Source organism: Orussus abietinus, unplaced genomic scaffold, assembly GCF_000612105.2.
Source record: "Orussus abietinus isolate OABI.00-Male unplaced genomic scaffold, Oabi_2.0 scaffold101, whole genome shotgun sequence".
Taxonomy (NCBI): Eukaryota; Metazoa; Arthropoda; class Insecta; order Hymenoptera; family Orussidae; genus Orussus; species Orussus abietinus.
Window position 1 is genome coordinate 1,981 of NW_019394361.1, and position 57,240 is coordinate 59,220.

Here is a 57,240-nt window from a genome sequence, read left to right on the forward strand (position 1 = left end):
ATAATTAAGACAAAAAAATTATCTCAATAACATAATATTAGGGGACAACGAAATGGATTATGCCTAATTAACAGCAATTCTAGGATACATGTCGACAAAATAATTCGTTTATCTCGATTATACTAACTTACGTGTTCCACCTGATCGAATTTATATCGGTTGCGGAAATTTCATTTCGTGTACTTTTCCCATTATTGTGAATGCGTTTATGAATCCCAAAACAGCAGTATCCTTCATATTTCAGCATATGAAGCCATAAAAATATTAAGAATTGAGAAAAATAATAAGTTCAAAGCTTAAGAATGGAGTATTAGATTATACATGCGCCTTTAACCGACAAATTATTATACCTTTTGTTCGAGCAATATTTTAATATCTAAAACTCTCGAAAGTCATACGGATAGACAACTTCCGTCGCACTTTGCATGGGCGAGAGTTTGAATGTTACCCCTCTCGCGAAAAAAATCGGTTTCCCGCGGTTTCGTAAACGAAGGTTTCCACGATTCCCGACTAGACGATCGATCCAATCGGAACGAGCCCCAATGACGTTGCGGAATCCAAAAGTCAATATAGAAGCCACCCTCCTCGAATGTACGTTTATACGGAACTTAGTGAACGAAATACCCTAAGAACGATTATGCGTTCCGAAAAGTCGATGTACCATCTTCGAATCACGAATCCGTAAAGGTCATGCTTTACCCCTCAATTTTAGATCGATACAAATGCACTTTTGGAATTTCTAAAGGGACAAAGAAGTCTTCAAGGTAAGGAAAAATTTGAAAAAATGTTTAAAAGAGTATCTTGTACGTGCATTGACATGAACGACATTTACCTAGCGGGATGTTTCCACGACGAAAACGTGTGAAGCAAGATCGATCTACCGTCGTCTCCAGGACGTGAATTCACGAGTGTAGCGATCCCGAACATCACGATATTTCCATGACTCTAATGAAATACGCCTTTTCTCGGGAACGATGAAGAAACCGACGTGTCCCTCAAATTTATTCTTCAAATTCGCAATCTCAAATTGCCCAGCAATCTCTTCTAGATTCCCATCCAGGAAAAAGGGGGACATTCGACGACCAACGGAGACATGTCGAAAGGTCGATGCACTGCTTCCAAAACATAGGTCGATGCTGCATCATCGGCCTCGAGAGTCCCTCGTAAACGCTATTTTTGACCATTTTATAAACACTGAAAGTATGTCGTGTTATTTTGCAAGTATCCAAAATAATTCGTCATCTCAGATTTTCTTTTAAACGAAACTTTTTTTGACAGAGAATAAGCCTAATTTTAATTATATTTATTACACTTATATTTATAAATGTTTCTCATCTAACCTGGAGAACGATACCTAAAACCTTACAGCTGTCCAATCCACAAGGATATCCAAAGATTACAAATTACTGGCAAACGAATGTGGCCACGCGTTTATCCGACCAGGCACCAAAGTCCTGTTTCCTGCACGGTGAAGACCAGAAGGCGGGTCTCACCTGTAGCGAAGGCGCAACGAGTAAAGAGCTTTGGCTCGGTTAGCGGACATTCGACGACTTCGTTTGGAAATTTCGAAAACGTGCCCCCGATTTCTTTAAACCCTACCCTGCGCGTAAGCGGAGCGTCGCTCGCAATGTCGACGCTGCGCAAGACTCGCGACTTCGCGAGAGCGGTGTGCGGCCCAAGCCCGGTAAAAACAGAGGAGGAACGAGCCACTTGAAACCTAACCACTATCGTAAACGGTTAAAGAGCGTTGACAGAGTTATGACCACGTGACCCCCTACACCCGTCCAACTAATCCCCGGGTCACTCCACTCTGACTCTCGATCCGAGCCATTCGGTCGAGATCCGCTCTGGTTCTTTCGCGCTCGGTCGAATGTTTCTCTCGTTTTCTCTTTCTCTTGACCGGACGTGCTAGCGCTAGTCGCATCCGCGCTAGCGCGATCGACCATTCGGTACTTCTCGTCAATGACCGGATTCGCGCCTCTCCTATCCAGAATCGATTGGTCGGGGCATGTCAGGATCCCGGATCGGCATCGAAGCATGCGTTGTGAGAACACCGATTCAAAACTTACTCGTAAATATGTAAAAATGCACTTATGGTTACAAGTTTCCTTTCCGTTTCGATCTTCCTTTGAAACTTAGTCTTTCGCGTACGATCGGTGAGCACTTTTCTATCGATCCATTGAACGGTTGTAATTCTCCGTCGGAGGGGCAATTTTTGGATGTACGGGCGCCCGAAGCGGAACGACATTACCTACGGCACTAATCGACGAAGGGGCTGTGAATCGTTAATCCGCTAATCTATCAACTGGTTTTGAAGTTCTTTCACGACTCCGTTTTGGACCAGCAGGTGTCGTGCGACGATCGACCGAAGCTCGGTTGCTGCTCGATCAGCGGCGGTTCGCGTTTTCCAAGAAACTCACTCGACGATCGAACGACCCGGGGCGATTCGTCCGATGGACACGACACTGCAGCACACGACGAGCACCCACGTGTCGTCACTCTTCGTGCCGCTATCAGAGCTTAGGAGCGCGACCTTGTCGACGATTTCGCGGTCCTGCGACTTCTATCTCGTGGCAGTGACCCCGTGATCTCGGCGTTGCGGTCGTTACCATTGCGTCGGTACTTCGAATCCGCCGGTCGAGTTTTGCCTGGCTCCTCCAAGAATTCAAATGCAATCGGAAGAGAGCCTCTTCAAACTCTCGTCGAACTTCGACTCCACGCATCTCGAGTAGCTTGGCGATGTTCCTACCGGGAGTAAAGGCCTTCGCCGCGTGTGCCTCGCGATAACGATGTCGCAACGATAATCGTAATAATCGGTCAATGCAATTACAGAAAATTTAATATTATTTGGTGTCAAACAGCCCGATTGGCCAGCTCTCATCACTATGCTTACGGTTATCGTTATGCGAGGTATCCGAGCAGAGTCTAACGACACGCCGCGTGTCTTTTGTAAGCGACCGAATTAAGCAGAATTAAACAAGCGGAGGACGTCGTTTCGTCACCCGGTCAACATTCCGTGCCCCCTCTCGAATGCCGCATGCCCTAAACGCCGGCATACCCTTGACCTTCTGTTCGGTTCAGTTAGCGCGACGTCGACGGTCTCTCTTCGTAACCCGAAGGACCGCGGAGTCGTCCACGCGCATCCGGAAGTGGAGACCCTCGTTTCTCCCTTGCCCCGACACTTCGTGCGATGGTTACGCAAGGCAACCGGACGGGGAATGTTTCTTCTCCATCTCGTATGCTTTTCAGAACCTCCGGCTTCTCCGTATCTTCGGACCCCGTGCCGCCCTGAAAAAAGGAGGAACGGAAAAGGGTCATTCGACTGCGTTCAAGTTCGCTCGTCTCGTGCTCTAAGTCAAGAGTTTACGTCGTCGCTAAATCGTTACCAGTCCGATGTTCGGATCCAGTGACGTCGGCGGCGGCGGCGGCGGCGGCGGCGGCGGCGGCGGCGGCGGCGGCGACAGCGGCGACGGCAGCGGATAAAACGCGGTCGTCGAAGAGCGATAATAAAGAAGTGTACGCATCCCTATCTCGCTTGCAAACGAGCCTCTGAGCCGCTTTGACTTCCGGACTGAATCCGCACTCGTATCGGGAACGGCAAAGAGCAAGAACGAGAGGACGTGGCTCCGTCGACTCGCCGAGGTGCAAAGTGGCTCGTTGGAGCAAAGGAAGAATTTCACCGAACGAGGAACGCGAGCGACTTAACGCTCCGATAAGGTACTCTACGACCAACTGCCATGATAAGCCGAAATAAGATAGCGGGGCATTCGTCGACGGCACTCGGCGATATCTCAAAGTCAATGTCCTATGAAGGACTATGTGCACTCGACACACCGACACCCGCTACGTGAACGTTCGCTTGGCTTGCGCACGGCACAGTTGCGCACCGAAATACGGCACCACCGACTCGACGCCACAGTAGCAATGGTGGTAGAGTGGTGGCGACGGTGACGATGGTACACTCGTGGTGGTAGACGGGACGACTCTAAGCGAGGATAGTTCTGCCGTATCGAGAGCACGCGCTCGCTCCGTCACTCGTTCGGACGCACGCAGCGAAATGTCCGTAAGCGGAGCCGAATTCGTACCACTGCCACTCCGGGACCCGGACGCCATATGGAACCTTCGGGACGTTCCGACTCTTAACCATAAAATATATTTCCAACTTACCGAAGAAATGGTATTTGCTACGGAAAGCGACGAATTGGAAGTACCCGATTTTCCGCTGGTGCAAGGAAAAGTTCAATCTTTTACTGTATCGATTACAAATTCTATGCAAACGTTATTTAAGTCCCCTCGTTACGGATGCCGTGAAAAAGTAGCGTTTAGATATTTTTCATTTCCAATTTACTACCAAACGAATAAAGTTAAGATTATTTTGTAAATTTGCTTGTATAGCCGAAAGTGAAGGCGAGTCGTTATAAGAGCGGCATGAATGGAAAATCGTGTTGGACTTGGCAGGGATATACGAGATTACGGCATCGGACATCCTCGGTAAGAGTATACCGACAAAACGTGGGTGGGTGCCCGAGCAGAGGCGAGGGCCAGGGCGGAGCGAAGTGGAGTAATCGAGACGATAAGACCGATTGAAATAAGCAGCCGAAATGATTCAGGGGCTTAACCTTAAACTTCACGGAGTGGAAGGTTACGGCGAAGACGCAGATGCGGAGGTCTCGTTCAGCGAACTCGCGATCGCGAAAGTCTCCGATATCCTAACGATACGGCTCGACTGGATAGCAAATCACGGGAAACTTTCTCCGCCACGTTACGCAGGAGTTCCGAGCTATTTCATGACCGGTTGATCATTGTTCCCGATCTCGGTCGCTTTTTTACCTCCTTCGAGTTCCCATCGGCGGATCCGTCCCGAGCGTTGCCGCGGCGTAAATATTAATGACTCGCTCTTTCCATCTCTCCAGACTGGAGATCTAAACGAATTTCTGATTCCGGGGTCACGTGGTCAGTGAACCGTTCGGTCGTTTCCAGGATTCCGGCGAAGAAGTCAGATTCCAGTTCATAAGTCTCAGCCGAAATTATTTTGTACACTTGGTCGTTTCTAGTCAATGGCGATATTCGTCATTCGATCGCGGCGAGAGACATCCACTTGAGACGGATAGAACATGTTATTTCAACGTCCTAAGTGGAAGTTTGTTATTTGACGAATCTACATTGAAAGGTTATACGTTGTACGAATGAAACGTTGAATAACGATAAGAAAATAATCTGTAATGAAGGTAGGCAAATAACGTCCCAATTTCGAGAGAAAAACCTATCTCCAAGCGGACGCATAACGAAGAACGTGTAATTGGCCCCGAGCCGTTCGGGTCCCTCCTTTTCCATTCGACCGGACTACGTCCGCGACCTCGCGGCCGTCTCCGAAGCCTACCGCGAATACCTCGCCCTCGAGATTACCGGTGCTTCCGTACGCCTCTACCTTCCGTGGACGGGTCGCGCCATCGCGGGCCCTCGCCAGTGGCGGTCCGTGGCGACCGGGGTGGCGGAATCAGGAAGAGAGCGTTGCACCGTGCGAGGGTACTGTACCAGTGAACCCGAGGCCTCCCCTCGCCGCGCGCGCGTTGGGGCCGCGGCCTTCCAGAATCGCGGAAGGGGTGGGTGCGCGGTCGGCGGAGGGGCCGTAGGGGTCGGCGGGGAAGGTTGCGCGCGCTCTCTCCGGCGGTGGCGGCGGCGCCGACAGCGGCAGTGGAGGGGACGACGTCGACGCCGCTCGCGGTAGGCGGAGGAGTGGGGGCGTGGCGGGCGAGAGCGGAGGAGAGCTCGCGGCGGCGAGGAGAGGTCATCGACCCCAGCGGCTCGCTGCCGGCTGCTAGAGCGCTAGTACGTACCGTGCTCCTCGTTCCGCGTTCGTACCTCGTGCGCGCTTTACTCCACCGCGGCGCGGTACGGCCGTCTCTCGCTCCCTCTTACCATCTTTCCATCTCGGTCTTTTTTCTCCGCCGAGGGAAAACTTGCTTTCGTCCGGGAGAGGGCCAGACCACCGTCGCGGCGGCTTCGCGCGCGCGCGCGCGCGCGCACCCAACGTTAGGTGACGGCGTAGTGCCGGTGACGCTCCGAGAGTCGCGCGCCGATATCTCACTCTCCGCCGGGACGCGAACGTACGACGCGCGGCACGACCTAACCTCCTACGCGCCGACCTCGGAGAGAGAAAGATCCCCACCGCCGCACGGCGCCCTCGCATAGGTGACACCTAGGGGACTCGGGAGCCGCGGGCTCGACGACGACGAGGAAGACCAGGAAGAAGGCCAGGGGCGAGCCCTGAAGCGGATCGCGCACAGCTGCTCGGGCGGGAGCGCCGACCGGGCCCTTCGGAGTGTCGGGCGGGCCGCCGCACGGCCCGCCGCTGCCGCGTGTGTGTGCGCGCACTCGGCCCGAGAACGGCCTGCCGCCTCCGCCGCCTCCGCAGCCGCCGCAGCCGCCGCGTGCCACGAATCGACGGGCTCGTGCGTTCCTCGGGAGCCCGCGCTTCACCCCCGTATCCCGGGCTTCCCTGTGCGTCTCTCCGAAGCGGCGCCTTCTCTCTGCTCGAGTTCCTCTCCCGGAACGCTCCGTCCTGCGTCTTCTCGTATTTCAACATGATTCTTTGATACGTAGGACGACTCGCTCGTCCACCCCAGTGGACAATCGCGAAGTGGCGCGAGACCGTACTTAAATCTGGGAAATTTAAGTATACCGTTTTCCTGCTGCCTGCACGTACCGACTCACCGATCTTTTTGTCCCTCACCCTGTCTCTTTCTCACTCTCACTCTCACTGTCTCTCTCTCTCTCTCTCTCGCTCTCTCTCTCTGTCTCTCTCTCTCTCTCTCTCTCTCTTTCTCCCTCTCCCTCTCCCTCTCCCTCTCCGTCTCACTCTCCCTCACCCTCCCTGTCTCGTTCTCTCTCTTGCTCCCGTCGTGGCTCGACGTTTGGAGGCGGAGAGAGAAGACCGCGTTTTGATAGCCAGAATGCCTTTTGCTTTCGACCCGTTTCACGAGGCAGGTCTAAATTTATAGAAGAACCTTTAAGTCGCGTCCCCAGGATCGCGCCGATCCGTGTTAACCCTGGAGTACTGCTGTGTCGGGTGTCGAAAGAATTGTCCAGTTGTGTTCGTAGTGTGATACAAATTTCATTGTTTCTACCAGAATTTTGAAAAGTGGAAGTAATCTTAGCTGCATCGGAAGACGTACAATCCCGGCGGAATAGATCTACTTGTCCAGGACAACTATCATCCACCGTTGATTGTGACGCAACGAGTCATCTCGTTTGCAATTTATTAATTACAAAGTTTATGTTGCTGGTTGTACTGCATCGGATGGCATTGTCAACTGGACTGGATTTTATCGAGAAAGTGTAAGTTCCGCCGTTCTCGGATACTGGGCGTACCTTGCAAAATTCATCATTTTACCGAGAAACTGAAATATGTAAAAATCGCCTTTTTGTCCCACTCACCTGACTTTAAAGGCTCTCCCAAACTATTGGTACTTCAGGGTTAAAGAAGTTTCGTCAATCGGAATAATTCGGATTTAAGAACTCGGTTTCTGATGCCTTTTCCGACCGAGGTCGATCCTCGTTCCCATCGGGATTCTCGCGTGCGACGCATGCGTGCTCGGCAAACGACCAACACGTTATCACGTTCTTTCCATTAATGTTGTCTCGATGGTAGGGACATTTGCCGATCGTGCGACGAGAAACTACCCTCTACGGGAACGCTTGACGAAACGTCCGGCGAATTAAAGTCGCGCCGTTCGGTAAGATAATAGCACGAGGTCGTCCGTCGAACCGTAAAAGTGGCTCGACCTACGTCAACGTGCGACGTTTTGCACGAAACGAGTCCATATCGCGCGACCCGGCGGATTCTCTACAATTGGATAGCGCTGCTGGAAGTGCTGGGTTTGATCCTTGACCGATCGTGGGATACGAGTGGGTCGACTCAGTCCTCGACGATGAGAAGCGCGTCGACGGGCGCGATTCCAAGTTTCGTAGGTGGTCGCGAACACCGCTCTCCTCGGCCGCACGGTGAAACCTCGCTCGTAGCCACCTCGAGGCTCGCGAGGAAAGTGACATCGAAATCGCGCGGCCGACCACGGTATCGCGTTCGCGAGGCCACTCGCTTTCGCGAAGAGAGTGAACTTTCTTCGCTGCACTAATCGGTCAACTTCGCCGCTTCGCCGGACGAATTCAATCGCGACCGCGATTGCCGGCAGGGTCCGATATCGGACGGCCAGGTCGGGAAGACCGTGTCGACCCGTGCAACTCGAAATTCGGGGACAAATTGAACGATCGAAGGATAAATTTTATATGAGCGTAATTCGCGAGCTCGCGTTTAACCGTCGACGTTCTTTCTTTTTTCGAAAGTGCGTTTCAAATTGAAAACCTACTACCCGATAAGTTGGCGAGGTATTAATTTTCATTTCTTTATCTTGAATTTTCGACGCTTGTAATTATTTTGATCGTCACGTTTTCTCCCTCGAAACTGCGAGCACGCACGCGCGTAGGCAATCCCTTGATTCCTCTTAGCTGTAATTGGCAATTGATTACGTCCGCGATCGCAACGACTTTGCCGTGAATGTCCTCCCGCGGTTTTGGAGAACCCGCGTAGTCTAGAGTCTACAGTGGTCGGATCGTAATATCGGGAAATGCGATTAAGTGAAAAAAAAGTTACGACGTCGCGTAGTTAATCGGTACCAAAACGGACTACCCATGCGCATCCTCCAAGACCCGTGGGACCGGCCGGGTCGAAGGGTGCCACGAAGCTCTTAATCTCATGCGGCGATCGGCAGCTACTCGAAGCAGTTGCGGAACGATCGTCGACCGATCTCAAATCGTGCGAGTCAATCGTCCGGAAGATATCCCGTCTCTGCGTTCATCTACATTCACCCGTATCCACTTGCAGAAGATCCGTCAGCGGAAGATCCTAGAATACAGGAAAAGGCGACGGTACGATCGAAAGGCGTCGCGTCCGGAGAGGCCGATCCGCGCGATCGGAACGCTCCCCCGTGGGAGGCCCTTAGCGTTCTTGGTTCTTGGGTAGATTACGGCACGGCCGAGTTTCGGAGTCTTCCCCGCCGTCGTCGACCTCACGGCGTTGGGTCGTTGCGAGTACGTTTCTCGCGTATCCGAGAAACGTACTCCCGTTTGAGATACGTAAACCAAAAGATAAATCACATGGTCACCAGAATATACAAGGAGGGGTGCGTTATCTTTCAGCGAGGAGAAGCTACAGACCCCTCGGAGCCTAGCGGCCTTCGGTGCGTGGCGGGTACGCCGGAGAACGCGTCCTTAGAAAAACTATGTTACCGTGGTGGGAACGGGAACGGGAATGGCAACGACAACGGCCGCGGTAACGGGAACGGGAACGGGAACGGGAACGGGAACGATCCACCGGGCCCCGACCTAGTCGCGGCGCGGCAAGCGGAGAGTGAGCGCTCGAGAGGAATTTAAAAGTGAAACCGTGACGATCCTCCGACGTTTAGCGCTACGTCTCGCGCCGTCCTGACATAATCGCTACCGAGATCGACTTGGCACCGGCGCGCCACTGGTGCGGGCCAATCGTGACGACTCTCGCCCGTTACCCACGTACCCATTGGCCGGCCGGCGCGGCCCTCCGTCACCCGCGGGTCGGGAAGCTGGCGCGCGCACGCGCGCCCTTCGAACATCCGGTTGAGTGTGCGAGCTTAGCGGACACCACGTGACCGCGTACGATTTCCGACCGACCATGAGGCTCGCGCGCCGACGCGAGCCCCTGTGACTCCGCTCCCCCATTGGCCGGATCGACGCGCGTCGCCTAGGCAACCCTGCCGCGACGCTTCTCCCGACGACCCCGGCGCACGAGGAGATCGCTGGCGTTTGCATTGATGGCAGCTCATCGACGAACCAAAAATGTGAGTCTCTTCGACTTTCGATTTTTACCCCGCTCCGATGCTCGGTCCACCTCTTCGATGTATTTCCAACGAGCGACTACTTTTTTTCGATGAGATGTCTCGTTCGTTTCCGATGGCTGATAGATATGCGTTACACGAAGCCGTCGTTTCGCGTTTTGCAGGGACGTGGGTAAAGCGGTACATCCTCTTATTTCGATCAACCTGTATACAATTTCGACGCTGATACTTTAAGATGTAAAAAGTGGGAAACCGATATTACGGAATTACGTTAACGGTGATACGCCTTCGAAAGACTCGTTTGTGGGAATCGCCAAGGAATTATTATTTTATTTTTTTGACGGTCGTGTACCAGCGAACAAAAATATTACGCTCGTCGGTAACTCCTACAAACGACGGACACGTTTTTGTTGAACGCGATAAAATCTCGGTCTCTCGTTCTGATGAAAGTTTCCCTAAACTGACATCACCCCGCGAGGTCATGCAGAATCGCTACGAAACCAACCACTGCCGCGAACGAGAGAAATCTTTACTTTCATAGCGGAAAGGAAAGGAAAGGAACCGGATAGTCGATAGCTCGAGCTCTCGCGTGTCGCGGATCGCTTGCGAATCGAATTTCACTTCGTCGCTCTTTCCTCGGATATCGTTTGCAGAAACGGGAATCGCGCTTCCAGGAGAGTCTCGAATTAATGGTCATCTCGGTGCGGCTTTTGGAATACATCCACTGTTGTCGCGTGGCACGAGTGCACTAAAACGCCCGCGTGTATTATGACTTTGATCGGTTAAGCTGCTGCCCTGAGAATACGGTGATTTATATTCCTGGTTTAGGTGAAAACATGGAAGGACGGTTAAACGAAGGCAGAACTCGCCAAGTGACAATAAGACAAAGTGTCCCCATCGTGTGCTGGCACGAGTCGAACGGACTTAAAGGAACGAAGATGCTTATCGCGTACTTACTCGAACGCGACAAGAAAATCGGCGACATCGGCGCGTCTCTCTGTCGTTTTATCCGCTGGAAGCTTCCTCTCGGCCATCGGCGGCGCGCGACGGAAGCTGAGCCGAGCTGCTCTTCCGGCATAGCTGGCGCGCTTCACCGCCGACCCGTGAATCGCGCTCGATTTCTATCGAGTGCCGCGAGTCTCGGTGGAAAGTACCTACTTCGTTTCCCGGAGCCAGCCTTGCCGATAATCAGCGATGCGCCTCACTGCCAGTCGCCGTTAACCAGCGATCGCCAGACGGAGGAAGACTCTTGCTTTTGAGCCTCAAAAATGAAAGCCAACGGAGACGCGTTTCTTCGGGGTTTTATCTAACGTTGAACGAAAAGCAGGGCGTTTCCGGATAAATACAGGGGTCGATCGGACGGTTCCGAAGATCGTCGATTCTCCTTAGCGGAGGATAAATGGTCGACACCTGCGACTCCGTCGGCAGCTCTCGAGGAGACGCCTTTTGTCCTCCGATTGAAACGCTCGGCGTAACTAGGCTTTGTCTTTACCTCGTTCTTTGACGTAACGAGGCCTCCAACCTCGGGAACAACGACGCATCGATCACCGGGACCGACGATAAGAAATTATGACCTCTGTTCTTTTTATTCCGCCCTGCCGGAGGGGTTCCCACGCGGAGCGCCGATACCGCGTTTCGTGCATCTCGCGAAAAAATGGACACCTCCTCCAATAGGGGCCGTAAAAGCCTGCGGATTTATTGGACGCTTTTACTCGACTCGCATCTCGTGGGCTCCCGCCGTGAATTTAAGCGCGCTACCATTAGCCAATATTTTCCGCAATTTCGGTCCCTTATTTTTCGTCGCGTTAAAACGAACGGACGGGATCGAACGCGGCCAGAGGGCGTCGTCTGGAGACGCCATTATTTTCCGGCGATCGGCGTCCCTCTCGATCCCTGTCCTTCCGATCGTTTATCGAGACTCGTGAATGCCGAGAGGAGGCAGCAGCCGTTTTCCGCCCGCTCTCCGAGCCACACGCGCCGCGGAGTCCCGCACGCGATACGACGCCGGGCCGCGGCCGCAAGCGGCCGCGGCCCGGCGTCGTCGGAGCGCGCTCGGGCTCGAGCTCGGGTCAACGGCCGCGACATCGGGCGGGCTCGGCCGAGCTCGGCCGCGCTCGGCACTAGGTCAGTGATGGAGTCACTGGCCGCCCTGGGCGTCGAGGCAATGACACCGAGCACGCCGCGCTGGCCCCCCAGTCCCTCCCGGCGCTCCCTCTGCCCCGCCCACCCTCCCCGCACTTCCCGCGCCCCGTCGGCGTCACTCGAGACCGCGCCGCGTACTAGCGCGCTGGATTTACCGGCGCACCGCGTCATCGACGCGTTACCGGCCGACCGACGCCGGTGCACGCGCTTCGCCGATTCCCTCGCGACGATTTCCAATAGCGACACGCTCGGGCGGAAATATCGCCCAAGGCTGACGCGGATTGCAAACGCGCCGCCTTCTAGGGGCAACTCGCCCCCGACGCGACTCGGCCGAGGAATCGCGGGTTCCCGGAATTCTTTTGAACGATCGGTCACTAAGATCGAGATCTCGAAAACGACCCGGTCCGAAACCCGCGGGCTCTTTCGTGGCTCCGGTCGAACCGACAGGATCGGACCGCTCGGGCCGACGAGGAAGAGGAGACTTTGACACCGGTTGTGTCGATTCTGAAAATAAATCTGCCGATCCGTCTCAGGAGTGCCAGTGGCGGCTCATCGTAATTACGGATAATTTACGATGTCTTTTACGTCACGTGGTCGTCGCTTGGTCGAGGTGCTTTCTTCTCGCTGTATCTCCTTTCTCCGCTCTTCGCGAAACGCGTACTCGAGGTCGTCCGACACCTGTCATTGCGATTCGGTTAAATTAAATATCCTTTTCGTTGCTCTCTTCTCCCCAACGATTTGTCGCTTCTCTCGAACCAACTTGGGCCAGTATCGGAACACCGAAGCTTATTTTCGACTGAAACGTATTACTAATCGGAGAAATTAAAATACCGTTACTAATCGACGATGCATCGAAACGTCCAGAGTCCATTCTTTAGGGTCAAGCGTTGGAACAAATGTTTAAATACTATCCAAACGTGCACCCGCATTAGAAGGACTCGTTCGGGAATAATTGTTTGATGTCGTCTCGCATCCGTGGTTTCTTTCGAAAAGGCACCCTGAATCAATGAGGTCAATTTGCGCCCCGAGGAGACTTTGACCCTGGGTTAGTACCGAAAATAAATTCGAGCCCCACCGAAAGACTCGATCGTCTCCCGCGATCTCGCCGGAATCGCGCGTCGTGGATAATTTACGAGCGCCCCTCCTTTTTGACGTTTGCCTCCAAGCGCGATCGTGGTATCCCTCGACGATTCTCAAAATCGTGGTCGTTAAGGCGACCGTTATCGCGCAATCCCAACGAACTAACGATGGAGCATAATCAATAATCGACCGTAATCGACTGCGAAAACGTCCCCGAATCCAAAGAACGAGAGTCTTCGACGAACCGAAAATCCCCCGTTCCCGCGCCGGTGTATTCAGCTCGACAGGGGTCGAAAAGCGATCCCCCAGTTTTTTCTCTTCCCACCGACCACGGGACTAGCTCTCCCATCGCGCCGCATCGGGAAAGGAAAAGGGAAGTCGAGGGTCGGGATGAGGGCGAGACTCGAAAAGAGAGGAAAAGGGAGGGAGAAGACGCATCCTCGGAGTCGAACCGGGGATTGCGGCTGGAACGACTCGCGCGTGCCGCTCGGAATGGACACGACCGCGAAATACCGGTAACGCGACTATCCTAGCACCCAGTTGTCGTCGCTTTCATGTCGCTGAAGAAAGTAATCTCGGTCATTACGAAACGTCGACCGCGGCAACATTTCGCAAGAACCCTGCAACTCGATTTGCACATCGGCACGGTCGTTCGTCCCTTCGGTCGAGACCTCGCAGAAGGGACAACGATACGGGAAAATTGGTTCGCGGGGAAGGGAGCGTCGAGAAAGGGGAAAAGGCAAAGGGGGTCCCCGGCGGTTCCCCGGTGGATACCCGGTGTAGGTGGCCCTGGAAGCCACGTGGCCGCGTGGGACACGGGAGCGGTTTAGCTAGCGGGATCGTGAGTAAGCCAGCGGGACGACTCGTCCGGAGGTTAGCTACTACGGGCACCGCTAGCCAGTGATGCGAGTCTGCCTCTCTCGATTCACCGCGCCGGAGACTTTCACCTCTTCGGCCTGCCAACCGGACGACCGCGACGCCCGGCTCTCGCTCGCCGCCGCCGTTCGAACGAGTCCTCCGACGATTGACCGCGAATCCCTATTGGACGGCATCTCGGTGTTACTCGAATCGATCTAAAGTCATTTCTCGATCGAAGGCGGCGCGACTCAAAATCGCGTGAGCGCATTCCTGGGTGCCTCGGGGTCTCCGAACGAGGCGACGACGACGCTCGTTGACGCAATCGACGGTCGTTCCTTTACGGTCGCGAAATACCGTTCCGTCCGAGTCGCCAAAATCGCTCGTTAGACGGAATTCGACAGCTTTCACCCGATGGGGTCCACGGTAGCAGTTCTCCGTTCGAGATGCGAGACAAGGAACGTCTCGCAATGACCTGCCAGAGAGAAGAAAACTAGATCAGGGAGTGAGGGACTTCCGAAGGTGAATCGTTACGAGTTCGCGTTTGGGTCGATGTAAAGCGTTTTCCGAGATACCGAAACTTGACGTTCGAACTGTCTCTCCGCTGGTGTATTGGCACCTTTTTATCGCGGAGGGACTTACGGGAAGACGTTTCGAACGAGAGGTGCACGATTTCGAGGGGGAACTACTCGCGACGGCACGATTCGCGATTTACCGCATGGCGATAAGTCGAAGGCGACTGGATGTCGCTTCGCGGCGACTCGCGACCGATTCGCGTTTTGCGAACCTCTGCCTTTTCGTCGGCGAGCCCGCGTTTTTCCGCACCGCTTGCAGATTTCATCACCCAGCCGTTCCAAGTACGGGGCGGCTCTTCCTGGTTCGTGCACGGAAACCGCTTCCGTGAAAAGCAAGTTATGCGCTCGTTTGCGACGAGCCAGCCCGCGATTGGCTGGTCGTTCTAATCTCCTCGCAACGTCAGTTGCGAGGAGGTTGCCTACCTCAAAGAATGACCGAGAGACCGGGAGTTCGGCAAAAGGCTAACGATCGTGGATCGACGATGCCTCGTAGCCGATTCGATCATTAGCCTTTTCCTTTTACCTACGCGGAAAATCAACCGAAATTACCGGACTTGGCTCAACGGAAAACAAAGCGGCGCCAAGTCAATCGTCCTTGGAACCGCGCGAACCGACGCGGTTCGTTGTCGAAGAGGAATCCGGATCGAAGGACTTCTGTCGGTGTTAACCGGCCTTAAGGTGGGCACCTTTGTTCCTTCGACGGTGCGTCCTTCGATCCGGTACGAGCAACCGTTCTGAATATGCGCGACCGTGATATGCACCTTCGTTTACCGAGTCGCGCGGCCGCATACCGTCGACTTGCGTTTCAAGGACTCGCGGAAGAGATTTACGAGTCGAGAAGGTGTCTCCGCGGCGACCAATCCGGTACCGAATCTTCCGCACCCCCGGGGGTTCCGCGACGCCAGACCGTGGCCGGGGGAAAAGAGGATCGGGACGAAACGGGGTCGAGCGAGAGTCGACCGAGAGTCGACCGATCGATTTCGTGCAACCCGGCCGAATCGTTTCCTCCCACCGATCCTCGATCGATCTCGTTCGCGCGTATCTCGCGGTTGACCGGCGATGACCGTGACATTACGGCAAGAAAAATTCAGCCTATCGACCGACTCGGTTTCTCGGCGCGTTCCTGCCCAGGGAATATCGTTTTGTAATCGATATACCTCTCGACGGCGCGCAAAGTACGGGGAAGGAAGCGGAACGCGGGGAGGCAAAACCGTATTATCGGTAAGAAGGCATCGCCGCAACAATGGCGCACAATCGGCGATATTTTACGGGCTATTAAAAATTAACTAGGCTACAGGTGCTGCGATATTCCCGGGCCGCCGTGCAAAGTTCCTTGTGAAATGAAAAATATCGATTCCAACGAGTCGAGTGTCTTGCCTTCGCGAAACGTTCGCGAGACGTAGACCGATGCGGTGCGGGGCTTGGGGAAAAAAAAGACATAACGGACCATTCCCGACGATACGACTCCGCGGACATTATCCGATAGTACGTTCGCGCATTCCACGTGGGAAGAGGCTTTATCGCGATCTCGCCTTTACCACGCACCTCCATCCCGGCGCTGGTTGCATTTATCCTTTGCCCGAGATGCGCGCTGACTCCAGCATCGGTCATTGGCGGCAACCGATGCACGTCCCAATGTCGAACGAACTCTTCTCCGCTCATGCGCCCTTCGGGGCGTCTCCGTTTCCCCGTGTACGCGGGAAAGATATCGTTTGAAAAAGGAATTTTCTTCTCCATTATACGGAGCACTTCGCGTACGAGTGTCCCCGCTTTTATCTCGCTAAGAATCGACTGACTCGACGTTCCAAATTTCTCATCTCTTGGAATAGTTCGCGAATACGAGCCGTTAGGCCACCGAAGCCAAAGATTGCGCTCACGTTTCGAGCCGGTTATTCCCAAATAATCGGCCGTCTTTGAGTTATCAGCGGTGAGAAGTGGACAATCGGAAAGACGTGGCAGCCGATCGGCGCGGAGTCGTCCGCCAAAAAGGAATGGTTTAACGATCGGAGCCCGTCCTCGAGAGGTTCGCGGTCGCGCCCAGAAGCGAGCGATGCTCGAAACTCCTAGAAAAGTAGCAATCGGGGATAAATCAATCGAGCCAAGCCTAGGTGCATTCACGTCCGAACGGCACGAGCACGCGTGGCGAGTGCACGGTGAACGTATCCTGGAGAGCCCATTGGTAGGGATTGCATTATCCTTTTGTTCCCTCCACGCTCGGCACCCGGCCCACGGAGAGGTGAAGGGCAACGCGCCACCGGTTTCCACAAGAAATGGAAATCCATTAGGCACGGCGCACGCACCGAGAGAGTGACCGAGACTGACCCTTTTCCTGGAGCGCCGTTTAAATCCTTCTCTAGCCGTCCCGAAATCGAGTTCTTCCGCCCGACTCGATCCCTCCCGAATTTGCCACGGTGTTGTGACTCCGAGCCCGCCGGTCGTTCGGCCCGGCTTCGTCGACGCGACAGCCAGGAGAAAGACACGGCTTCGTTTCACCGAGTAAGGCAACTTTGACCGCGACGGTCCTTTCTTCGATCTCGAGTCGAACCAGCCGGACGACGTAGGATCGTTAGCCGCTACAGGAACGATCAACGAGTTGGGGCAATTTCGTTCCTCGGGGCGATCGACTCGGTCGACCGCGGCGCGGAGAAAAATCGAGACCAAAGATGGTTCGGTCCAGCGGGACGTTGTCGGCCGCTCCGGCGAAGCCCGGTCACTCGGAAGCGTCGTTGGCAAATCGGGTCGATCGGTTCGGTCGCGCCGGAGTTTCGTCGGGCAGGAAGAGACTCGGCGCGTGGTTGCACAACCGTTCCCGCTAGCTAGTCGACCGTAGGTCGAACGAGATCCGATCCGATCCGATCCGGTCCGCTCCTAGGCCTAGGTGGAAACATCTAGGTTAGGCTGGGATACGTATTACGCTGCCGCAACAAACTTTCTCCCCGGGGACGATGCACTCTCCCCACCTTTCCACGTGCCGACTAAGTCTGCCGTGAGCGGTCGCGCTCCATCGCGGATTTATTCGCGGCCGAGCGATCGATTACCGGCCGAGGATCCACCGCGAGAGATCGGTTCGACTTGGCGCCTTTTTACCGCTCTGCCGTTCGTTAGACCGCGGAGGACCGGAGAAAGGAGCGCGTCCCGGAACGCTCGGGAGAAGGCGCGTCTTCCGGCATCGGAGCGGCCATTTTTCACATTTTTCCTAACCACGGGAGACCTCGAGAATTTGCCGCAATGCTCGGAGACTGGCGATCCACCGAGAGAAAGCGCAAGCGGATATTTGACAATTTGAAGTCGTTTTTTTTTCGCATTGGGGGCTGCGCAGATGACTCGATCTTTCCGTGTTACGTGACGTTACGTCGAGCGCGCGCGCGGTACAAAGATTCCGGAGTGGCGCCTACTTCCAATCGCATAAATCAACGGATCTTCGGCTCGACGACCGCAACAGCGACGCCGTTCCCAAAAATACGCGGTTTCGGGGGACTTCCGATCTCTCCTCTCCGCGACACGGTCGGCGGTCGCGGGAAAAGTCCCTGAAACTCGCCGACGCTTTTGTCTCCCCCGGGAGCGACCCGTTCGCCAGGGAACGATTACCGATTCCAGGGCCATCGGCTCGGGAAACGTCGCGGCGCGCGACGCCGAGCGGCCGAGGTACGCACCTCGCGAGCAAAAATACACCGTGGGAGCGATGACTCGCGCGTAAAAATATCAGGGAGTGCGACCCTCTCGGAAGGCGCGAGGGAGGGCGTCGCGCGTGCCGGGACCGCGAGACTCCGCCGGCGAGTGAATGGAGGGACGAGCGAAAGAATTTACGAGAAACCGGCCGAAACCCTCGTGGAAATTTCCATCCGGCCGCCGCCGACTGACGCAAGCGGGCGCGGTTAAACCGACCCGAGGCGGAAAACTCGCCGAGGAGGATCCGCCGGAAGGACGCCTCGGAACCGAAGAGAGCCGAGATCGTCGCGTGTCGCGATCGAAAGGAAGAACACGCGTTCCTCGCTTGCGACGACGCGAGACCGGCGACCGCGCGCGCGACCTCGGGCAACTTTCACCGCTGCCAGCGGAACGCCGCGTCGCGCCGCGTCGCGCCGCGTCGCGCCGCGCAAGCGAGTCAACGTTGCCTTCGAAACATCGCTATTCCCGTTGTCTCTCCTCTTTTGATTTGAATTTGTCCACCAAAACGCGCTACCTTCCGAACCGACCGGGGCGCAGGAAGGGCGGGTTTCGGCCTCCGTCGGAAATCGAAACGCTTCCGGCAAATGATGGAAAATCACCGGACGTTCCACGCGACCGAGCCGAGGGCCGGACTTTGGCGCGCTTTCTCGGGGAATAATCGCTCGCGGCGAATGGTCCGAAACGTAACGCGAACGCGAATAAACCTCCGTCTTTAACGGTAAAACTATTTTCACCGCCAACGCCCTCGACCTCGAGATATCGCGCTGTCCAGGAAATTCGCGACCGCGTCCTCGGCGAGGATCTCTCGTTTAGGCGGAATCGCTGGAACCGTGACGCGGAAGCGCAGCGTTTCACCCCGGGAATTCCGCGTGCGAGTTGGGCGACCTCGTTTTCTATCGGGTGCGCCGCGCGCGTCTTCCTCGCGCGGCGTAGGCGGCCACAGCCGGTAGGTCAAAGTGCCGGTGAAAGTGACTCGGAGCTCCTGGCAAGACCCTTCCTCTCCTGCGGCGAATCTCCTTTTTCGGAGACATCGCGTGGAACGTTCGAATCGTTCCGTACCGTTAATGCAACGACCGCGATAAATTGCGCCCGGCCACGTTGACGCGAGAAAATTGAACGAATCGATTCATCGTTGGGATCGCGTTCTTTGCGTCCGGTTCTTCTACTTTGGATCGTATCGAACGTTTCAGTTTTTTCTATATGCTATAACCTTTCGTATCGCTTTTGTAGGCATTCGACCCGACCGTCCCCAGTGCGGAAGAGTGTTCGGACTTATTCCGTGCGTTGTTTGTCGACAGCCACGCGGGCGGAAAGGTGTTTCCAGGAGTCGGAAAGCCGCGCACATCTTACACGTGGAAAATTACAGCCGCGACCTTTTCCCCTAACGAGGCACGGGGCTTCCAGGAGTTTCGCGTCGTTCCGCGGAGACGACCTCCAAGGAAGCGCGATTCGGGGACGTCGCCCCTTCCAGGGAGAACAAAGTCGGCGGTGCTGCTTTCCGGGGAAAGTTGGCGAGGCGCTCCGCTGCTGGCGATCCGACTCGAAGGATCTCGCTTCGATGCTCCACGTTCCACCCGACGTCGGGGAATTCATCGAGATCGGTCCCCGATGTTACGCATTTGGAACGATCGTACATCCGCGTACTCTCGGCTCTATCTCAAAACGTGCTCCCGCGAGCACGACTCTCGGCGACGCTGCACCCGGAGACGAAGATCGTCCGAAAGAACAACGCCGACCGAGCTCTATCCGTGACGGACTCGCCTCGCACCACCTAGAGACGTACTTCCGACCAGACATTCCGCTCTTACTATTCTCGAGTCCTCGAATATCTTGGAATCAAACCGCGGAGTCCTTCCGAAAAGTCGTCTCTTGAACGGGAAACGAACCGGTCGACCGAACTTCCCCTCGGCTCCGGACGCCGCCTCGACGCCCCTTACGCCGGCAACAGCGAATGGACCCATCCCGGAACGAGGTCCCCCTCGGAAGTCCTCCCCGTCGTAGCTCCCGTTCCAGTTTTGCCCTACGATCGATCGGAATCGCTGACGGAAGCGAGAAACGGCCGGTTCAAGGACGCGCAATCGAAGACCGTTCCGGAAAACGCGACGGAAGTGGCGGAAATCGGTGGGCCCGTGTCCCAGGGTTTAACGTTGATCGATAAGCGGCCGCGGGACCTCGGCAAATATCGTCCACTCTTTTGACTGCCACGGAATGCATAGGCCCGACCTGTACCGGGAAACGACCCTCGGGGTCGCGAACGAGAGCAAGGTAGGAACGGACGGAACGCGAGGAAACCGTATTTAATTGCCAAACCGTGCGTTTCAACGTTACGCCGAGACGTTGGAGCGCCAAGTGACGAATGGGACAGGAGCACGTGGGCGCGTACGCCGTCTCGTCGCCCCTGACCCCAACACGGTCTCTGGTACCTCCCTCCAGAAATGGATCTTACCTTCCGAAACACCCGGAAGACGCGAGAGGTCTAGCCGATGACATCTCGGCCGTCTTGAATATCTCTGGTATATGAACGGGCGATTCGCGATAACGACTAACGGATCATCGAAAGAGCAAAGAATCATCACTCGGATCGCCTTCCTCGTCCTTCCATTCCACAAAGGTCGCCGCATCGGCAAAGAAGGCGGAGGATCGAGAGGCTCTCCCGTCTCTTCTATTGGACGTTTATTCACTTTTTCCGTTCCGCCGCCCGTCGCGGTACTCGCGCCCTCCGCGTTCGGGCCGCGTTCGGGCCGGAGTAAGGACGGGCATTGACCTCCACGCGGTCGAGCGGTGCGCCGAGCCCTGCACCCGAAATACACTCTCTCTCGCTCCCGCTCCCGCTCCCGCTCCCGCTCCCCCGCCCCATGCCGTCGAGGTCTTCGGAGTCCCCTCCTCCCCTCGGTCGGCCGAGGAATGGAAAAGCCACGAAGGGCGCGAGAGCGGCTGAAAAGGGACGCCCCGATGGGAAACCCGAAAGAGACCCGAGCGGGAAATAACGCGCGCGATAGTCCCGCGGACGACGCTCCTGGTGGGACGCCCGTCCTCGGGACCGTGTCCACCTACGGTTCGAGCGAATCGCGATATCGGGAGCCGGTGGTCGTGCCGAGGCCCGATCGAGGTCCGATCGAGTCCCATTAAGCCCTACGGCCGATTCGATGGCGGGGTGCTTTCGGTTTTCCTTCCGCATCCGCTACGCTCTAAACCGCGCCCTTGGTGTGATTAAACCGCTCTCTCTATCCGTTGATGAGTCCTTTCATCGCGCTCCTAATACATTTGTTAGAATGACGGTATTCGTTCGGAGCGTTCGTAAGCCTCCTCCGTAACGTCGTCGATGTCGCTGTTCGGGTTAATACCGAAACCTGGGTCGATTTCTTCATTATTCGAGAGCGCGATCGAAGGAAATGGCATCGTGACTGGAATGGGCAAATAACGATGTCCAAGATGCGCCGGCAAAAAGAACGCGTCGATACGTTTCCAAGGTAGAGTTGGCAAGAATCAAGTGATTCGTTCAAAGGAGTCCCGTTTGCGGTGGCATATTTTTCCACACCCGCCTAGTTGGTTAAGAGTTAATTACTGCACAACGAGCGCATCCCAAACGCTCGCGATGCATCCACGAGCAGAGCGTAGCCGAGACGACCTTTTGACCGCATCTTCGACTCCCGCTCGGGCCGCTTAACGATTATCGTCGGAGCGGCCGTAGCTGCCAAAACGGGGTTCAACGCCCTCTGGATACGCTCCAAGCTCTACGCGCTTCTTTTCGCGGCGATCGATATGCCTGACCGTGAAAATGTCGCGAGTGTGTCGTCGCGCCTTAAGTCAATTTCTGGCCGGTCGCACGTGCGCCGTGCGCTCCGCTTCGGTCCCTCCTCGGCCGTCTTCGCCACTTTCCGGACCGTCTTCCTCGCCCTCGCCCCCTCGCCCCCCCGCCGCCTCTTTCGACCTGTTTCAATCACCCCGTAAACCAATTTGGTATTTAAGCAAACTAAACCGGACGCTGGAGAAAATCGACACGAAAACTTTTCAAGTATATTTCGTTCGCTCCAAGATTTATCTCCTGCCCATTCGGAGTTCATTCTTTCCAGGAAACTCGCCCACGTAACATCGACAGTGTACGTTTAACCCTTTCGCTGGGAAAAACGTATGCAATGTACGTTCAACGTTTGGTTCGCTATTGCCTGCTCGCGATCGCGGATGCCTCTCGTTCGTCGAAAGAGCTCAACGGTCACGGAGTTGATATGGAATTAAAATCGAGACGAGAGGTACGAAGCTGGAGAAAACGAAGCTTCGACCCCCGATTCCGTTTGAGTTCGCGGTGCTCGATCACACGACTCGGTCGCCGACTCCCTTGCTCTCTCAATTGGTCCACGGTCGATAGATGGATTCGATGTAGAAGTTTAAGACATTCAAGACACGTTGGCCGAGGGTCAATGAAAAAGAGGGCGGAGAGAGCGCAACGGCGCGGTTTCTCGGTCCCGCTCTACTCGCGGCGCGAACGTCGCGAGTTGGTTGGAAAAAACCTGCAAACGCATCCCCCACCCTCTCAGTTGCGTTTCTTCCGTATTTGATTAACCTCCGATCAAACGTTTCTCGATGCGTGCAAAGATTAACTCGTTCCCTTATAAAGAAGACCGATACGACCAGAGAATCCCGCTCCACTAATTTCCATCCGTCTTTGACGAAGCCGCGCTCTTCTCGGTCAATGGATTTTTCATGTCAAGGGGCGTACACCGTGTATAAACAAATATCGTAACGCGCACAAAAGTGTCCACCGAAGCCAATTAAAGCCCCCTCGGAGACCCTTCTTACCGAGCGGAAGAGTCCTCCGATATTTGATCAATCCGTCCAACGAGCTGTCCCGCTCGTCCCGGCTCGGCGTGGCTCGGCGCGGCTCGGCGCCGCGACGCGCCGCGACGCGCCGCGACGCGCCGCGCTCTGAGGCGTCCAAGCGGATGGCTCGAAAAGGAAGGCATTCCGAGAGGGCGACTCGCGCTCGGGCTCGAGCTCGGCCAGGGGACCCAAAGGGACACGGAGGGACAGGGAGGGACAGGGGTGACGGTGAAAAGGAAGGAGCGGGCGCGCTCCTCTCCTCGCGGCGCATTCGTTATGAATTACCGTTGGCGGTCTTACGCGGTGTGGGTGGGTCTAGTTCATAGTGCAGAGTGTGCGAGAAGAAGCGGCGACGCGGTCAGGGGAGAGGCCGCTGCGAGGGAGGGACCGAGGGAGCGGGAAAGAAAGAGACCGAGCGAGACCTGCCGACCCCGCCGAGTCATTCAGGGTAGGAGAGCGAGCGAGAGAGGGAGGGATTCGGCTCCATCTGGTGGTGGAGGATGGAAGCGGTGGTTGTGTGCACAGCGTAGACGGGTCGTTGACCTCGGCGCACTCTGCTGCACGTATTCCAAACTACACGAAACGCAACGTGTCGTCCACTTACAGTCAGTTTCGAATTTAATCTCCCTCTTCTTCTCGCCGTCTTCTCCACGGACCGATACGTCCGCCGATCGGTCGCGTTCGGCTCGCATCGAACGATGACGGGGCGTTCCTCCTTTTCGGTCGATTCTTCCTTTTCGTTTCTCGCGTCACCTCGTTGGAAGGGGGTTGGATTACGTGATTGGTCCGATCAACTAAACTCACCGATCGATCTCGATCTCCGGCGGCGTCCTAAGGATCGAGTTCAAGGTCCCCTTCTCACCCCCGATGGGTCGCGACTTATTTACCGGCCATTTACGCGTGCTTTCGCGTAGTTTAACCGTTCCTCCCCCCCGGTAGATACGGTCTACGGGATAACGGGCGACACGTTACGCTGTAACGGTTTCATCATTTTCTCCTCGCTTAATTCTCCCGCTTTCTTTTTCATCGGGGCATTCGCGTCTCGTCTCGACTCGTCTCGACTCGTCGGCCATTTTCGCGTACATTTCTTTTTTCGTTTCACGCATAAATCAATCCTTTGAGATAATATCTTCACGCGGAGTGCCAGAGCATGAAACTTTTCGTCATCGCCAGCGGATTCCTTCCGTTGTCGCTCGAAAAATTGACCCTCCCTCGGATAGCGTTCCGTTTCGTATCCGATAATTCGATTAAACCGTGACGGCGACTTCGTGCACCGACCTATCTCGATGTATCTTGAGAGCGGCACTCGTAGTGCCCGCGAATAGGTGAACTCGCATACGAATGCGAGTCGGTCAGCTTCCAAGACCGTCTATTTTCTCCTTTATCTCCTATAACGTTAAGCGAAACGTACCCCGGGAAAGCGAGAAATCCGGAGAGTGGAATAAAACCTCGATTCCAGCCTTTCCCCCCCATTAATATCTGCGCTCCGAAGTTAGAAATTAGAATTAAACGATAACGAAACCCATCGCGTAATTCGACCTCTCGGACCCCACCCCCTAAGTAAACGAGTACAAACGCTCTCAGGAACGCCTTCTTTCGATTTCGAGCCGCTCCGAAATGTCCCGGTCGGCGCGATCCACGGCTCGACGTCGCTCCCGAGGATGGAACCATTCCGGGAAATTAGGAAGGGCGGAGGATCGTTTCGCCCCGTGCGATGACCCGACTGCGAAATTGGCGATCGACCAAACGGATTCGACCCTGTCGATCGATTTTTTCCATACCTTCCAACGGTCTCGGGGGTTGGTCAGAAGGTTTCCTTGACGAACGGATCGGGGTAGGTCAGCGGAGAAGGTGTGCTCTCGTCCATGTGCCGAGATGGAAGGTACGCGTCAAAGCCCGTCCCTGACCGGTGCGGCACGGTGAACACGGTGGCGTGCAAGACTGCCCGCTGGCGTGTAAGCCTCGAATTGACGGTTAAGAAAGCCAGCTAAATCATATCCTGCCGTAATTGCCGGCGTACTTTAACCCAATTCCTGCGAGCGTGGCCCACGCGACCCCACCTACTTGTCGTTGCTTTTCCCAGTAACGCCATCCCAGGAGGCTCGCGACCCCTCGCGCCGCGCGATGGCACCCCGAGACCCCGAGACGGAGCGTCGGTCCACGCTTTGCCGCGACCGGCTCGGCACCGACGCTGACCCGCCCCAGGGTCGGCTCGGCGTTTCACCGCGTCGATCGACCGAAACCTGGCCGCGTGACCATTTTCGGCCTATCGACCCGAGTGCGTTCGTTCGACGGTTTCTTCGTCAAGGATTAATGGAGCTCGCGTCTCGCAGGACGTTGCGAAACCAAGAATACGCGTCTCCTCCGCCTGGCTTCCTGCTTCGCGTTACTTCCGATCGGCGGGACCTATCTCCTCTCCGATTTCTTCGAATTTTCCGTGGTGTCCGAGAAATCGTGGCCCGCCTCTGCCTCGCCTAAATTCGACGATTAGGTTCCAACTCGGACTCGTCGTTAGACCGCGGCTCCCTTTCTCCGGCATTTCGCGCGGAAATCTCGCGGGCCGTCTCCTCGTCCCACGTTTGGTTCTCTCTAGGAATTGATTTTCCGATATTTCAAAGGCGCAGCTTCGCGACGCGCGAGTCGTGCGCCTTCGAACCTTCCACGGGGCTCGCTTTCCTCCGCCATCCGACTTCCGTTTCCGCGTTTTTCAGACCTCGAACAATCCGAGCGGCGGCAAGCGGCACCGACAAAAAGAAGCACGCGGCGGTTCCTCGTAGCGATTGGCCGCCCCCCTCGGTCGGGGTAGTTTGTTGGGTTGCCAAGCGACCACCGTACGTTGACCTGCCCCAACGTCGCGGAGGTTAAGGCGGCTGTCGGTATTCGAGGTCGTCATGACTACGGAGTGTCCCTCGGTCAGCCTGGGAAACTCGGAAATCGTTCTCTATGAGGCGCAGCTGCAGCCGCAGCGGCTCTGCCGCCCTGCGGCATACCTGCCGCGACGCCGAAGTCGCGATCCGGTAACGAGCTCTAAAGCGCGTTTCTTTCGCGCCATGTGAATTTCCCCGGGTCCCTTGCTAGACCCCTTAACGAAGAGAGACCCGCGGACGCGCCCTCGAGTAAGTCGACGCTCCGGTTAAAGGGAGGAATCGCTTCGGGTAATCGGCGAGCGTTTACTTCGATCTCGGGATGAGAACCCCTCCTGGGGGAGTCGAAAACTTTCTGGTGGAGATTCGTTGGAACTGGTCGCTAGGAATTTCGAATGCAACGCGTGCCGAAGTTCCCGTCCCGCCGATATCGGCAGAATCCCTAGGACACCTCGGAAGGAGTCCTAGGACGACTCGTTGCAATTCCGAAAGCATCGACTCGAAAGGACGTTCCATTCACGGCGCTTCGGCCTTACGCTTCATCTATCCGCTTCGCGCAGCGTTACACCTCGAGTGACCAGAAGTTCGGAGAAAATTCCGGCGAATCTATCCTGGAACGTTCCCTCGCCTCGGGGTAAACTAGCCTAAAGTCCACAACCCCAGACTGGTAGATATAGCCGGAGTCGTATAACGTATAATGCACCAGACTACCGGTCTGCGTCGTAAACCGAGGGCAACGAGAGGTGGGTGGCCGAGTGGATGGGTAGAGGCGAGGTACGGCCGAGGCGCGTCGAACGGGCAATATCCAGGCAACCGTGGACCGACGGACCCTGACCGGACGCCGCCCGGACGCCGCCTGGACGCCGACCGGCCGCGGGACGGACCTCGGACGCGAGCCAACCTCCCGGGACCGTCCGAAGCGAGCGATCCACGGTCGAAAAGGTACGCGACGAAGGAGGAAAGGGACCGTTAACCGGGAACGAACGTCCCCGGGTCCGTGGAGGAAGCGAGTCGAGAGGACGGCGACAAACGAGGGAGGGGGCGATCGTTAAACGGAAATTGTCGGCAACGGGAGATCCCGTTATGCCCCCGGGGGCGACGTTCCCCCGTCCGGGCCTCAGAGGAGGCGTTCGTTCGTTAATCGGGCGCGTAACGACTCCGGCGATTCACGGGACTCGTCTCGTGTCGCGTGTCGCCCGACCTCCCTCCTCGGCGAGTCCCCGACGGAGTGCGGGAGGACCGCTCGGTCCGAGCTCGAAAATCGGACCTCGTCGCGAGTCTGCGTCCCCAAGGACCGAAGCGATCGCTAAGGTCCACCTCCCTCCCTCCCTCCCTCTCTCTCCTCGAGGCGAAGCATTCGCGAGCGAGCCTTCCACCCGACCCCCCGGGGGAACGAATCCGCGGATCTTCCCGTTCGGAATTTCGCGATCGCTTCCAGGTTTCGGGGCTCCGGGTGCCCCCGAGTACACCCCACCGGTAACCGAACCCCGGTCCTCTGCCGCCGATCCTTTCTCGCGCCACTGACCTCGCCTAACCTCCTCGAGGTCACCCGGGCCCGCCTTGGCCGTCGGAGCACGTTCGGATCCCCCGAGACCCCGTCCCCCGGGTGCAGCGCAGCGTGAGAGGAGCGCGGCCGCGGTGTACGTGCATTCCGGTTTTGAGGGTCACGTTCACAGCGCAGCATCCCCTGTGACGCGTCGGTTCCGAGAGTTGAGCGAGGTCCGGGCCGCGAGGGGCGGCCTCCCGCCCGAGGGAGGGCCAGGAGGGGCGAGATGCACAGCTGAGCCGCCGGTCGATGCGACTGCATGCGACGCCCCCTCCCCTCCCCTCCGTCGCCGCCCGGGTCCGCGGCCCTCTCCACCCTCGGTCAATGACCTCCGAGGCGGGGCACCACCGTTGCCGGAGCAGTTTGTTTACATCGGCCTCGACTTTTAATCGCATCGACTCGCGAATTCGCCGGCTCGGCTTTCCGCCCCCTCCCGTCGGGATTTTTCGGTTCGTTCACCGCGTCGCCCCGGGTTGCCCCGGGTTGCCCGAGGTCGATATCCCCCGAAGTCGGATAGGCGCGACGGGACCTCTCAGGGGAGACCGATGCGCGGATGCGACCAAGAGGAGCGAGGAGTGACCTTGAATCGATGTCTGCCACCGACCGATCTTTCCAGCCCGTCCAGGTAGCGATCGATCGCGTTCGCGCCTTCTTCCGCCAGGTCCGAAAGCCCGATGTCTGGGGAACGTCGGTGGCGGTACGTAGACGCCCGACCCTCGACTTGTCAACCGATATAAAGCGGAGTCGTTGGGTTACTTACCGGCCGAGCGCGACAACGCCTGTTCCCCCGAACCGATCGTCCCGGCGGAGCCGGTAAAGAGATCGCGGATCCCTTCCTCGCCCGCCTGCTCCGACCTCGAGTAATCGTCAACGGTCGCCGACGACGACGACGACGCGGCGGTCACGGACCGCGGGCCCACGATCGAAAGGGATCGCGGTCCCCGGGGTGACCCCCGGGGTTTCGTCGGGGACATTCGGAAGGATCGCGGCCACGGGGGTCGAGGCGTCGGTGCGAGGCTACGCCAGGCGCCGTCGGGCCTCGCGTCCAATTTCCTGCACGTTCGCGCGCCGTCCCTGTCTTATCTGCTCCTCGTAACCCCATTACACGAAGGGTCCCGAGTCGTCTCGCGGCGCTCGAGGAGAGAAAATACGCGTCGTGCGTCAAATGGAATTGGGAAGTTTCGAAAAAAGGACTCGCAAGCCCCCGTCGAAGTCCCGAGCGTTGGCCGTCGATTCGTCTTCGTTCGTCGCCTTCCCTTTGCGAGCCAACATCTATATTACGAGGCGGCCAATTAATCTCGGCAAACCAAGGAGCCAGCTCCAGACCGCGATATTTCTTAAACAAAACCGTTTGGACGGGAGGGACGGATTCCAAGGGAAATCCGTTCTGTCGCCAGAACGACGAAAGTCCGCTCCCCCGAAAATGGGAAGGAACCTTCTCCTCGAGACGTCCCGGAGCGAGCGGATCCTCCCCGCGCACCCTACGGCCACGTCGCGGCGACCCTCCGCTAAAAGCACCGGACAAACGGACCGACTTCTCCAAGATATCGTCATCGAAAGTCCGTGAACGCGGTCGATAAGCGACCCTGATTCGAGCCAAAAGTCAAGAATAGGTATCGAAGTGGCCCGGGAGCCGACGAAGAGAGAACGAATCCGAAACCATGACCAGCCGCAAGCGGACTCTTTCTCTCGCGAAAATACCCCGCCCGCCGACCACCCTCGCGATGTCTGTCGGGCTGCGCAAAAGCGAGGGCATCCGCGAGGGGGAGGAGAGCGGTCGGTGGTGGTCGGAGGGTGGTCGGAGGGTGGTTGGGGGGTGGCCGGAGGGTGGCCGGAGGGTGGCCGGAGGGTGGCGGCGGCGGCGGCAGCGGCGGTGGGGGCAGCGATGTGCATTGAACCCAAGCCCGTATCGAGCTACCCACCCCTTTGCGGCCTCGCTATCTCTTCCTATACTCGTGTCCCGGACCTGCCCTAAGACGGGCCGCAGTGCGCACGGCCGGGGAGTGTTTACCAGTGGCGCGCGTGCGCCAGCCACCCCTTGACCCGCCGATTCGCGCGTGGGGTCGACCCGGGGGGGACTGCCCCCGACAGGTCGTGGAGGGGCGCGAGCGTCGCCCTGGTGGGAGGCGGCGACTTTCCTCTGGGACCGGCACAGCGGACGAAGCGCCGCCCGGGCCGGAGAAAGTGGGCTTCGCGATCGCGATCGTCCCTTTCTTCCCTCTCGCCGTCTCGCGGGTCTCGGAGGATTCCGTTGAGACGACGTCGAGGGCTCGCGGTAAACTCGGCGGAGCGAGTCGACCCTTTACATGATTTTCACTAGATAAATCGGGAAACGGTGGGACGCAGGAATTGCAAACGAATGACTTGAAATTCTTGTAAATCGAGAGATCGGGTCCGAAACTTTATTTCGTGGAAGCATTTCAGTGGGAGCCGCAGAAATTTCTGAATCGCGAGCGCGAACGTGTCGTACGAGTCCTCGTAAGTCACGTATTTCCTCGCAACGAGGTTTGTTCCGAACGACTAAGAGTAGCTCAATGGCAAAGTCGAGGGTCGGAGGCAGCCTAAAGGGTATTCTCGCGGCTAACACGTGGCGAAACTGCTACGATTTCTTGGCCCCCTTTTTTCTTTTCAAATCCTGGCTCTACGATTTATCGTAACAAGCAGATAAACGATCGCAATCGTTATGTCGCGCATATCGGCCCCATATCGTCTACATCCTATGACGAAAATGCGTGCTCCCGGGTAACGATTTAAATTTTGTGCCACATCTTCCGTTTACGTACGTACGGACCTGTAGACGGTGTACTGGACTCGTATCGAATCGTTATCGTCCCGGAGTGTCGTCGATATGGCGTCGATATGGCGTCGATATGGCCTCGATATGACGGCGTCGCGCGTACCGCATTATCGGATAGATACGAGCACAAGACGAGGATGCATAAGAAGAGCAATCTGCGAGGGTCACCGTGATTTACGAGATATAAAACAGCGATTCGAAGTCAACGCGAAGTAAATCCGTCCATCGAAATCGACATTACGGTCAACCGGTAAAGCTAACGGGAATGACACTTGGAACCTGACACGTCGAGTACAATCGTCTCCGCTCATCTAACGATTCGTCGCAACTTAATAGTAGGTATTTACCGTGAATAATGGCGAAGATTAAATACCTGGGGCCTACCGGGTCTTCCGCCGTTCCGTCGCGATCTTCTCTTCTCGGAATACGTTCGTGCCCGCGATCACTTTTCCGCGTCCGCGTCGATGCGTGATCTAGGTCCGACGACCGGATGGAAACTACGACGAGCGAGCGTCGAGTCCCGCTTATACGGGGGCCGATCGGGCGCGAAAATATTTACGACAGGGTTGCCAAGGACGAACACCTTCCGAGTATTCACCGCTGGCAACGCCGGGGCATTACCAAAACATCCAACGCGTTCGTTCATCCTAGGAGGTAATCGGAGCTTTCGGGAACCTCTGACTCTTTTGGTCGATCTCCTTCAGCGGCAGCCCAGTTCGGGCATTCCGGAGGAAACGCGACTCTTCGGTAAAAGCGCGGCATCCACCGTGGGCTGAATCTCATTTATTCGAGTCCCGTTCGTTGTTACGACTGCACCAACGGCGGGAGAGGGAAACAAAGAGACCGAAGTCGATGCACGGTGCGTCGATTTCGAGGCGAAAACAAGGCGAGTTGCGCAACGCCTCGACGCGTACTCCGTCGACCTTCCTCTATGGAAAGGATGATCCGAAATAGCAACGACCCGAATACGGGTCAACGTGCATCGGGTGCACGGGTCGGCGCGCGACCCTCCTCGGCCGCATCGTCGGGCTTTTGCGAGCGGCCCCATTTTTCGCGATGGCGATCAAAGAGTCGCGGCGTGCCTCGATCGATTCTAGATCGATTCTAGATCGATTCTAGACCGAGTCGCCAAATTCGCCAAATTCGGAAATGGCGTCTCGATTTGGCCGAAGGGCCTCGCGTCCTTCTCGCGGCCCGAGAAGTGCCGTCCGTCGGCTTTCGCCCCGAGAGGAAGAGGAAGAAGCGCTTCGGCCCTGGCCGCTTTTCCTCGTCGGTTACCGAATTTAACGCAACCTGACCGAGCGCCTCCGAGGGGCGCCAGGGGAGGCTCGGTCGACTCGAAACGCGGGACCCACGGGCGGGGGCGACGGAGGAGGCACGGGAAGGAAAGAGGAAGAGGGGGAGAGGGGGAGGGCGACCCGGTTGGGGTAGGGCGGGCGCGCGCACGCGGAAAGAGCGGAGCCGAGCGACAGGGGTGACGGGAGAAAGAGCGAGAACGAGGCCACGGGGGGTGGCCACTCGTGGGCCGGCGTTCCTCGACCTTTGGCCCAGAATGCCCCTCGTAATACCGACATGTAACGCTCGACCGTTAATCTTCGAACGGCTCGCAATCTCGACGAGCGGCGTGGCGCTCGGCCGTGGGCTCCGCGAATTCAGGGCGGCCCAGGGGAGGCGAGACGGTTTCCAGCAACCTCTACGCCGGGCATCGGGGTAGGTGGCGTCGACCCGCGGCTAATAATAGACCGGGGAAATTCGCGAGGCCGATTTTCCCGATTCCCGCCCCTCCCGTCACGGCCGCGCTGCGTAACTTTCCCGCGCCGAGAAAGCTTCTTCCGCGACGCTCGGTCACCACGTGGCCGCACCGGCACCGACCGCGCGCCGGACGGGAAAGGAGCGGCTCGAGACCGTCCGGAGACGCCGGACGAATTCCCGATCCCTCCGTTCCTTACGACTCGCTTTCGATTTCTTTCGGGGCCGTCGGGGACGAACGGGATACGGAGGGACGCGATCGAGTCGAACTCGATAGCGGCAACGACGGTGCAACCTCCTGTGGCGAGGGGAAACGACGACGGTTGCGTCGCAGTGACGGAGAAACCGATCGACTTCGATCCAGCCAAAAGGGATGCTTCGACCAGGCCTCTCGGGTTGACCCCGATGCTCGCCACGAATCGATGACCTTGAAAAGGATTTTTATATCCCCGCGCCCATAAACGTTTCGAGCCGCGCCTTTCGTCGTTCTCTCGTCTCCTCGTCGACGACCCGTCCGCGCGAATACCTCGTCTGGAATCGGCAGCTTACCGGTGGGCTTCGCTCGTGTCTTCGACCTCGTCTCCTCCGACCCCGCGGAATCAGATGCCCCGTCGCGGGCAGTGCTCGAGGCATTTAAATTACTGGAATGCCGAAATTTCGTCCGCAAACGTTCGCGGCGTTCCCGTATGGAACCAAGACCTCGCGGGTCGCTCGGCCAAGACTGGACGGTCGTCCGACGTCGTGTCATCGACGACCTTAAAAGCAAATTAACGACGAGTTAACCTCCTCTTTAAGGGTACGATTAAAACAAAGTTCCGCCGCCGACGCGGTGCCTCGGAGTCGTAACGCGTTCGGCGGAGATTCCTTCCCCCCCGGTTTCGCCGAACTCGTTGTCACCGGCCACTTAGCCTGAAAGAAAAGGAACGGATTAAATATACACCGGTTCGATTAAAAGACAATAGGAGTACTCCCGGAGGGGCGATCGCGCGACGGCAGCGCCGCCACCGGCGGCCAACCTCTCGACCTCCCGGCCGCGCGAGAGTCGCGCGGAAGGTTCGCGGGGAGTCGAGTTAGCGCGAACCGAGGCGCTATGACGACTGACCCAGTTACTCGCCGGAGGTAATGACCGATACTACACCTAACCCTCCTAGGCCCTCCCCTCTCGTGACCCTCTCCCTCTCCTTCCCTCCGCGATGCCGCTCCGCTCCTCCCACCGCTCGAGCCCCTCCCTCCCTCTCGATCGCTCGCCGATTCACTCCGGGCCCGATGCCAAGGATCGACCCGTCTCTCTCGCGCCGACCCCAGCGACGCCGCCACGCCGTACCCAACGTAGGGAGTAAAAGTACGAAAACCGGGAAGGAATTTTCCGAAAGTACCAGAGGGCCGTCCAAAATCCGTGAAACTCGGCGAACCGTTCCGCGAGCTCCCGGGCGACCGGGACCGACTTCGACGGCGATTCGGAGGAACGGCGAGCCTCCTTTTAATTACGAACAGCCGCTATCGGCGCGTTCGCGTCCCGGATCTGGGTCAAGAGGAGTTCGGAATCCTTGAATCGGCGGGGCCCCGCGGAAAGAAAAACGCTCGGCGGTAAGTGGGTCCGCCTTCCAGGAGGCGTCGTCGACCTCCGCCCCCGCGTCAAGGGGGAGCCACCTTCTTCGAACGAGCGTCGCGTTTTTCTTTCGCGCTCCGAAAGGACTCTCCTTACCTCCTTCGGTCCTCGGTCTCGGCTCGGGCCGATCTCGTAACGGGGAACCCGTCCCAGGGTGCCGACGGTCCAAAATGCGGAAGGCGCTTCGATCGGAGGACCGCCGACCGAACGCGGACGGCTCGCGGCTTCTGTACTAGATCTTGAACGGTTTTCAATGACACCGACGGGGCCGATATATTCATTTACGAGAACACTTGGCAACTCGTTTACGACGGAGACCTATCGGTCTCCGCCTCCTACGAGTGCAGTCGCGAAAGCCGCGATATCAAAGTAGGCCAGCAAAAAGGCATCGATACCTCCAACTAGGCTGAAAAATCTCGCGATAGCGAAGCTCTGGCTGGCTGCGAACTTCTTCTGCGAGCTTCTCGGCGAACCGCGCGGTTACGCAATCGGACGCGACCAAGTGCTCGACACGATCTTGGGAGAAAGAAGCCTGACTTGCCTCTACGTGCGAGGAAACGACGCGACTCGACCGACAGAATCGTATCCAGGGATGGAATCGTCCGATATCGGAGATCAGCGACGTTAGGATCCGGAACAAAGGAAGACCGAACCGACCCGTAAAGGAACGCCCGTGGCGAGTCGCGCCGTCGCCGCCGAGTCGGGTGAAGGTGAATCTCCGGGATCGTCCCTCGACTCGTCACGCGATCGACGATCGGTCAAGGGACGTCGTGGCTCAGTGGGTACGACTACCGTCGACGCGTTACTGGGTCACCCGTCCAGGATGCGAGTCCCCTTAACCCACGGATGCTCGCGTTTGACGGGTAAGCGGTTTTTCCCTCTAAACGGAACATCTCGGACGGTGGACAGGGAGATCCAGAAATATCGACCGGCCGCGCTCCGGCGTTTCTACCAAAGGGGATGGTCCTGCGGAGGAAGGCGGATCGCACCTGTTGCGTAGGTGCGCTCGTTTCCGAAACGCAACCGAGAAGCGGACCGGCTCGGCGGACTCGAAAAGGAAGAGCGCCGATGGACCGAAGTTCTCCGTTAATCGATCGCCAAGATATCCGAGGACCGTTCCCCGACGCGATCCAAATGAAACGAACGATTGATCGCGGGGAGGCCGGGCCGAGGTCGACGCGCTTTATTCCGGCGTAAGTGGATCCTCCCCGACTCGTTTGCCGCGGAAGAGAGACGCGCCGCGTCGACGGGAAATCCGAGAGCGGAGGCGGACGACGCGCGGGTCCGGCCCGAGGTCGGCCGCCGCTCCGACTTCCCCGTAAGCGGTTCAAAGTTGCGCGCAAGTTCCGAGAGCCAGCTAGCTTACGGGTCGATGTATTCTCGGTTGTTTATTTAGGCCACGCGAGGTGAATTGCTCGCGCTCGGCGCTCGGCGCGCTCCCGCGCGCCTACCTCTCTAGTCGCGATCCCGGTCGATCCCGGTCCTCCGTCGGGCCGCCGCGTCGGTTTCCCCGATACGGCGATAGCGACCGCTTCGCACGTACGCGCGTCGAGGAGGAAGGCCGCGGAATCCGCGCGCGACCCGATGGAGCACGTTCCGCTCGTTTCCGCGTCCCGGGCATCCGGAGTAGCCTCGTCCTCGGGGCGCCGGGATCGCCGCGATCCCGGAGGAAGGGGACTTCCGGTTGGCAGCTTGCCTGTCCTCGAGGCGCCTCTTGCGTAACCGCGAGACCCACTCGCCGGCCCTGACCGTTCGCGTCACCGACGCGTCCCGGGACCCCGGAATTCCGGCAAGGCCGCCTCCGGGAACTTCGCCTCGCGAAACTATGACCTAAGTTACGCAACGCGCCGAAACCGACGGCGGCGGACCCTGACCCTGCCCAACGCCGGCGCGCTTCCTTCCCCAACGGAACGCGACGAGCGCCATCTCCGAGGAAAGGGGCCGAGGCTCCTTCGTCGGGTCCGGTCGACCGTCCTCGTTGGGCGCGTCCACCGATTCGCAAAAACTCGCCGGGCCGGAACCGGCGCGGCCAAATCGACCGAAAAATGTCAATGCCCGTCCTCCCAAAGTCCGACCGATGGTCCAAGTCGGGGAAAGTCTTTCGGGTCTTCGACTTGGATTTCTGTGCGCGACGGGTTAATTATCCAATCCGGTCCAATCTACCAAGCTCGACCGTAAGACTTTAATCGAGCAGAGACCAAAGCCGGTAGACCGTTGCCTCGTTCGACTCGCAACTCGGGCAGGAGTTTCTCTATCTTCGGTAACGACCAGATTCCAACGTTTAGGAAACGTTTCCGATGCGTCGCCCGACGGGGGGGAAGGAATCGCGGAACGAGTTCCGGAGTCCCCTCGGCCCGCTCGGCCCTCGGGTCGGCCGGACCTCAAAGGGCCGCGATTCGACGCGACCGCGGAGTCGCCGATCGTCGAGACACCCGCGCAATGGATTCCGGGACGCGGGAGAAGGACCGAGAAGAGCCGGCCCAAGACCTTCGAGGGAAGCGGTCGCCTCGTCGGCCGGAGCGGAGCCGCAGCTGCATAACCTATCGGTTACGCAACTAGTGAAACTATCCTGGCCAGGTTACGTTTGCTCGCGAGAGTGTAAGTTTATTGCCAAAGTTTTTGGACCCAACGACCGCGGGTAACCCTGTCCCCCGGCGGGGCGCCCTCTCCGTCCCGACCGAAGGCTCCCACCTCCACCTCGACGCCAATCGGGACTCGTCGGCACCGCCGCGGCCTCTCCTACCACTCGGCGCGCCGTGAAAGTAGGTGGGAAAGTAGGTACGCGCGGTGGAGGGTGCCGAGAGAGAGAGAGAGAGAGAGGCAGGCCGCGGCGGAAAGGGCGCGTTAAATAATCACTTAATTGGGTTATGCACGAGGAAACGACCCGGGCGTTTCCACCTCGGGACTCGACTTTCGAGACCTTCTGGCGATCCGCCGACGAGTCTCCGGATTCGTCCGACTCGATCCCCGGCCCGACCCCGGGGGTCGCCGTCGCCGAAACGCGAGCCGACTTTCTCCGCGAGTCCGCGACGACCTACGCTCGGCTTCCGCGTAAGGTCAGTTCCCGGTCGGCGGGAATCGGGTCGGAACCCTCGCCCGCGAGCGTGGCGAGGGATCGGGTCGACCGGTTTCCCCGCGGCGCGACCGCCCCGGGAAGCGAGTCGGCGAGTGAAAGTCGTCCGCGCCGAGAGGGGAGAGCGCCGGAGAGACCGCTGCGGCCGGAAGGTTCGATCGATATCTAATTTACCGATTCCAGGGCCCGTCGCGGACCGATTCCTCGCCATTTTCGACGGTCGGTCGTCCTCTCGTCGCGTTCTCTCCGAGCAAAGGGCCGCAAAAATCGAAAACGCCCGCCTCTCGCCCCCGCTGGAAACGGGGAAGAAAACGACGCCGATCGAAGTCGAGTCCTCGTTTCCGAGAGCGCCAGGAGAAAAGGCGAGGTTGAGCGCCCCTGGCTCGGGAAGAGAGAGCGAACGGCGATACTTTCCCGCGCGGCCGCGCGCGCGCGCGTCCGAGCCGATCGATCGCGTAACCTCCAAAGGCACGCATTACGCATTATTTCGTGTTCAAGTACGCCCCGCTTTCGACGTCTCATTGTCAAGTTTAAGCGACGGGGGCGCCCAGGTGACGTTCGGCTCGCGCCCGCGTTTCCGAGAGACTCCGTCCTTTCGAAAACGTCGAAATCTCAAGAGTCGGAGTCGACCCGGAAACGTCGGTGCGACCGGAAGCGCGGCCGAGGTCTCCACTCGTCGCTTCGGCGAGCGGAGGTCAGCCGGAAAGGAACGGAGTTCGAGGCGGAGGGGCGTCCTCCATTTAAAGGGGGTTCGGACTCTAGGCTCTATCTCGGACGAAGTATTGCCGCCGCAGCCGGAGCGCGGCCGGAGCGCGGCCGGAGCGCGGCCGGAGCGCGGCCGGAGCGCGGCGGAACGCGGGAGGGAGAGGGGAGGCCGAGCATGGGTTTATAGATAGCAGCGTATGGCCTAGAAACCGTGCCTCTCGGTGTTTTTGACCCTTCGCCTAGCTACCGCTTCTGGGCCATTGCAACACGCCTCGGATACGTCTCTTAAGGGTCGTCCACACCGAACCGAGCGCGCCCGGGCGATCCTTCCTCCCCGATGGACGGAAGAAATTGCCGCGGCATGAATCTACCGTTGCGAGTTCGCTTACACCGAGAACAAAATTTCATCGAATCAAAGAAATATTTCTTTCAACGGTGCCAAAGAATATTATTTGGTTGATTCAAGGAATTCGGTTCCAATAAATTCCAATAAATCGGATGCAATATTTCTGCGGCATTGTGACAATCTATTCGAGACAAATAATTATTCTTCAATTTAAGGAAATATTCCTTTGGTTCGAGGAATTTGTTTTTATCTTCGCGTACGCGATAAACGCCCGACCTTTGACGAGCTCGCCGATGCTCCGCCTTCCGATCCCGACCCGCGGAGAAGAGTACTCGGAAGTAGTCGGAACTCGATCGGTCGCGTTCCGGTAACGCGCGGACGGACTCCGGTCGGGCCATGGCTCGCCAATTGCGCTCGATTACCGGCGAAGCCGGAGTCGGTCGCGCGGCCGCCGACGGGAAATGGCTCGCTCGCTCGCCCGCACCGCGCGCAGGTACTCGCAAGGATGACGTAAGAGAAACTTTCCCTCGCCTCCGCGAACCGCTATCAGGTCGCACCACCTTGCACTTGCAGCGAGCGGAGCGCGGCGGAGCGCGGCGAAGCCGGAGGCGGAGGCTGCGCGGCCGCGTCGGGGCCGAGGATCCTCGACGTCGGCCGCCGCGAGCGGGTTCTGCACCTTTGATGTCCCTCTCCCGTGGCACCAACCTATATATATATAGAGAGAACTCGTTCGGTAACTCGACCTTTCGGCCCTGCGCCCGCGTCGGCGGCTCCCGGCGTAACCGAACTCCGAATATTGCGTTTCGGTGGCGATCCCGCGTGCCGCCCGAAAGGAATCGCGGTAATTAGGGGACCGAACGGGATATCGACGTCGACGCATCGTCGGCGAGGATCGAACGAGACTTCGGGAGAAGAGGAAGACCGGTGTCTTCCGACGCGGCGAAAGCGACGCGCCCGAATTATCGCTCGCGCGAACTCGAAAGTCATTCGGACGCTCCCGATCTCGATGGGTCGGGGGTATCTCCCCGATGAGACGTTCGAGCGACTCCGAGCCAGACTCCGCTTGGATCGAACTCTCGATGCGAAGAACGAGGTGCCGAGAGGACGCCCTTGTCGCGCGTCCCGGGCGATCGAGGCAAACCGAGCCCTAATCGGCGCCCGAAATGGCCGCGTCTCCTCGGGGTACGACGCGGAAACGAGATACGTCGGCCGCGACTTTCCCTTCGGCCGGCGGGGCTCGGCCCCGCTTCCTCTTCCCTCTTCTCTCGAGTCGTAATCCCGGGCTCGCGATCGGCTCCGGATTATCCGCTCGGCGGAGCCCGAGCCGGCTCGAAAGCGGACGCCGCTCCTCGCCTCCCGACGATTCCCCTCGGAAAACGGCTCGTCGCGTTCCTCGACTTCCGCCCTCCCCCGTCCGTCTTTCGATCCTCGGTCCGTCGACGAGGTCGACGCGTTCCGGAGCCAATCGGCATCTCGGAGACGCTCGTAGCACTCCGCCCCGCGCGCGGGATCGCCTCTCCGTCCGGGCGGGGGCAAAGCCGTGGGTTCGCGTCGGGACTAGCTCGGCGTTTACGTAACGTTGGAGAAACGTCATCGTTAGTGCAGAACCATCAAGCCGGGGACGTTCACCTCGCGAGGAGCTTTCTCTCGGCTTCGATCCCCCCGATCTCGAGACCGGGAACGTCGGCTCCATCCTTCCGAGTTCTCTTTCGCGCCTCCGCGGTTTGGCCGTCCGAGTCGAAATTTACGCTCGCGACGTCCGATTTTTCCCGTATCTCCTTTCCGTTGCTCGGTACTCTACCTTCGTCCGAGTGACGGGGAGAGAATCCCCGCCGGTTCTCGTTCCGCGGCCAGTTCGAGAGCGACTCTCGATCGCCGTTACGTATCGATCCGGTGATTCGATGAGACCCGGATGCGGCCCAAACGCGGCCCGGAAGCGTCGGCGCGAGGGTGCACCGTGCCGAAAGAGGGTGGGGTGTCGGGGGGGGGGGGGAAGGACGCCCTCGCCCTCGCCCTCGCTCTCGCCCTTGCCCTTGCCCTTACCCTTGCCCTTGGCATTGCCGCTCGATACGAATGCCCAGGGTTGTCCAAAAGCGGGCGCGATCCAATTTTCACCTCTTTCGCTCACCCTCGAATCGCCGAGGACGCGGACTCTTCTTCGAACGCTTCGGGTCGAACCCGCGACCTGGAAAACGATGGAAAACTGGACAGCGGTAGGGTTTTCGAGGAAAGAGTCCTTCGAGGACCGTTTGTGAGAGAAATACCGGCGGAAATGCTCCTCGTATCCGTAATCAAACGGAGTCCTGTGACGCAATCCGCGCTGCTTTCTCCCGAGTACTTTCGAATTGCGAGGAGACGGCGCGGCCGGTTGCTCTTTGCCCTTTTCCTCGAAACGAAAGAAACTCGGGCGAGCCCCGTCGACCCACCGACCTTGGACCACCGTATTTTTCCGCGCCGGGAACTCGGAACCCAAAGGTGGAATCGAGTTCGATTTGGAGACGCCAACCGATCGGGGATGGAATTTGGGAGATCTCGAAACGCTCGCCTCCTCGCGGCCGACGCCCCGAGACGTCTATCGGACCTGCCTCGTCGCGACGCCCTCCCGAGGGAGGACGCGATCGGCAGTCGGAGCTGCCTGCCCCTTCGATTTACGCGGCGCCGTCTCAGCGGCGCGTACGCATGCCCTCGCCCTCGCCCTCGCCCTCGCCCTCGCCCTCGCCATCGCCCTTGCCCTTGGTCGATACTCACCCCCGGACGCCCCGTGGCCTCTCCGCGCCCCCGCCGTCCCGGGAGGGAGCTCCTTCTCTTCGCGAGCACGTGGCCGCCCGGCCACGTGGAGGGCGCGCGACGCGCACGCGCGGGGAAGAAGCGTCCGCGGGTGGCGGGGAGCCCCGAGGTCGTCGACCCCGGCCGAGGTGATTTCGGTCTTCGTCGGAGCAGCCTCGACCTCGTCCTGGGGAGGCGGGGAGGGGGGCGAGTCGGCCCTTCCCTTGGGCGAAGGGGCTGGATGCAATTCACCGTGGGGCGAGTCGCCGAGGGTGAGGGTCCTTTCGACGTCACCGTCGCCATTGCCGCCTTCCACCCTTGGTCCACCGAGCCCCGGGGCCTTCCCTTCCGGGGCGAAAATACGCCGCCACCCGGATAAAGGCTTAGTCGCGATCAAGGGGCCGCCGTGCTCGCTCGTCCTCTTCGCTCCCGGGAGTCTTCCGACGCCCCTCCCTCGGTCGGACGGACCCGACCGTCCCCGCGGGGGGTCCGGAGGGAAGAGGATGGCCGGGCCGCGAATTCGTCGAGTCTTCGCGACGACCTTCGGGGTTTACGAGTGTCCGGCCGCGCGCGCCGCCGTCGCAGCGCCTCGACGCCGCGCCCCGGAACGACCTTAACCTTTGGCGGAAGGCGAGACCGCCGAGAGCGGGAGGAGAATAAAAAGGCGCTTTCTAATTCGGTATATACGCTTCGGGGTATCGGCACCTACCTCGACCTCTCGCCGACGCGGACCCGGGCCAGATGTCTGATGCGAAATTCCCTCTGCTCTCTGTTCCAGGTAAGCGGCATCCGGACGACCGTCGTTAACTAGCGATCGCTATTCACTTAGCGTTTCCGGGTCCCAAAGTATAGCGAGTAAGTGGAAGAAAGTTTGTCCTACTCGATCGAAGCGGATCTCGTCGCTCGCCCCAAGATGGAGCTTTCCTTCGGCTTCGCCCGGCTTCGCCCCGCTTCGCCCCGCTTCGCCCCGCTTCGCGCCGCGGCCAGGGGGCGCTCTCCCGATCTCCGATTTTTCCGACGGACGCGACCCTCCGGCGGAAAAAGACAACGATCGCCCTCGTTTGTCTACGTTGGCCGTTCGCCTCGGGAAAGGCGCGTTTTACCTAACGGGAATACGTCGGACGCGATATCGGCGTCCCGCCAGGACGAGGGGAATCGTCCCCGACCTCGCGAGTCGGAGGCGAGCGTTTCGGCTCGCGAAAGGATTTCGACGGCGTTTCACCGGACGGCCCTGACCGACAAAACTTTCGGTTCGCCCGAAGACGCCCGATCGCGATCGGCCCCCGGCCGGAGACGCCCGACCTCGGTCCCGAGGATCGAGGGAGCGCCTCCGATGATCCAAGCGACGAGAGGGTCAAGTGCGCTCCCGGAGCGACGACCCGGGGAATCGCGATCGAGCACTCGGCGCGTATACCTATGCGAAGGGTGAACGACCGGGCGAACGAACGGCAGGGGCACTGGGCTGCTACCCTCCGCGCCCGGCGGAAGGGGGAGGGAGAGAGAGAGGCCCGACGGACCCACGGCCGCCTCCGCCGAAGGGATCAATACCGGACCACGTGGCGCGCCGTGTGCAACGACTCGCGGGTCCTTCTTCCCCCCTCTTCCCGCCGACGGGGCGAGGGAGGAGGATAAGAAACCGTCCCGAGCGGGGTGGCGAGCCGATCGAGGAGCCGCGTCCTTCCGGTCCGCGGATTCTTTTATCGTTCGCTCGGAGGAGACCCGACCGGACGACGGAGGATCCGGAGGATCCGGAGGAAAAAGAGGTCGGACGAGTCGCGAACCGTGACGCCGCCGAGTGACCTTAAACCGGGTCGGCCGACGCGCTCAATTTTTCACCACCCATCGATCGCGTCCAACTTTTTCCCAAGACTTTAACGACCACGGTGCATGCGCGGATTCGCGAGTTTGCGCGGAGATGGCCCGGGTTCCTCCAGGTGCGTTTCGCGTAAACGTTGCGGTCCCACCTGGAATGCCGCGTCTTTTCCGACAACTGTTCCTCTCTCGCCACCTGGTCTCCGGCCCTTTGTCGGGCCGGGCCAGAGATTACGGGGAACGCGCCATCGACCCGATCTTCGTTTCGGCTCTCGCTAGGCCGTCGTCCGGCCCGGCGAGGCATCTCGCCCCTCCGCCCCGGGAGTGGCTCCGTAACCGCGAAAGTCGACTTTCGAGATCATTCCACTCTCGTGAACTTGACCTTTTTCCCCCCGATCGTTCGTTGCCGCGACCGTCGCGTTTCGTCCCCGACGTTCTTCCTTCCGCCGGGGTAAACGGTCGATGCTTGGCGAGAACTCTCCACGGGACGCATCTCGCGCTTCGCGACCTCCGCCTTCCTCCGCGGTTCGACTCGCGGGATCCTCGCGAACGGGAAACGTTCCAGGCGGTGGCCCGATCGAGAGGAGATCCGTTGATTCCGAGGCGAACGAAAATAAAGGACGCGGCTCCCACGTCTCCGCCGCGCAAACCCACCCTTGCGGATCGCGCCGAAGGGAGGGTCGGACGTTAAGGGTGCTTTCCTACATTGCACACCCCTGACTCCGAGTCTAGGTCGGTCGTTCACCCCGGCACCATCCCCGACATCTCGAGCGGCCTCCCCTATCGACCCCCCTCCCCGCCTTCCGGCGACTCCGCCGAGGCCACCCCCTCTTCCGGATCTCCAGGGATCCCCTCCCGGGCCGGGTGACGTCACCGCAACGAGAGGGGGGGCGCCGGGGATGAACGCATGGGCGTAGGTCCGCAGGGGCTCAGCCCCTAACCGAGCGAAAACCTCCCGGGATGGCGCAAAGTCGAACGGTTTCCAAATAACGATCTCGCCGAAAGAATAAACGTTCCTTCCGGCACGCGTCGAAGGTGGAATTCGTTTCGCCGCGAGAAAAAGGGGTTAGGAACGAGTACCGATTTTTTTTCAACGGAGACACGTGAATTTCGAGTGTTGGAAACGTTGACTCGTTTCGCGTACCGTTTTTCTCGGTTTTGCCCGTTTCGGTCCTCGAATAGGAAGCGTCATCTCGCGTCGCGCGAAACGGGTTTCGTTGCAGCCGTTGCGTCGTTGGGTGTCGTAAAAATAGCCGAGGGAAAAATGGAGAAATGGCCGTCGACGATCTCGAGATTTCAAGCAAAACGGTAGCGATTTCAAACCGGTACTGGAAAGAAAGCGAATGCCGCGAGGCAGAACCGCGTTCTAAGAGTTACGAGCGAAAAAGCAGGGAAAAACAAAAAGCGGAATCGAACCTATTGTGTCGATGAACCCTTTGAATGCGAACGGCGAAACGGCGGAAGCGATTCGAAGGAGAAACACTTTCTCGCTGAAACTTTTACTCGACGAAACGGCACAACGGTCCTGGCACGCTGTTCGGAAGGTTCGGCTAGAAACGATATATTTGGATTTTTCTAGAATTAATCCGAGGACCCCGAAGCCTCTCTCGGGGCGGCCGCGAGGCTCGCGGAGATCGGGAGCGGAATTTCGTTTTCCCGAGCGGCCGGGGAGACGAAGAGGAGGACCGCGGGAATCGAAACGTGGCCGAGGTTTCCCCATTGAGCGTCCCCTCCCCTTCGGGGAGGGGGGCGAGGTCGCGCCAATAATGACGTCGCCGGGCTCGCTCATAGGCGCGGGCTGACTCACCGCCGGTGGGCCGTCGAGAGAAAGTTGTCGGCCGCCCGGGCGGACCGACCTTTGGGGAACTCGAGGAGCCGACGCCCGGACTCGACGTAGCCCAGGACGGAGAGGTCCTCGACCGTCCTCCCTAGCGTCCGTATCGCGAGCTGAGACGCGTTCTCTCGATGTCCAATGACCGATCGACGGAAATTTAATGGAAACTTCCCAAACGTAAGATCTAAGATGACGCGAATGGGTCAAGCTATACATATAAAAGTGAAAATATTTATCAAACTTATCTCCAAACTGGATGCACCGATTCGTTGATAATGGAGGTCCAAAGAAAGAAGGTGGTGCTCGGGAAATTTCATTTTTTATTTAACCCAGACTAGAACCAAGAATACGTATTCCTTCCTTGGGACCTTCGCAATCGCGCATCGAAATTTCAAATGATTCGGTGCACCCAGTTTTGAGCAAAGTTGTGTAAGTATGGAACGACCCCTTCGTCTCACCTTAAGCGTCCGCGGGACGGAAACGCGGGTCCTGTCCGTGGAACGAACCGCACGTCGGACCCGCCGACGTCCGGGTTGAGAGTCCCTGCTCCGGCAAGGCTGCCGAGCGCAAAAGGTGAATGCATCGGCGCTTCCTACATTTACGCAATCGGCCGCGCCACCGCCAACTACCTACCAACTAATGTGGAAACGATCCTTCCCATGGATGTAGAAAAGCAGAGACCGTGTGGGCCCCATTCACCCAGGGACCCGGGCGAGTCCGCGGACGAGCCGCTTCCGAAATCCAGGGAAAAGGCCGAGCGACTCCACCTCCGAGGTGTCCGCCCCCAAGACTGGCTACGTAAACGTGCGTTCCTCGTCCGGTCTTTCCTTCTTGCCTTCGGGCGAACGCCTCGAACGATCGAGAGACGGTCGATCGGCGCGGAGTGGATCCATGCCGAGGGCGCATTCGCTCGAGAAATCATGGATTTTAATGCTTCAGCTGGAAATTCCCAACGCATCCCCACGAGTTTAAGGCTGACCGTCCCTCGTTACCGGAGCGCATCGTTCGTCATATGAAATCAAAAGCAATCGCTTTCACTGATTTTCGAGGGAGCGGACTCTCGGGGTATGCCCACGTCCACCCAAAGTTCCGGACGATTCCTCGCACGGGTGGAAGGCAAGGGGTAAAGATACCTTCCGAGCACCCGACGTTTCGCCAGACCAGGAAGAGGCGTCGCGCTCGGGCGCGATTACGGGGATTACTCCGAGCGCAAATGGCGCGAACCTCCTTACGTAAGCGACCGAGGCGGGCGCGCCGAGTTCCGAAGGAAACGGTCCTCGTGAGAGATGTGAATTTCGAAAGGCGGCTCGCTCGGTGAAAGCGGGCTCGCCAGCCCTTGACCTTCGGACCGAATTTCTCTCGATCGGCCGGGCGAGCTTTCGCTCTCGCTGCGAGTCGCGGTGCAAACTTTGTCGGCTCCGCGATCCTCTCGCGACCCGACGGCGGCCGTCGCCGAATCGGTGCCGGCCCGGTGCCGGCCCGGTGCCGGCCCGGTGCCGGCCCGGTGCCGACGCGACGGTGAAAGGGGCGTCTATGGGAAAAACTCGACCGCCGACCGGATAATTTCCACGGCCGAGGAACGCGAAAACGAAAGGATTCGCGGAGGTTGGTTCCACGGATACTTTCTCCATTGTCTAAAAAGTCGAGTCGCTGCCGGCGTTACGTTGGGGGTCGTTAAACCCGCCGATCCCCCGGCCGAATCGACTCGCGCGAGGAAGTCGACGTCTTTTTCCCATTTTCTTTTTTCGTTCCCGGACGCGCCGACTGGGTTACCGACTATCGTCCCGGACCCGAACCGGAGCCGAGAGAAAGGTCGATCCAGAAGGGAAGCGACGTTCTCGGCGAATGCCTCGCTTTCTAAGCGCTATTCCGAGCCGATCCGGAAACGGAACGCGCGGCGATGCTCCCATCGATCGCGAGCGACGGGAAGAAGAGCGAACGCTGCCCCTCCATCGGGCGAACCTCCCGAAAACCCGGCCGCGCGGTCGCGCGGCCGCGCTTTCGAGCGTCGGTAGCGAAGCGATTTCGCAAGTATCGAGTAATCGAACGGACACGGTGCGCCGAGGGTCACGACGGCTTAAGTGGTCGCTCTACCAAAGAACTTGATTCTTGACCCAGAAAGCGCGCTGCTCGCCGGCAACGTTCTCCGAGGGCCACTTTTTATTTCGCGGTCATGTTCACCATCGAGCAGCGTTCGCCGTGGATTAGTCATGGCCCCGGCTTCTTTTCCCCTTCCCCTCCTGCCGATGAACGATCTATGGCGAACGCACCTACGATCCGGCGGCTTCCACCTCGTCGCGCCTCTTTCGCTTCCCCTTTCGCGTCCCCTTCCGGAAACGAGATCGAGAGCGAGAAAAGTTCGACTCCAGGGGACCGATCGTTGACCGAGTCGAAACGCGCCGACTCGTATTACTTGTACGGCTTGTATCAAATGTCACCGGGGTAAAAGGTTTCTTTCGTCGCCGCGAAGGTCCGTTAAACGTCGGAACGAGGGCCTCGCGACCGGGATCTACGACCGGCCGATGTACGACCGGCCGATGCCGAGCAAAGGATTCATCAGCCGTCTTCGCGCGTGATCGATGAAACGATCCCGCGGATTTGTTACGCTTTCTTCAAAATCCCGTCGAACGTTCCTTGCGAGCGTCAGAGTTTGCACTCGACTGGACGACGACGTTCCCATGCCGCGGGTTTCTTCGTCGGCCAAGGAATCGACGTCCCTCGGCGCGGTCGTCCCCATGGACGCTCCTCCGTTTGCCTGCACTTTTACTCCCGTTGGCCGCGAAAGTGGATGAGATCATGGCGATCGTCCCGTTTAGAGCTCGCCCTCGAGGCGACGTTTCCTCTCGACCGCCGACCCGGACGTCTCCTGCTCGAAAGAAACGACAGAGATTTTTGAGAAATTCCAAATTCCGCGAGCCTTTCGCAAAATGCAACGGCGTTCCGTTCTCCGTTCGGTCCTTCGGAGGAAGAAAAGACGGAGACGGCATCTTTGGTCGCGAGCGGTCTCGTCTCGCGTCGTCCCACGGGATTCCGAGCGAGGACGCGGCCGTTACGCAGCGTTTCACTCTCGACTAACAGTCCGGATAACGGCTTCTCCGCCGCGGCACGGCTCTTCGTCGAAAGAAGGGAAAGTCGTTCCGTGAGCCAGTGGGGCTTGCGGTTCCTCGCGCGGCGCGAGCGTCGAGCCACGGTCCACCGACCGGACCCGTGGACGAACCGACCGAATCCCCGACACCGAGAAGTGCAAGGATACTCTCTCCGTAAATCCCTAGGGTATGTCCCTGGAAGCACGGAATGATTTATCAATATTTTTTTACAATCTTTCCTAAATATCTCAAGCGACAGACTTTTTAAGACGTCTCGTAGATTCCTTCGAAGATACCTACAGTGTCCGCTGAAAATCTCAATGACGTATTTCATTTTAATCATTTACAAACGTATATCGAACGTATATTATTTACTCTATAAACATGTAATAAGAATACATTTTTGACTTTGCGATTTTGATCGGACGATTCGTTTGATATAAAAAAAAACGAGAAATTTTTGCAATATTTTCGTTCCGCTGTTTCATCATGGGAGCAAAAATGTTTATAACGTGTTCGGTAGATAATATGTAAAAAATACTTATATTAAAATGAAACGAAACGTTTTGTATATCTGTAAAATAAATATTACGAAAACACGCGGAGCTAATGTTGTACAAATATTACAGAAATAGTATTCTAAAGTAAAAGTTTCGCAAATATCTCAAATGTCTGCTAAATATGTATTAAATGTGCGACATTCATCGAACACATAGAAAATTGAAAAGAAATATTTGTGCTACCAGGGACGCCGGACGCTTCGACGGATAACCCCAAGTATTATCTTATTCGCGTCCTCGGGATAAGGAGAACCAACGGATCCGCGATTGGAAAAAATTCAAGGCAGACTCGGCGACGCTCCCGACGCTCGTCCTCTGGGTCAACGCGCAAGGATAAGAGCCCGGAGCGTCGATTCGCGGAAGAGATATTCCGGATGACCGACGTTGTCCCCCGCATTCGTACGATCAAAACCTCGGAAAGGAGGAACGAATGCCGCAATCCACCTACGTAGACCGACGTCGGCGCTTTCGGGTCTCGGACCGGGCGTCGCCGCCGACGGAGACGCCGCCCTTCCCAGGACTCGGCGACTGCGATTAGCGGCGCGCGGTGATTACTTTTGAGGTCAGGGGTACGACGTAGAAAATCCTCGTGACGCGGCGAGCTTCAAGGAGTCTCGACTCTCCAGCCTTCCCGACCGGTCCGTAAACTCCGTCCCCGCGCTGACGGCCTTCCACGGAAACCGGAAACGGGGACCCTGAGATGCTCTCCGAGGTGCCGCTTCCCGTGGATTCGTTCCTCCTTCCTTTGGTTTCCCCCCGAAGGGACGACCTCTCCGAGCGGGCGACGAGCGGACATTTGCGAAGATAAAAAAGCGTTCAGGAAAGCGCGGGACCGACATCGATGACTTTCCCGCGACGTCGGGACCCAATAGTTTCGGACCGTTCGCCCCGTTTCTCTTTAACCGTTTAACCCACGCATCGATGAATTTCGCCCATATGTCGAAAGGACTAACTATGACGGAGTCGGACGTGGAGATGCCCACCCGTACGAGGGCACGGCCGCGGTGTGTCAATATTTTACACGAATACGACATTCCCTTGTCGCTTTGAATACGTGGGAACGAAGACGGCCACTGTAGTGGCGCTTCGTTAAAAAGCGTCGGTCAGGCGGAAGCCACTATAGTGGCGTTTCGTAATTAAAGGGTTAAGCGGTTTTCGACCGCGAATTCCTCGAAGAAACGTCTCGATTCCCATCGGCGCCGGACTTCCATCGCGAGGTTTGCCGATAACGCGACCGCTTCCTTTTTTCATTGATAAAATTGATTCCTCCGAACGTCCCGAGGAAGCGTCCACGATCGGTCTTCGGTCCGCAAGCCGTTGGCAACCTCGACAAAGAGCGCATCTCGCTTTCTCGAAGACACCGCGAACCGGCACGTATCCCTTTCGCCGTCTCGCCGAGGTGGACCCCGCTGGCATCGAGCTCGTCGAAGGAAGGTGAAAGTTTTTTCGGTTACCGAACGTCGCGGCCTAGACCGTAAGAAGGAACGAGAGCGAAGAACGGTAACGCGTGTCCGTTTTTCGGGGACGGGCCGCTCCGCACTTTCTCTCGGCCGAATCTCGCTCTTCCGGGGGATTCGAGCACCGGGACGGACCTTCCTCCCTTCGACCTTGTTTACGTCGGTCCGAGAATTTCAATGCCACTCGCCGCGAGAACGTCCCGAAATCCTCCGGACTCGCCTCGTTTCTCCCTGCAGCTTCTCCGACCGAGGTCCTCGTTAAGCGAGACGACGCCTGGGCGCCCCTCGATTCACGCGGAGTATCCGTTTCACGTCGATTCGTTTTACGAGAAGGAAAATCGCGCAAATGCAGTCCGTCGGGACAAAAGAAAAAATATTGGATATAAAAGCTAAGGCGGGGAAATTTTAGCGATACACGTTTACTTCAAATAGCTTACCCAAAAATGTTACGACGTCGCAAAAGCGCGCAAATTACGTTATAATTTATCGCGTAAATCGGGGAGGGAGTATTTGGACGACCGATGGACTCTTCGATCGGACCGAAATCGAGACGAGATCGACTCGATTACCGTGCCGCGATCGGCCGAATCCGACGCGTCCTTGCGCAGCCGGGCTCCCGGCGGAGAAAAACGACGGAAGTCGGGGTTTTCCCCCCGATTGGTTTCGACGGGGGGAGAACGCAAAGACGGTCCTCGAGCCGCGAAAAATCGAGCTTCGGAGCGGAGAAGAGTCGTTCGACTCTAGGCTAGACGCCGGCCGTCCGTTCCCCTACCGGAGAACGCGGAGCGCGCGGCGCGGTGCGGCGCGGCGCGGCGCTCGGCGTCGGCGAGGAGGGCACGATTCCACTTCCACCGGTCGGCCGGCACCTCGAGCAGAGCGCGGTGCCCGTGGCCGCTGTCCCAGTCGTCGCCCTACTTTGTCGAAGCCAACTCTGCCGAGACCCGGCTACCACGCTGGTCGCGCGCGCCCGCGCGGAGAACGCGGCCCTAGCGACCGACCGGCTTCCACCCCGTCGGGGGGGCTCCTGGACTCGACCGGCCGAATCGGCCCTCCGAGGTCACGGCCGGGGTCGCGGCCGGGGTCGCGGCCGGGGTCGCGCCATGCGGACCGGACCCTGATCGGACCGATCCCCTGCCCCGGAAGTCCGGGACGTCGCGCTTCGTTTCGTCGTTCCGCCCCCCTGGGTCCGCGGATTCTCCTCCGAGAGCCGAGCGGGATTTCGAGAAGATCGATCGATCACTCGGCGATCTCGACACCCTCGAGCGGACCTCGAGGCTTAAAATATTAACGCGGCGCCCGCGAATCGGCCACCTCGTGCCAAATGGGAGATAGCCGGCTCCGGGATCGCCGCGGAGGCTAATAATCGTACCGAAACGCCGGCGACCGGTTTCGTTAACGAGGCGAAACGCATCGAGGAGAAGAAGAAGCGAGCTCTTACGCAATCGGCGCCATTTTTACTCGCCGTTTCGCGCAAAGTGCGCGGGAGATCCCGTGAAACTGCCGACGGTGCCGAGCGCAGGGACCGCTCCCCGGAGGACGCTCCGGGATGCTGGATCTCGAGAAAGGACATACCCAAGGAGTATTTCGCCCGAACGAGTGGAGGTGAAAACGATCGGCTCGCGGATAAGAAATTCCCGCGACTAGAACGAGCCGCCGGACGATCGAAAGAGACGCCAGTCGCGGGGAAATCGCTCCGAGGTGCTCGACGGAGTGCTAAATATTCGACTCGCTCCAGGTGCTCCGGGTGGGACAACGCGAGAGGGGATCTCCGCCGTCGATGAAGGAAGCCCGACGTCCCGAGAAGTCCCTCTTCGACGTTTCTTTTCGCCGGGTAGACGAGCGGAGAGGATTACGAAAGCCGGGACACTCTTCTCGCGAGATGCCGAGGGGCCCGACTCGGAGCTGACCGCGACTCGGGAACCGCACCTCCTGGGGCGGACCAGTGCCGGTCCGGTCGAGCGGGACGGACCGATGAAAGACGAGTACTCGCGCAAGTGCCTGAGGAAACGAAAGAAACGGCGCCGCTGGAAAAGCGGTGGCGTCGTCCTCCAGTGAGACGAGGCCTCGTCCTCGGGTCGAGCGGTCTCCACGGTGTCGCGGACGCCGCGGGTTTCGTATCTCGGATGTCTTAACCGGAAAAAATGTAAGTGCCATCCAGCTAAGGTTCCAGCGGAGGTTTCCCTCGACCGAATCGACGGGAGACGGCGGAAGGAAGGGAATCGAGGCGCGAGCTCCGTCGGTCCTTCCACTCGCCAAGGATTTCCCTTTCGTCTGGGTCCGTCGCGCCGACGACTCTTCCCAAGATCGTGGAAAAATTCAAACGACCTTGGCGTTTCATTTTCTTCTCTAGAGTACGTACCTCTTGACTTTTTGCTCCCCGCTGAGTGGTAACTCGATCGAGCGCGTTTCCAAGTCGGGGGTCATCGACGGGGAGAGACGGAAACGGGAAAGAAGGCGGGTGATGCAAATCGCGAATCTCGAACGCGCGATCGGCAAAAGGTCTAGGTCGCGCCTCGATCGAGTCTCGGCGATCTCGTTTTTGCGGGCCCCGGGAATTTCGGAGGCTCGCAAAAACGATTCATGGCCGCGATTCCCGGTAAAGAGAGGGAGAAGCCGCCGAAATCTAGGTTCATCCGGCTTCGGTCCATTCAGCGCGTCGACGTTCTCCGCAAGACCGGACGACGCGTCGGCTCCCCTTTCGACGTCTCGTCGATTTCCGCTCCCGAACTTCGTTCCGCCGGACCGCCGCGCTCCGCTCCTTATTCCCGAAGTTGGTCGTTTCGGGAGACGAGCAACTATTCGAAAGGGTTTCCTTCCCCTTTCCGTCCCCCGACTCGAAACGGTTCTCGACGTTAATTCTCGATGCCGGAATCCATCGATGAGCGTCCCATTTCGGGTATCTCAGGAATTTTGCGACCGCGTCGAGGTCGCTCGTCCGCTATTAATACTCGCGCCTAGGCTACGTCCCAACCGTGTCGCACGGTGGTTTGGCCTCAGAAAGGTAATAAAATGAATAACTAGACCGTCGGTCGTGCACTCCCGCCTCCTCCACCTTACGTAACGTTCCGGCGCACCGACGCCTCCACCCGCAACTCGGTTTCGGTTTTTCGATCGAACCCCTTTCGTCGCAATCGGGTATTCTGTCTTTACGGGGACGCGAACGATACGCTGTTAAAAAGAATATCATTTTATATTATTTTTGCAGGAGGTTTTATTCGGACATGGTATACTAAGTTCGCGATACATTTGCAATACATTTGTAAAATGTATTACAAATTCAGGACATAGGTGTATTAATTTCCCATGCAATTTCACAAAATTATAACACGATGTCGTCAAATTACAAGTTTGTTTAGAAATTCGTAATAAGCGTGCACTAATTCCCCATTACGGTATAAAATTCTATACAATTTTACTACAAGCTCATGTACCAAAGGTGCATGAACATTATGAACGTTTCCAACAGAGTAGAATTTGTTCAACGTCCGGAAGTTCCGCCAAACGCGAAAAGGCCGCGTCGCGACGAAGAGAAGGAGAGAGGGAGAGCGGAAACGCGCCGCGATCGGCAGGCGTCGAGACGTCGGTAACGTCGCGTGCTCTAAGGACGGAATTGTGCAAGCCGGCGAGAAGTTATTCTGGCGGATGAGGCAGAGGCAGTGACGTTCCTAACCTTACCCAACGCGAGCCGGCCCGACCCCGGACGGCGCACGCGCGAGCGAGCGCCCTCGATGACGAGGACGTTGAGATAGGTCGGGTTCGCGAGGCGGCCGAGCCCCGTTCGGCCGCCAATTTGCCGGCCGACGCTCTGCCCGCTTTTCGCCCGACGCGGCGGCACCCCGGCCGGTCGTCGGGGTGCCGTCGAAACGCGCGGGACAAAGTTCGGACGACCTTATTTCTTCGGCCTTAATTCCCTGACGCGGGGAAGGGCGAGGGCCACCTCCTCCTCCTCCTCCTCCTCCTCCTCTCCGACGTCGCGTCGATTCTCGCGGCCCCGAGTGACGTCGCGGTCGCGAAAGGTGGGGCGAGACGGACGCTCGACGGTTGGACGACGTCGAACGACGTCGAACGACGTCGAACGACGAGACGGGGAGGTGGCAGATACGCGACCGCGTGGGTGCGGGGACAACGGACCGACGGTCGACGAGCGGACGAAACGGCCACACATGGACGTACATATCTTTCAAAAATGTATGTGAAAATATGTTTTTGTATGGACAAAAAATGTATACACGGAAATGGAAATTTCGGCCATAAAATATATTCGAGAATATATTTTGCCGAATAAATAGAAAGCACATATACCGAATATATTCTCGATTAGTCTCGCCGTTTAATCGATTAAAATACGTTATTAAAATTCCGCGGGATAAAATACATATATACTTTCTCGGATATATTTTGTTATATACCAAAAAATATTTTTTTCAAGTGTAATTTTCAAATATATTTATTTACGCGGGGAGATGGCGACTCCAAGAAGTCTACGAGACGTCTTGAAAAATTTGTCGCTCCAGATATTTAGCAAAGACTGCAAAAAAGTATCGATCAATTATTCCGTGCTCCTACGGGAAGGAGAGAGGAGATTATCTACGCGACCGATCGAGGATTCGGTCCCGGGGTACGTCGCGACGTCGACGCCGGATTCGCGGCCTCTCGCAATAACCCGTCGCCAAGTATAACCGACTAGACCGGCCCGTAGAGGCCACGTGCGCAGAAACGGATAACAAACGGCGCACTCGCGACCTATGCCAATCTCGAACTAAATATATCCGGCCAGTAATCGGACAGGACGCGGCCGGCCCCGGGATGCGCCTCACCTCGCCACGCGATCCGTCGGAACCGCCGCGGGAAAACGTCACCGGCATACGTCGGAGGGGATATTCGGCCCTGTCGACGCGACCGAGTCGACCGGGCTTGCGCCCGTTGGGACTTCGGCTTCGAGTAGACTCGAAGCTCGTTCGGTCGATCTTTCCTAGTTTCGTGAAGAAATCGTAGTCATTGTTGATAACCTTGGAGGGTACTCGTGACGCACGCGTCGCTGAGGTCGACACTCATGGACGCGTCGCGATCTTAAGCCGCTCGCGGACCGATCCCGACGCGTCTTCCCCTGCGTCGGCGGGAAATCCGCGACCGGGAGAGGGGTCGTCGAATTTTAGCATACGGATCGTCGGCTCAACTTCGGGGATTACTATTTACGGAATTCTCGTTGACTGGATCTCTTCGCCCGACCTCGGCCCTCCGGGGATCGACGGTAAAATGTCGACGTTAAACGTCGATTCGGATTTGGCCGACAAATAACGCCACCTGGAAGGAACGATCTCGGGGATCTGCCAACTCGCGTTTCGGGAAATTGAACCCTTTCGTCGATCTTCCTCCGTTTCCTCTTTCGAGCTCGAGCCCCGTCGCAAAAAGTGTCTCGCTGCCCTTCGACGATAGCTTTCGTTATCGGCAAAGATATCGTTAACGATCTTCTAACGTATGATTTCACCAACGACAGATGAAATTAATCGAGGAGCGTCCGCGAATAAATTTAGCGTGGAATTTCGCGTGGAATTACGCGCGTTGCGCGAAGCTGCCCGCCGTTACGGTTTTTCCTTGCGGATCGGGAGAATTCGCGAACGTCGAGCGACGCCTGGCGTCGACGGGGTCGACAAACGACGAAACGCCGATGTAGACTTCCGGTCGAAACGAAGAGGGAATCGATTCGCGGATTTTCGCGGCCGTCGAAATTGCCGGAGCGGAGCTCGGGTGTACTCGAGGCGGAAATTTCATTGGCTCGGCCTTCGCGGTGACGGCGCGAAGTGCGTCGCGAGTCGCGCCGTTTGTGCCCAGGTTTGCCAACTCACGGCGCTCGCAGTCAATGGAGAACGTGACTCCGACGATATCGACTGCGGCGCCACTCGAGAAGAAACGTTTCGGCTGTATTCGTAGCTGCTGGAACTCGATCGTTCGCGCCCTTACGAGAAACGGACGCGGCCAAAGGAATATGGATCGCGAAGACGGATCCGGAGGATCCGCGAGAAGGTTGGAAGAGGGAATTATTTTTAGGGCGAACCTCGAAACGAACGAGAGCGCCTCTTTCGTTCCTTTCGGGAACGGAACTCCGCCCGAGCCCGAGTGCATCGAATCGCATCTGCCCGGGAGATATCGCCTTATCCGAGAGATAGCCGAAGGAGTTTACGGTTTCAACGATAAAGAGCGGGAACCCTTCTAATTCGTTTTACGACGAAACTCGAGAAATCCCTATGAAGAGGGCGCCCGATTATTCCAGATCGCGCCCCGGGTAGCGAAGGCCCGGCAGCTGCGACTCCTCGAACGAGAGATGCACCCATCGATTTTCGGGTCGGACCTGCAGCTGCGGCCCACCGGGAAAACCGAGGCCGGATTCGATACAGGGATACGCCGGGTGGACGCGACGCGTGTACCGAGACCACGTACAAGAGTGCATGCCTGCCGGTGTGATTGACATTAGTAAGTATGCCATGGCCGACCGCTCGCAACGTGCCGGTACGACACCGATTGCACCGCTGCCTACACCGTCCATACCAACCGCGAGTCGCCGCGACGCCTCCCGGACCCGTCGACGGACCGTCGAAGGACCGTCGAAGGACCGTCGACGTCGAGAGTCCCCCCGCCGAAAGCTCGAGAGACCGTCGATCCGAGGAACTCGGCGACCGTGGACTCGATAGATAGTCGATCGCCGAACCGACTTCGGATAACGACGGCAGAGCCGTTTTTTTCGATCGATTCGAGAAGCGCGAACTCGGCCCGTTATGGAATCCCCTCGCTCGACGCTCGGGAGGAAGATCGACGACCGTCCCGTTACGTCGGATAAAAGGGAGTCGGCACAATTTCTCTCTCGATACCTTATTTAGGGTGATACAAAAGAGTCATTCTATGCATATAAAACGTCAAAATATTTATAAAACTGGATGCACCGAATCATTTCGAACTTCGGGGAGAAGACGATGCTCGCGAAATTTCATTTTTCAAAAAGAGACCCGTATTCTCGGTTCCAGTCTGGGATAAATACAAACATTTTTTTATTAAACATGATGTTTCCCCACGTGCTTCCTTAGGGTCTCCATAATCACGGGCGAAATATCAAACGATTCGATGCATCCGATTTGATCAATTTGGACCTTTTATACGTAGAATGACCCTTTCGTATCACCTTAAGGCGAGCGAGGATCGGTATCGCCGAAACGCGAGAGCGGTCGCCGCAGTTACGAGAAGGTTGACTTTTACTTTCGCCAGGAATTTGCCTCCTCGACGCCAGAGATCCCGGTCGAGATCCGGTTATTCCAAACTTTCATCGGTCCCCGGTTAAAAGCGAAACCCTGGAAGGCCCGGGGTCCGAGTCGGAGGGGATCAATCTTGACCCGGGAACGCTGAGCTTCCGCGAACGGGACCGAGGAACGGAAGCCGATGGATCGAAGCCCGAGGACGAGTCGGTTCCCCGTTTTTCTCCTGCCTGCATCCGATGCAGGGAACGCAAAGGGGCACGCAAAGGGGCACGCAAAGGGGCACGCAAAGGGGGACGCAACCAGGAAAGGAGTCGCTCGGGTCGACCTCCGATCCTCGCGGTGGCGTCCAAGGACGAGCGAGTCTCGTTGGCGAAACGCGGGCGACAACCGATCGGGGGCGAGCGAGACCACCGGATGGGGAAAGGGAGGCGGCGGAAAGAGAGAGAAAGAGTGAAAGTTCTGGCGAGTCGAGTTTTTGGCATTGGGCTTTGGGATTGGAGGGCCTCGGTTGATATCGAGGTCACCGGTACCACCACCTCTACCTCCGTGACTCGACGTTGACGGTACCGCCTGGACTCGCGAGTCCAAAAACTCCGAGCCGCCGAACCGTGCGCTTCGCCGCGGCCGGGACTCCTCTCCTCCTTCCTTCCTTCCTTCCTTCTTCCACCTCGCCCTCTCGTCGAACGAACCCGAAATCGAGGAATCGCGCGCGGTCGAAGCGGCAAGTGCAACTTCGAGGACGCGAAGTGGACGCGCGATTTCCCTGGATCGAAGGAAACGTCGC

General features: G+C 57.9%; 1 long non-coding RNA gene across 1 annotated transcript; it reads right to left on the reverse strand.

Annotated features, from left to right (window-relative positions):
* Positions 1 to 1,288: 1,288 nt before the first annotated feature.
* LOC105696579 lies at positions 1,289 to 30,688 on the reverse strand. The gene is made up of 2 exons (XR_001103730.1): positions 30,586 to 30,688; positions 1,289 to 3,288 (listed from the first exon to the last, which is right to left on the reverse strand). It is a non-coding gene; the product is annotated as an uncharacterized LOC105696579 (long non-coding RNA).
* Positions 30,689 to 57,240: the final 26,552 nt, after the last annotated feature.